At 42.2% G+C, this 71,855-nt stretch overlaps 3 protein-coding genes and 1 long non-coding RNA gene across 7 annotated transcripts in view; 3 read left to right on the top strand and 1 right to left on the bottom strand.

The window, feature by feature from the left end:
- Positions 1-675, top strand: part of LOC311266773 — a 2,644-nt gene extending 1,969 nt beyond the window's left edge. Inside the window, exon 3 of the long non-coding RNA XR_014623762.1 lies at positions 1-675. This exon is cut by the window's left edge and continues 512 nt beyond it. This is a non-coding gene — a long non-coding RNA (uncharacterized lncRNA).
- Positions 676-14,269: 13,594 nt separating this feature from the next.
- On the bottom strand, positions 14,270-34,821 carry pax3a (paired box 3a). 2 transcript variants are annotated; one of them, XM_084368575.1, is made up of 9 exons: positions 34,532-34,821; positions 33,832-34,067; positions 33,363-33,492; positions 32,977-33,120; positions 22,509-22,708; positions 21,779-21,944; positions 21,337-21,560; positions 16,391-16,654; positions 14,270-15,359 (listed from the first exon to the last, which is right to left on the bottom strand). In XM_084368575.1, exons 1-9 carry the CDS (start codon positions 34,614-34,616, stop codon positions 15,342-15,344), a joined length of 1,467 nt encoding a protein of 488 aa, XP_084224701.1. In that variant the 5' UTR covers positions 34,617-34,821; the 3' UTR covers positions 14,270-15,341. The 2 variants fall into 2 exon arrangements, with proteins under 2 accessions (XP_084224701.1, XP_084224702.1); XM_084368576.1 differs by having other exon boundaries at positions 21,337-21,557.
- Positions 34,822-46,466: 11,645 nt separating this feature from the next.
- Positions 46,467-50,122, top strand: LOC311266577 (RING finger protein 228-like). Its single transcript, XM_084368996.1, has one exon. It carries the CDS (start codon positions 46,788-46,790, stop codon positions 47,436-47,438), a length of 651 nt encoding a protein of 216 aa, XP_084225122.1. The 5' UTR covers positions 46,467-46,787; the 3' UTR covers positions 47,439-50,122.
- A 4,086-nt stretch (positions 50,123-54,208) lies between these two features.
- acsl3b (acyl-CoA synthetase long chain family member 3b) lies at positions 54,209-67,828 on the top strand. Of its 3 annotated transcripts, none has more exons than XM_084368632.1 (15): positions 54,209-54,405; positions 57,600-58,081; positions 59,365-59,542; positions 59,639-59,748; positions 59,941-60,079; positions 60,910-61,060; positions 61,259-61,382; positions 62,052-62,123; positions 62,250-62,389; positions 62,765-62,937; positions 63,087-63,161; positions 63,240-63,431; positions 64,067-64,181; positions 64,350-64,507; positions 64,954-67,828. In XM_084368632.1, exons 2-15 carry the CDS (start codon positions 57,731-57,733, stop codon positions 65,109-65,111), a joined length of 2,136 nt encoding a protein of 711 aa, XP_084224758.1. In that variant the 5' UTR covers positions 54,209-54,405; positions 57,600-57,730; the 3' UTR covers positions 65,112-67,828. The 3 variants fall into 3 exon arrangements, with proteins under 3 accessions (XP_084224758.1, XP_084224759.1, XP_084224757.1); XM_084368633.1 differs by having other exon boundaries at positions 54,209-54,418; positions 60,913-61,060; XM_084368631.1 differs by having other exon boundaries at positions 54,209-54,418.
- The last annotated feature ends 4,027 nt before the right edge of the window (positions 67,829-71,855 follow it).

Genomic DNA, 71,855 nt, shown 5'->3' with positions numbered 1-71,855 from the left:
CCGCAGAGATCATTCTACCACGCTTATACATGAGGAAGATGGGGGGTTTGTGTGGAAACTTTGACAGAGACAAGGGGAATGACTGGATGAAGCCAGATGGCAGCAGGGCCAGGAACGTTCGAGAGTTTGGAGAGAGCTGGAGAGTGTGAAATCAGATGGATGTAAGGATGAGGCATGGCACTTAAAAAATACCCTACAGAGTTTTGACTACTAGTAGAAACGTTATTGTGTTAGTTTACAAGAAGACTCCACACCGCATGACGAATGGCAATGATGTCCGAATTCCTTGCACCTACATTATTCTGGGATTATCCATTGTTTCAAGAATCTGATGTCAAGCGTTCAAGTTTATTTTTAAGTGGTTTCTCATCTCTTAGAAATCTGTAACATATTTTTTCAAGAAATCTTTGAACTCTGTGATAATATAACAGACTCACTGTTTGTGTCATTGCCATGCATAGTATTTATTCTTAGAGCTGTGCATCTACTGTAAATCTGTCTTATGCAGCAATGGCTTCATTAAAACAAAACATATGATATGGTATGTTTCATAATGATTATGCATGACTACAAATGGTTTTTGTTTCACTATCTGACACTGTTCCAAAATAAGTTTGATGTGCAATAAATGCTTTACCTTGTTGCATTGCTCAAATAAATATGCACTGTGGTTGAGTTTGTGTCGCCATTAGTCTAGTGCTTTCAGTCTCAAGTGAAGCGACAACAACATTCTTGAAATATCTGCAGACTGAGTGTGTTACCCATTAACTATTACATAACATCCGCAACATGATCCTGTTTAGACAAGGAAGTTATTTTTTTTGCACCAGTAAGATTATGCTTGCCAGGATTGTACCTGTGGGTGTGTGTGTGTTTGAAAATGTCTGTTATGTTCATACGCATAAATAAATAATTCCTAGTTAGACTCAGCAGCCACATTCAGTCATGGATCGGTTTGCATTGTACTTCTTTCTCCTGTCGGGGTTGCTACCTCTCTATTATGGTGAGTGAAACATTATCCCATTTAATATTGAACGGTTTAATTAAGCAAAGTTATGACATAATTATCAAATTATATACAATTGTGTTTAACAGATTTAAGATAGATGAAGAACAAGGCTGATGAACACTCATTTGACTAGTAAGCTTTGTTGTTCTTTGACTTGATTATAAAAAGCTATTCAATTGCTAAATGATTTAATAATTTAAATACTACATGACACAGCTGATTGGATTATTTCAAAACATGATGCTAAATTATTTAATGCTAACAAGTGCAGTTCAACAGTAAATTTATAATAAAGCTCCTGCCGGACCAGGTTGTTCACCCCAAGGAACTCCACCGTACTATTTTTTATATAGACACAAGTGACAAATTGAGTAAGAAAAAAGAATAAATGTGTTAAGAAATTGGCAAAAAGTAATTGACAATTACAACCTTTTCACTTAAATGAAAACACCTCAATTATTGTGTGAAGTTGTCTCTTAATCTGAAATTTACATTAATGCCATGTAATCTAGTCCCTGAACAAGTATAAGCATTTTGTGTTCTGCTGTCACAACTGGAAATTGGCCGTTGTCCAACTGTTGCAGGGTAATCGGGTGGATCTAGTTGTCTAAAAAACCATCAGCGTCACATCTTACAGGGGAGACTGAACAACATCATTCCTCACTTTCTCCTGAATTCCAATGAAATGACATGTCATTGTTCCTTTACACTTTCTAGCTCAAACTACAGCTGGCAGTACCAGCCCAACAGGTAATATTCACCACGCCACCTCATACACTGTACTGCCCATTTCTCCAGTGAAAAATGATCTGGCTCCATCTCAAAACCACAATGATCATCCACACCCATGTGTTCTCTCTCTTTCATGTCTCTCGGCTGCATACCATCAAAATGTATCAAACATTTGCCTCAATATAGAGGCCTTAAATTCTACCAGCCACTCGTAATCGCAACTGCAGTGTTACTAAATTTTGTGTATCTTGCTTTTAAAAAAAAATAGTACATATTTTCATCATAAAAGTATTAATTTAATACTTATTCATTTATGGTTATACATTTTAATTAAATCTTTTCCATCACACACTCTTCAAAAACACAGACATAAAATACAGAAAACCAAACTGGTGCACTGTAAGTATGTGCAGTCTTTTCACATTAAACACACACACAAACACACAAAGTCTCTTTCCTACTCTGGCTAGTACTACTACTACAATTACTACAACACTAGCTGCTAAAGCACAAGCTGTGCTTTCTGTCATCTCTGGATTACTGTCCTCTTAATCATGATTTTGTAGACTGATCTTGAAATAACGTGCCAAAATTATTATAAATTGGTGCAGTGTTGATCTGTTATACAGCCATTTTATCTGTGCTGCAGGCTGTGCAGGTCCACCTGTGCTGTGCTGCCCTGATCGAAACAACAGCTGTATCAGGAACTTTCCCAATACCTGTTTCTGTGATGAGTTCTGCATAACAAATAATGACTGCTGTCCTGACATAATTATCAAATTATATACAATTGTGTTTAACTGATTTAAGATAGACGAAGAACAAGGCTGATGAACACTCATTTGACTAGTAAGCTTTGTTGTTCTTTGACTTGATTATAAAAAGCTAATCAATTGCCGAATGATTTAATAATCTAAATACTACATGACACAGCTGATTGTATTATTTCAAAACATGATGCTAAATTATTTAATGCTAACAAGTGCAGTTCAACAGTAAATTTATAATAAAGCTCCTGCCGGACCAGGTTGTTCACCCCGAGAACTCCACCGTACTATTATTTATATAGACACAAGTGACAAATTGAGTAAGAAAAAAGAATAAATCTGTTGAGAAATTGGCAAAAAGTAATTGTCAATTACAACCTTTTCACTAAAATGAAAACACCTCAATTATTGTGTGAAGTTGTCTCTTAATCTGAAATTTACATTAATGCCATGTAATCTAGTCCCTGAACAAGTATAAGCATTTTGTGTTCTGCTGTCACAACTGGAAATTGGCCATTGTCCAACTGTTGCAGGGTAATCGGGTGGATCTAGTTGTCTAAAAAACCATCAGCGTCACATCTTACAGGGGAGACTGAACAACATCATTCCTCACTTTCTCCTGAATTCCAATGAAATGACATGTCATTGTTCCTTTACACTTTCTAGCTCAAACTACAGCTGGCAGTACCAGCCCAACAGGTAATATCCACCACGCCACCTCATACACTGTACTGCCCATTTCTCCAGTGAAAAATGATCTGGCTCCATCTCAAAACCACAATGATCATCAACACCCATGTGTTCTCTCTCTTTCATGTCTCACGGCTGTAACCACCAAAATGTGTCAAACATTTGCCTCAATATAGAGGCCTTAAATTCTACCAGCCACTCGTAATCGCAACTGCAGTGGTACTACATTTTGTGTATCTTGCTTTGAAAAAAAATAGTACATATTTTCATCATAAAAGTATTAATTTAATACTTATTCATTTATGGTTATACATTTTAATTAAATCTTTTCCATCACACACTCTTCAAAAACACAGACATAAAATACAGAAAACCAAACTGGTGCACTGTAAGTATGTGCAGTCTTTTCACATTAAACACACACACAAACACACAAAATCTCTTTCCTGCTCTGGCTAGTACTACTACTACAATTACTACAACACTAGCTGCTACAGCACAAGCTGTGCTTTCTGTCATCTCTGGATTACTGTACTCTTAATCATGATTTTGTAGACTGATCTTGAAATAACTTGCCGAAATTATTATAAATTGGTGCAGTGTTGATCTGTTATACAGCCATTTTATCTGTGCTGCAGGCTGTGCAGGTCCACCTGTGCTGTGCTGCCCTGATCAAAACAACAGCTGTATCAGGACATTTCCCAATACCTGTTTCTGTGATGAGTTCTGCACAACAGCAGGTGACTGCTGTCCTGACTACACGTCAACCTGCCCACAACGTAAGTTACACGGTTCAGTGTGTCCCACAGAATAAGATTTGAATTGTGGCAGTGGGTGGGAAAAAGTCTTTTTAGGTCGTAGTGCATCACAATGTAATAACCTGGCTTGGCCAATCCGAAAACTGGCTTCAAGGCCTGGTGCTCTTCCTGGGGGGCTTGATCTCAACGATGAGGCCAGCTGTCTTCTTTACAGAGGAAGTTCTGGTTAAGCCAATAGTGTTAAATACTTCTCCTCCTCTTCTTCATTGGTTTTACCAGCAGACTAAGAAACACACTGCTATCCACTGTATCGGAGTATATAACATCATGCTATTCACTGACAGCTGCACAGTCTTGAGTGAGTGAGAACAGGATGCATAGTTCAAAAATATATAATCAATTCGTGGCGGCCAATGTTGATATTGTGGTGGGCCGCCACAAATAAATGAATGGGTGGCCAACACTGCAGTTATGTCAGTCTGGGATTTGTGATTGAGGTTTTATGATTTATGGTGCAAATCTTTCTTTCTCAACAACATTTTCTACTCTTGCAACACCAGGAGGACCCAACACAACAAGCAGCAGTGCTGGGCCTACATCTACACCAGCAACTTTAGCATCCGCAGTCTCGTCAGCAGCAGCACCCAATGCAACATCTGCAGTGCTGAATGTGAACACAACCTTAGCATCCACAGTCTCTGATAGTATAGCAACTAGCCAAATGAGCAACAGTACATCTATACCAGCAGATAACAGTACAACCCCCTCTGTCTCTGTGACAACAGGACCAAGCACAACAAACAGTAATGATAATATAACAACAAGCAAAACAGGCAGCAATGCAACATCAACAATGGTGGAACTCGGTACAACTTCAGCATCAACAGCTTCTGCTACTACAGCAACCAGCCAAACAAGCATCAGTACTACATCTACAACATCAGATGGCCTCACAACTTCAGCACCCACAGCTCCAGGTTGGTCAATATGATCATTTCTGCTGTAGCTGTGTAGCTGCTATTTCCAAAGTATTCATTCTTCAAGTTGTTCTTTATGTTAACTGTTATAACAGATTTTATGAAATCTATGTTAACAAAAGATTATATTACATGCACACCTGGTGAGCACTGCCTCTGGGAATAACCTAATCTTTTTCCTGCATGCCTCAAGACAGCTAATCACCAATCACTGCCATCACATTTTGGTACAAGCATGCTGCATGCTTCACAGACACTGATGAAATCAACTCCTTGAGTACTGAAATTTGATACTGAATGACTAGACATTTTTAGCTACTCGACAGTATCAAGGCAATTTGGTCAGTTCCCATTAAAATTATTGAAGCTTGATACGTAGCCCTAATTGTGAGTCAACCCAGGCAAGACCTCTAGTTCCTGGATTAAAGATTGCAGAGAACATGGACTGTTGACCTTATCCCCCTTTTCCTACAAGCGATAGGGTTAAGATCATAAACTGCAGTACCTTATAGGCCCAGAGGAGTTATAAGTTACAAGTTACGAGGAAGTAAATTCTCAACCTGTGGGAAACACCGGTGTGCATCAGGGTCTAAGCCAACAATGATCCTCAGTTGGTGAGTCTCCTTTGGCTCGCTCACTTAACACCTCAGACATTTGACAGTTTCCTTGTCCTCATACAGTAGCAGGAACAACACTGGCAGAAACTAGTACATACCTGGATGCTAGTAGTGTCACATGTTCACCAGCAGATGGAAGCAAATCAGAATCCGGGACCACCACCAGTAACGAAACACTCAGTGGCATGTACTTTGGGGATGTAGTTAACGGTTTGAACGGTAAAGTACATTTCTATTTTCACCTTTCTTTTCTCAGATGGCCAAACACTGACTGTTCACCTAAAAGTTTCTGTTTCAACCAATAACAAGGAAAAGGATGCGCTGTCGGAGGCCTTATCTAATGTAAGTACAAACAACCTTTAAATATACATCAAGCAGGAACAGTATCACGTAAATTAGCGTTAAACACACCTTTGTCGCTCATCTCATCAATGAATGTCTTCTCTCTCACACAGTTTGTAACCCAGAAACTACTGCAGGACTGTGAGGGCTGCACTGCGACTATCAGAAGCATCAAACCCACGTGAAAACCGCTAATTGAAGCATCGGTGTGGTTACAGCTGATCTGTGACAGAGGACTGCACAACTCACAAAACAACAGAATCAACTCTTTAAACTGTTAAAGACCAGTGCATATTTTAAGCCTTGGCTGGTCAGCCAAAAACAGATCGAGGCAGTGTCATTTGGCTAGACAGGGTCTACAAGTGGTATTACCACATTTAAAACGAGGATAATGGGTCAAGAGTTTAATTATGCAGAGGCAGTTCTGGCCCATTTAAACCCCGGGGAGCAGTTAGATTAACTCTGGAACTAAGCACTCCTTTTAGCAGTGCAGTCAGCTCTGTAAGGTTTCGGACAGGACAGTGGGTCATTTAACCACATTTGGTATTTGTTTTGTCCAACCTACAGCCCAAAAAACCCAAAGAACACCAAAGACATTGACCGGTTCAAATGTTCATGTCCACACTATGAAGTATACTTTTTTTTTTCTTTTAATGCATGGCTTACACAGTCTAAATAGCATACACTGTAGCCTACTTATTAAAGCTTTTGACAAGAACACAATCAATATATTCTTCAGTTGATATTAGCCTATCACATTTTTCACAGAACATAAAACGAGAGGATTCTTGGGGTATTTTATCATTTTTTAATTCCCAGTGAAATGTATTGTTTAAGTTCACTGATGTAATTTTGGACGATCACGCTTATTGTTACACTGTAAAATATCCTGCTTTTATTTTTGTCACAAGTGTTTGATAACAACATTATGGGGATTATTGCAAATACTGTGTTTATGTTTAGATTCTGTCCATACAAGAATACCAGCCGATATATCGATATCAGAATTTTGCCTCGTATCGGTATCGGCTCCAAAAATCCAGTATCATTGGGTTCCTCTTTTGACTCATTTTACAGCACAGCTTAAAAACAAAAAAAGGGTAAATGGAGACTCATGTTTCCATTGTCTATGGCCTCATTGCAAATTTACTTTACAGAGTGGTTAAAGTACAATAAGATTGCATGACTCTAACTGGATTATTTATCGGTATCTGATGTTTATAGTAGATTTATTCTTTAATGTGCAATAAATAATTATTCAGATGTTACTGACGTTTGGTCACAATGTGTGTTTGAATGCTTGTGCATTAGTGATTTTCTCCCTGCAGTATGGTTGCATCGGTTGCCACATTAGTCAGTGGATTCACAAGAGTAGCTAAAACAAAAAATGATTTACTTGGTTAAAGCCTGTTGGTGTAACTTATTATCTATCAGGTAAAGAAAATATCAAAGAACTCAGCTTTTTTTTTTTACTAGAAGAATCATTTAAAGGGGCACTATGTAGTTTTGGATAGGAAATTCAAGAATATTTTTTGTTTTCACCTCTGTAAAGATAGGCTACTGTGTGTGTGCCCCAGCCTGTGCAGGTCCAGCTCTGTGTTGCTGTAGCACATGGTCAAGGTGAACACAAGAATCAGAGGTGCACAGCTTCAAGCATTCGGTGTCAGTTTAAGGAAAAATCTTTGTTCTTCACTCCAGCTTCACTCACTACTGCACTGTCAAAATGGACCGAGTACAACAATAAAGGCAGTACCACATCTTTACCAGTAGGTCGCAGCAAAACCACAACATAAACTGTCTCTGCACTGCATGGTTTCCACCACTACATGGAAGTCAGTAAGATTTTCAGTGCTGAAGCTCCTTCAATAATACAACTTTGATGCTTATTTGATTCCTGCCGAATATCTGCTTAAACCTCTCCGTCAAATGTGTTGTTGTTCTCAGGGTCTCATTCAACAATAATCTGAAGAAGTTGTGTTGCTGCCACACGTCTGCACACTCAACATTTTACTTATATAGAACCTTTCATACATAAAATGCAGCTTAAAGTGTTTCACCAATAAATCAAAAGAAAACAAGAAAGACAAACATACAATACATAAAAGCACATAGAGGTACACAAAGTAATAAAACATACAAAGTCGTTATAAGACTTAAAAAGTAGGGCGTAAAGTAACAGAGTATTATAAAACCAAGGACAAAGGCAAAAACTGAAATCGATTAAAGGGTACGGCCAACAACACAGGATCAGGTAACGATCACATAAAGCGGCATAAACAAGAATAGCAAAACAATCAAGTAAAAGGAGAGTTTCTTGATCCAAGAGTAAAAAGGTTTCTAACGTCCCTCACAGATTCAGATTGTCTGATATGCAGCAGTTATGTGTTCAATAGTTTAGGGACAAAGTCACTGAAGTTTTCTGATTTCTTGGAACTGTTAATAGTCCAAAGTTTGATGATCGTGGTGGCTGAAAGAGAGTGTAGTATGATGGATATTCTGCCATATCTTTAAGAGGTTTAAATCCAATAAAACTCTCTCCAACCCCAACAGACGCCAGTACGACTCTGGATACTAGTAATATCACATCTTCACCATCAGATGGAGGCATATCCACAGATCTAGACTCCAGAACCACCATCAGCACAGATGAAGGTACAGTCAGTCAATAAGGTATAGTCAGTTAAGCCATTCAAATGTTGTCTTACCCAGTGATTTAACATTTTGCAAGGTAACAAACAGTTTCTTTTACATGTGTCTTCAATTGTCTTAACAGGGACTCTTCACCTAAGTCTCTGTTCTTACTGATAAGGAGGAAAATGGAGATGTGATTTTACAGGTTGTATCGAGTGTAACATGCTGATTGCAGTTTGCACATCAGCATCATGAAGTTACAGTATCACAAGAGACCGTCCATCATATACACAGTTCCCTTATGTGCTCAGTGTGTTTGGTTCCTCCTGCAGAGCTGAGATGAGACACATCAAACCCACCTGAGAAATGGCCTAATTCCATCCAGTGGATCACCTGTAGAGGCCGGGCCCGTCACCAAGGGAGCTTCGTGTCAAAATTCATTGTGAAAAAACTGAAGAAGGTTTTCTTTGACCACTGCTGATAGATGCACCATGCACGTGAGGCGCACAGGAGATTTCATGCGGACAGGTTGAAACTCGGACACCACCAGGAAAGAGGAGGGCGAGATCTACTATGTAGGCCCGTAATATTGTTTTTTCTTCTTTTCCTAATTATTCCCACAAAAAGTGAGCTTTCCAGATGGTTCCCTACAATATTTTCATCTGTTGTGGCAGAAGAGTTTCGTATTCAGAATGAACAAAAGGCCTGATCCAAATGCACACATGTGGTTTCGTGCTCTGTGCTGTCAGTGTAGTTACACTGTTGACTAAAGTAGACATTTCTGTTTTCATGCTGTCATATTGTTACATCGACCAAACATCACACGGTTTGCTGTGGTTTCACTGGCTAAATTACATGCAGTGCATGCATAAATTAAGAAAACCACATGGCATCGAAAAGATATTGTGAATGTTGCACGAGGATCTTGATGCAACATAGAAATACACTTAGTAAAAATGTAAATATTGATCATATGTTCACTATTTCATTGTTTTTAATGACTAATGAACACATACAAACATAGAAGGAATGGGAAAAGTGTTAATGATCATTTCCCATTTCAAGCCACAGGTAACAACAAGACTTGAACTCACTTTTTTTAGTTAAATATTTGTGCTGGCTCGGCCAACACATCAAGGCAGTGTTGTTTGGTCAGTTAGGATCATCGCGGTGACCCCAGCACTTCAGGGGAGGAGGATGAGACAAAAATGTAATTATAACAGAGGAAACGGGTCCACATGGCCTCGGGGACCGGTGCAACCTCTAGGAGCGGATAGTTCAAATTAGACCGGCGTTGTCGGTCAGGACCCACCTCTGACCCCGGAAGCCTTTCATGCAAAAAAAAAAAAAAAATGAAAATAACTTTATTTCTTCCTTTTATGTGTGCTTGCGTGATCGCACTGTACCTGTTCAGCCGCCGGCCTGTTAATGTGAAGCGTCCTCTCTGCGTAAAAAGGTAAACGCTGGCGACGCGCGGCGCAAATCAGAAGCGTGTGTTCACTTGGAGCTCCTCTGCGCCATCCGCACAATTGGAGTTAATTCTGCAGAGTGAGTCTCGGGGTTCACGTTTCGCCACAGCTTTGTAAACTTAGATCATACGGGGGTCACCGTGAGGTTGGAGCGGCCCTGTAGCTGCGCGTCCAGTCTCCAAAGATCAGTTACAAATGTAATGGCAAAGGAATGTCGCTGTTGCATGGAGCTTTTGGCCCTAATTAGAGCCAATATGAGAGTGGGATGTCATTTAGGTTTATTCAGAAACACAGTTTGCGTGCATTTACATCGTGTAGGCGTAGAGTTTAACTACCATTTAAAGTGCTGGTCGATGCTACATATAGGATGACATTGTTGTACGTTATAGAGTGAAATCCCACAACTTAAAATCACACTTTAAGTCCAGATTTAAAGAAACAGTTCATAAATGTATTCATAAAAGACTTAAAGGTGCACTATGTCGTTTTGGGGAAGACAGTTTAATCAGAAGAGAAAGATCTTCGTTGTTGTTTTATACCTAAACAAACTTTGTTTATTCATGTATGAATAAACAAACTGGCCTTAAAGGATGACGCAGTTTCATACAGCGTTGCTTTGTTTATATTTGGCGGACCCTGCCACCTTTCTAGCTTGGAAAGACCTTGTTTTCTTCTTAGAACAGCTTGTTTACTCAGTTCTGGAAAAAAATATATATTTCTGAGTTCGTATTATTACCTCATTATTAATAATCTGAGTTTGAATTTCTTCTCCAAAACTACATAGCGCCCCTTTTTTTAAAACTGCCTTTATCCAAAATGCAGTAAAATAATAACCCTTATCTAATTTGTTCAGTATGTTCATAAGTTAAATTGAATTAAGAGAAATGGAAAATCCAATGGCAGGTCAATACTCTCTCTCTCTCTTACACACAGACACACACACACACACACTCTGTCCATGTTGTCCACACCGTCCGTATGTTTAGGTATCCCTGGTTCCCTGCGGTGAGTGCATGTTGAAGGCCCCGCTGTTATTGATCCTGATTGGGCCTCACAGGAGGAGATTCCGGCCTGCCATTGACCCACACTTCTCCGTGTTTCCACCCTTCTCTCAGATCATCAGAGGCAGCCGTCTCCTCCTGCCTGCCTGCCTGCTCGCGTGAGATTTCTGATTGTCAGATTGGATGGGGGAGAAAAGGGGGGGGAAAAAAAAATGAACTTACAACAGGTTTCCCCAAAATCACTAGCAGGTCTTGCCTGAGTAGTCCACACTGACGTTTTTCTGGCTTGGTGACTGTCAAAACATCTTCCCTCATGTGTTCATACCCTCCCTCCTTTCTCCTCAGAAAAGCCCATGGCTCACAGGCTGCTCTCGTCTTCAAAGTAAAACTTCTCCTCCATGTGGCCTGTGTTGAATTTTTGCGTTGACGGCTGCCCACCGCTTATGAACTCCTCATAGGGGTCCTTTTTGTCCTCGTCGCTGCCTAAGCACTTGAAAAGTGTCATGGCGAGGAAGGAGTAGAAGAACATGACGATCAGGATGTAAAAGTAAGCGTTGTCGTAAGTCTCCCTGGAGCTGGAGATGGTGGACGCCGGGCTCGGCGGAGGGCTCACTGTGCTGTTGGAGGCAGTCACGTTGATTTGCTGCCCGCCGATGTCGACACCGGTGTCCTCCAGGATCTGCTGGCATCTGGAGAGCAGAGGAAGCAGGAGGGTCCGGTTCATGTGTTTCATACCAGAGTTTTGACGGAAACAAAATAAACCAGAAACATTAGAAAAGAGACCAGCGCGACCGAGAAAGGACGACAGATGGAAAGTGTAAGAGACAGCCACTCACTACTTTAGGAAAGGCACGCTGTGAGTCATCCACCCACCCTTCAAGAGACTTGATAAGGTGGTATTTCAGAGATAAAGCCCACTTCTATGCTGCCCGATTGGATGCAGCCAAAACATCATAAAAGGCACAACTATGACCTCAGAGTGATTTAGTTTTCATCAGAAATAACTCTTAGATTACAATACTTGAAGGACATTCTGGCTCATCTTGTTTTCTAAAGCTTCCTTTTAACTCTTCTTCCTATCTAAAACTTTTTTTTTCCCCTCTCTTTGTGCCCCTTCCCCTCACTTTCAATTTGGGGGCTTGGAAACTGCAGAGACGCTTGGATTGTTGTCAGCTCCGGTCAAGTAGTCTACTCATTTCAAAGAGTGTTGGGGTCAGAGGTTAAGTTGTCTCCAGTGTGTTGCTGCTTGACTGACACTCCGCTCCAAAGCAGCCCCTTTGGCTTTTTCAATCATTGTGTCTTACAAGTTGAGCACTTGTAGAAAGAAAGAAGAAAAAAGTTTTCAGAGTAAAGAAAATAGTGAAATGTGATCTCGCCTTGATCTTATGTGTTGGCTTCTGAGACGACGAGCAAAAATCTCACAAACAAACATGCCGACACGCAAAAACAAGCCCGGAAAAAAATTTCCAAAATGTTTCTGAGACATAAACATTCACTTTATTCACATACCATGAGTGACATGGGCAGCTGCATCCCTAAAACCTCCAGAAGAAAAGAAAAAAAAGGGAGTGATAAAAACGCGGCAGTGATATCTGTAACCTTTTGAGGAGTCTGCCAACTGGGTGAACAGTGTTTTCATTTCTAGTTTGGCAGCAAGAGCCAAAACCCCTCTGAACCCTGTGCAGCCATGTCGGTGACTGATGTCCTGGTGTGACTGTGGGCCGCTGTGCTCCTATAATTTATAGCAGCTCTGCTTTAGTCATTAAGGGGTGTGAAGGAGCCCCTAGGGAGCAGGAATTTGTCCAAAAGGAGTGTTTATTAAAGGGGATATACTTATAATTTAGGGCTGCAGGAGTGTGCACGGGGGATGCTGCTCACGGAGGGAAGGTACCGTCACCGTCCTGCTCATCTGGATTCAGATAGAAGGGGGGAAACAGCTGGCGTGTTTAAAATGGAAAGGAGGGAGGGAGGAACAAAGAAGGGAGGGAGGGAGGAAGGAAGATTCTGTAAATAACAGGGCCGTAGACAGAATTTTAGCGATACTGAGGCCTTGAGTACACCAGGGCACCCCTCACTACTCTCATAGAAGTTTGAACAAAAATCAATTATTGAGTTAAGTCAATTAAATTATCAGTTATACTTTAACTAAATGTAATTTCCTTACATGACAGTCTAAATAGTGTTTAAAATCCTTTTTCTCCACTGCCAAAAAATGCCTGTGTTTTTGTCTGTGTTCATGTGTTGTGGTTGGTTTGTCAGCAGGATTACACAAAAACTACCGAAATGGATTTCCACAAAACTTGGATGGAGGATGGGTCTACGTCCAGGATAGACCCCATGAACTTTTAGTGTGGATCCAGATAAACGGAAAGATCCAGGAATTCTTTCCCACTTTCAACATTTTTGTTTATTTCTCATGGATTAATGCATGGATCTTGATAAAAAAAAAAAAAATTAAGCGCATTTGGTGGTATCTATTAGTGAGTGCACTTGATGCGGCTCAAAATAAGAATCCAGACCTATCAGATTTAAATATGTTTTATTGGAAATTGGATTAGGCTTAATTTAATTAAAGGGGATTGTTGGGCCTTGAGGGAGGTTTGCACTCTACTGATTGTGATTTTAGTACATTTGCTACAAAAATGACTGTGAGCTTTTAATTATAGAGTGTGAACACCTCAGGAACCAGGGATGAAAGTGACTAGTTAAAACTACTCAAATTACAGTAATTACAGTAAATTACTTTTACTTTTATACACCACGTAATCCACTTAGTTACTTTTGAAATCATAATAGGCCACTGAGCAAAATTTGTATTAATATCTAAACCTCTCATCTGCATTTTGTGGCCAGTTACGCTGTTGGGTCACAAAGAAGCTGGTGAAGAACCTGACATACAGACAACAAACACAAAACTCTGAAGCAGGTTCAGAGCGGCGACCGTGAACACTGAGCAGAACAGAGCAGGAGTAATTTAACTGAAGATTTAGAAAACCAGGAACCTCTTTGATTGAATGCCTGCTATCGATAATGCATTAATGTAAATGGTTAACAGTGAACTAATACTCTGAGCTGGGTTTGAGAAGAATACTTTGTCTTTTTAATTAAGTAGTATTTAATACCAGTACTTTTACTTGTAAGTGAGTAATATTTCAGTTAGTTTCAGTACTCTCTACACCATGGTCAAAAACACATTTGAAGAAACATGAAGTCATGAGGTCTCAATGGCAGCTACCCCATAACATAACATGACACCCACTCAGTCCAAACTTTCTACATTTTTATACAGTTTATTATAAATAGTAAATAGTGCTGTATTGTACACAAAACTTCTTACAACAAAATCATTTTTACGCCAATGTAAATGAAAATTATACAAAAAGGTAAAACATGTATAATGAACATTGTGTAAGACTTAAGCACTCGGTCGAGCTTAATACAAGACGCACAGAGGTGACAGAACGCTTTAACAACACTAAATAAATAAGAAATGGAACTAATGTTTGCATGTTTGTGGTGAGAACTAATTTAACACATGCAAAAAAAACAAAAAAAAAAAACAATTTAAAATTAACTGTCCAACTGAATAATGTATTCACTGGCAGAGAATTTTTTGGCTTCATGACATCATGACTACGCTTGCTAGTTGTCATCGCTCGATGATTTCCCCTGATTGATCAATGCACACAACCCAGTATTAATGACATTAGAAAGAGAGAGGGTATAATCAGGGGGCATTCGATCCGTGTTAATTTACATCACATGAGGTATGAATGTATTGCACTTTCTTTGGGTTGCAGTGGTTTCACTATGACTCCACGTCGCCTTTCTGCTGGTTCTCCCGGTGTAGTCGCATTTTCATCTCCAATGTCTTTACACAAGAATCACATCAATGTACAGTAAATATTATTTTCCTAAGACACCGTGATGAAGAGAAGCACAGGAGGGGGGGCTCGCCGAGTCCGCCTCAACTTGCATCTCTGCCGCTTATTACAAAAATCAAATACACAATCTTGAATGTATTTACTGCCCTTTCCCCACCCCGCTCCTTTTCCCCTTTGAGCGTGGACGACGAACCAGGTCTTGGTCCTTGGAGCATGACGTGACGCACAAGCAAAGCGACTGCCAGGTAACAGGAGAGGCTGCGCCTTTGGTCCTAATTATTCCGGTCAACCCCCTCCATCGCCGTCACTACACCTCCATCTCAACTGGTTCCCCCTTGCTGAAGGAGAAAAAACTTCTACCCCTTCAACCTCTCTGTCGCTGTCCTTGGGGCCGGGGGTGTTTGTCTCTGGCGATGAATGTCAGACCGGCTGGGAAGCCTCCTGTTCCGGCCGTGTTGGGGGCTTCATATAATGAAAGGCACCTGAGGAGAACAAGAAGAAAAAAAAGAAAGGAGGAGGGTTAGAGAGATTCTTCAGCTTTAAATCCCCTGATGGTCAACAAAAGTGTGACATGGGAAGTTAAATGAGAGGTGAAAGAGGTGTTTAAGAGCAGATGAGAGCAGGTGAGACTGAAAACTGGGGTCCTAGGTTAAATAATAAAACTCAAAAAACAGGTGAAGAGCTTTGGGAATCTTCTCAGACATTCTTTGAACCTAATGTGGTCGGTAAAACTAGCCCGAGACCGAGCCTGAGCCTGGATTTCTGGCTCTGCTCCACTGATCAATAACAACTTTAAATCTGACCTCCAGTGGGACACCTGGTTCTAATCCGGGCCTGCCAAGGGCCATAATCGCCCCCTGTTAAACAGCCCCTTTTATACACACACACACACACACACACACACATACGTGCCTGTGCTCACAGACACACACAAACCCCCGATAGCTACAAGCGGGCTCTCTCAGCACTGGCTAAATTAATGACATCAAGATGTTGCCACTGATGGGCCAGTCAACATGTGGTAGTGTACCTCAGATCAGCCCCAGCTACACACACCGCCGCGACCCCTCCCTCCTGTCAAACACGCTTTGGGAAGTGGCTCCTTTCATTTGGGCAGCTATCTCTGTTACACAGGGGTCATTACATGGCTAGGTGAGCCGCGCTGAGGGTTTGATGGGCACGGCTCATCACACGAGGTCACGAAAGGACAGCGAGTGCAAAAATGTGCATGATGGGATAAGGCGCGGCCACGTGGCCAGCCGGATGATGGTAATGTAAACTGAGGTAACCTGGCCACGAGTGCGCTCTAACTAACATACATGTAATTTCAGCAGAGCACGGGGTGATTTGAGAAGCTCGCTCATCAGAGGAGCCTGCGCAATTAACGTGGGTTTGAAAATATAAACTGAGTCAGGGGTCAGAGAAGGAACATAACCTCTAATCAATTAAAGATCATTTAAATTCAGTAAAGTCTTTAAACACCAGTTAAGTAAACAGTGTATTTCAAGCTCACCTTGCTCTGACTGTACTGTCCGTACTGGTAGGATGGATGGTGGTCCATGGCGTAGGCCGGGGAGGTGTAGGACGGTGGGCAGTAAGACTGGGTGCTAGGCAGGGTGGGCATACTGGTCAGGCCCGGGAGAGCCTCCAGGCGCTGGGAGCCGTGACAGCTGGCAGCCATGCCACCGTTTGGCTCCAGGCCTCCGGTCAGCGGGGAGAGGGCAAAGTCACTCTGGGACTGATGTGGCACTCCACCTGGGTTCAATAGGCCCATCACCTGAGGGGGGACATGGAGGGAAACTGGGTTATTAGAAGAGAAGAGGATAAAGAAGGAAAGACACAAATATAAAGATTTTTTTGTTGTTGTTGGAACGAGACACAACGCACTCGAGTCAAGAACCACGAGGACCTCACTGAGGAATTGAGGAAACCAAAATGACCAAGTGAAGGAGACTAATAATTTAAAGTTGTTAAAACAATTTAGCTCCTGCAATTTAAATGTGATGTTCTACTTTACTTGGTAATTCTGAGGTAATCTCATTCCTGACCACAAGGAAGTTTGGGGCAAGACGCACTTCTTCAGCGTGTACTCTGGCAAATCTGTAAAACAGAAAGCATCTGAAGAGGGGAGTCTTGGCCAAAATGTCCATGTGGAAATGTTAAGAAGTCAGATCGGAGAGCTGTCCTTCCTCGTCTTTCTTTTCGAGTCATACCATAAAAAATCAGAATAAAATATATCTCAAAGTAAATTGGTCACACTTTACTTTAACTTCCCTATAAAGAAAAAAACACAGCCAATTCATCCACTCAAAATAGATTTCTTTTTACACCACTCGATTAACTTTTCCGCGCTACTCAGGTGGGCTCAAGTGTACGTCTCTCTCTCCTTGTTCATGTCAGAAAAACATTATTACTGGCTTCCCTCGCACATGTGGTTTCCCTTTCCCTTGCTTGACTGATTGAGGGGCTGACGGTGGCTAAAAAGGTCAACAATTTAGCCAGCCATTGTTATTTGTTCGAGTTATCCTGTCAAATTTATGCATGGAGAGGATATTTTTATATTTTTTCCACTTTTAGTTGTGCTCATCATGACATTGGCAATGTGAGAGCACTATTCAAACTCCATATTTTTGAGAATGTGATGTGTTTTGGCTTGGATTCACACAGATTATGTGCCTTCTCTTACTGTCTCTTCCCCTCTCTCACTTTCTCTTGATGCCCTAAAATCACCGTGTCCTTGTGGGGCCGGGGTGAAGAGGCCAAAGGGTACGTGGGAACGAGGAGAGGGTTGTGTTTGTGTATGTGTGTGTGTAAGCGCTACCTCTCCTACGTGTGGGGTTGTGTGTTTAACTGTAGGTGTGTGTGTGTGTGTGTGTGTGTGTGCACGGCCAGTTGTAATATAAGCATTTTTTGCTCTGATGTCAGGGTTGTAGGGGTATCAGTGATACATCGTGAACAGCTGCACGCTAAAGGTTTGCGTGAGAAGCAAAGTCATGAAAACGTCTGACAAAAAGAGTGAAGTTGAAGAACGAACAAGAGTTACAGACCATGTAGGAGAAAATAGAGCTGAAGCAGAACACGGAACCAAACACACACTTAAAACATCCCAGAGAGATGCGACTGACAGCCAGCTGGCACACACACACATATGCGCATATACACACACTCCTGTAATGTATGTAATTTACAGCTGGTCTGTCAAAGTGATCTGACCTCACACATCTGACAAACACATCAATGCGGCCTACCACTAAAGCATTATTTCTCTCGCTGCTAAGGATGCGTGATATGCTGTCAAATGCAAACATCCACTGCACACTGAGTCCATTAAAGTTTGAGTATTTATATGTTTAGGATGCCATGAAAATACACAGTCCACGAAGCTTCATGCTGCTTTAAGTGTTTCCTTTCCTTGAAGTGTCAGAAGAAGTTGTGGAAGCACTTTACATTACAGCTCAGTAATAACATGGTAGTAGTTTGGTAATAAGGAGGTAATTATTTAGTAATACCATGTAATTACCAAATTATTAACAAGGTACTAGCTTGGTATTAACAATGGGTATTTTGGTGTAATGTTGCACTGAAATGTATACAACAGGGTAAAATGGCCAGGCCACAAACAAAGGGTAATAGTGGGAAAATATGTTTAAAGATAGAATTATATTGGTAATGATATTTTGGTAACGCCTGTTAACAATAAAATGCAATATTTAGATTAAACATGGTCATGAAAGGGGCAATAACCCTAATAAAATCGACGTAATATATTTTTTAACTATATTATAGGCGAGCTGTGACTTATTACCATACTTGAGCAAGAGTAAAGATGTTGTTGTTGTGTTAAAATAAGTCAAAAATACAAATAGTACATGAGTAAAAGTCTTAACGTGTCTGCTATTAAATGTACTCAAGTATTAAAAGCACAAGTAAAAGTAAATTATACATATATTTACATGTGTGTACATGTATGTATGTATAGTCAGCGTTTCTGTAATTCCGATTTCCAATAAAATTATTAATTTAAAATTCTTCAGCTCTAGTAGGAGAAAACTGAAATTTAATTGAACTGAATTTAAACTTGACTACCTTCAAATTGTACTTAAGGACGGCACTTATTTCCAGTGATAGCCATGCATCACGGCTGCAGAAGGCTAAATTACCTGTTTATAAACAAAAACACTGATACTGTTTATGCCGTGTACATGTTTTACATTTCAAACGTCAAAGGAATTCCTTTCCTCACTTTCTTTCTATGTTTTTAATTATTTCTATGTTTACAACCATTATTACCTTTTGTTTTTGTTCACTTATTACCCTGTTTAAATTATGTCTAACATTACTGAGATTAACCCATTGTTATTACTAAGTTATTACCTGGTAATTACTTAATACTTGGTTTATTTCTCAATTATTACCAGACTATTACACATACTGTAATGTAATGTGTATTGTTTATTAAAAGATTTCATTCATTAAATGATTGCTAAGTATAAAAACTTAAATATATAAAGTTTTCTCATGGCTTCATGGAAACAGTTTGTCCTGGTTATCCAGTGGTGTTTATTCATAACAGCAGTGTATGGTACGTATTTGTTTCTGCCAGACGCTCTGTGTCTATCTACGCGCTCATGCGTCCATGCACTCGCCGTCTGCAACTGAAAACGGCAGCCAGTTCCCCTGATGGTGTCTGTTTTGAGGTTGTTCCGGGGATTAGGTCTCAGGGGGGTGCAAATCCCGGCCGCTCGCTTCCATGGTGAGAAAGGGTTCCTTTGGTATGCACCAGATCAGCAGTGAGACGCCACAGATCCCGCACCACGGGGAAACCACTGGGCCGACTGAAGCTCCGAATACAGAGCTAACTGCTCAGACAACAATATCACCTATCTAAAGTAAACCTTATCCATATCAAAACTCTGCGGCGCTCTAATGTGACCATATCTGGAGTGGACTGAACCTCTGAATCCTCTGCTGGATACAGAAAAGTAGATAGTGTAGAGTAACTTTTATAGACAGATTCAGAGTTCAGATAACCAGGCAATTCCAGGGAGGATTTAATATAAAACGGACCAAGCTGCGTAGCTATCCGAGAAAATTGAAGCGGTAAAGTTTTCTAAGTGCAGAGAGGTCTTCATGTATTAACTATCAATGTCACAGAATTTAATCAATTCTCATTTCCTCCCTCTTATTAAGTTAAAACCAGGGAATTAATTCTATCCTCATCCGAAATGGAGAAAACTGTATCGCAATATACATTCAAACAGCTGCAATGACTACATGAATTAAAACAAATTAGGCAACAAAGTGAGTCATTTGCATAAATTACACACTATGTTACAAGGGGATAGATTACTTCATTCCAATCAATTAAGACACTGGAACGTTCCGTGATTGCAATTCCAGACTGAGAAAACATTCCAGGCACGAGATGAGGTGTCCGTTCTGTACCGAGCTGCCCCGCTAAGGTTAATGCCCAAACCATCCACGAGGCCACACCACCTTTGGCCTCTTTATTGGAGTTTAAGTCACTCGGTGACCCTGTGGGTGTGTGAACTCGCGCCGCAGCCGTGCGCTCGGTTACACGAGGGCAGGTTTGCACGGCAGACAAAGTTTTTAAAGTTCGAATGAAAGAAGTTTCAAACTGTGGCCCACTGATGTCTTTCTCTCTACAATGTTATCTGTCCAGATAGAAAATAAAAACACCCAAAGAACAATGTTTTGAAAGTAAATGTGGCTGATTCTTGAGGATTCAGATTCCTGTCATATATCAAAGCAGTCAATTATACCTTCAGCCACAATGGTGCCACCTACCACTTCCTGACCATGCACCCTGGCAGCCACAACAAAGATCTTCTCTTTTTCAATATACATACATCCTCAGGCGTTCACACAGTAACAAACCCGCCTGAGGCAGTTTTTTATCAGTGCCTGACAGGAGTCTGAGATTCTCTCTCATGGGAATTAGTACCCAGCATGCATTGCATGTGGGCCGGCCACCCTTTGTGGCGGTTAAAAGCTCGTTTTCCGCCTGTTAGTCCATCTTCTGGGCCGGTAGGGAGCCACTGATGGACACTGATGACTGTGTAATCGACCATAATTGTCTTTTCAGTTTTGATTTGTGTCATCATCCGACATCCATACATCCGTCCTCATGTCTGGTCCTTCTTCCCTCCCCGAAGACTGACGTTTGCCACATTTTAAATTCATCAAACGACCCGTCGAAATAAACAGAAATGAAAAGCTACCGTGTTTTCGAGCCTAACAAGGTTTTCATCAATGTCACCTCAATGACACCTCGGAGGTCGAAGTGTGTGTGTGTGTGTGTGTGTGTCTGTGTTTGTCATTATCCTTCCATATGGTGCGTTTGGTGTCCTGTTTCCTAGTATGACAGCATATGTGTGGGGTTCGCAGATATTCGTAGGTTTCGTGCGTTGTGTTTTAACACTGGATGTGGAGACGAACCTGTGGTGAGAGGCCGTTGCTGATGGCGGGGTTGACGGCGTTGCTGTGGCCCGTCGGGGCCACGAAGCTGTCTGAATATCCTGAGAAGCCATGACGTCCAGAAGACAGGCAGTACGCGGAGCTTCCGTCCTGAGAGGCCGCTGACGAGCTGAGCCCACTCTGGTGCACGGAGGTGGGGGGCAGGGGCTGCGGTCTGTGGACTGTACCGGGCTGCTCGGACGCTGCTGGGAATAAAACGTGCTGCTTAAAATCCACTGTTGTCATGAGATTGACAAAATACGCTTAATTTTCTTTTTGTTTTTAGCCTTTAGTGTTAGTATACTATAGCATACTTTTTATATCTATATGCTTTATATATATTTATTTACTGTTGCCAAAGGATTAATTGTTTAACTGGAGTGATTGTGAACATCCTGAAGCATGAATGTGTGGCTGAACCCACCTTGAGCTATAGAAGTTGGGGTGTAGGGGCTGTCGGACAGCTGATAGGGCTGCAGGCCTGACATCGCTGACGGAGGGAAACCACCGGGGATGAGGTGGTTAAACGCCATCAGTTGACTGGCTCCTGCTTGCTTCCTCCACCGGGCCCTTCTGTTGCTGAACCACACCTGAAAGCAGAGAAAGAGTGTTTATTTATCTGCTTACCAAATGGAATAAGCTCAGCTGTGGCGCACATTCAGTTCATGGTCATCTGTATTTGTGAGAGGGTGTGTGCTTGTGAATTTATGTGCGTGTGTGCGAGGCCTCCCATTACAAGGAGCTGAACTGATAGAGATCTTAACATCTGGCGCGTGCAGTGAAACCACAGACATTACATCTTTGTGTGCTACTGCATGTCACCGAGTTCAGAGTCAAACGCCAGAGGGCTCTCACAGCTGGTAAAGCCTATATTAGCACACTGTCTAAATCAGGCATCTATTTTTGGGATCTTTACACAGAGAGTCAGACAAAAAATGACAATCTGTCTTCATACACAGTGGGCACAGTGTATCTCTGTACATTTGGTGGAGGGGGGTGGTGTTGAGACATGAGGAGGGACACATGTCTAATGTCTAATAGCTGTAAGGAATGTGTGGCAACATCCCAAGGCAATTTAACGCCCCCACATGACACATATCCATGACAGGCTGACACATCCACACAAGAGTGTGACGGCGCGGCGTGTGTCTAACCTGAACTCGAGCCTCCGTCAGTTTGGCCCTCTGAGCCAGCTCCTCCCGCGTGTAGATGTCGGGGTAGTGCGTGCGTTCGAAGGCCCTCTCCAGCTCCTCCAGCTGCTCCGCCGTGAAGGTGGTCCGACTGCGGCGCTGCTTCCTCTTCAGGGGCAGGCCCGGCTCGGAGTCCACGTCGGAGGCCTCGTCCGAGTGGCTGGCTGGAATGGCACAAACAAAATAGGAAAACTTTGGGGTAAATACTAAAGCTGGGGGCACAATGGACAGATTATGCTGAGTGCAACACATGGTACAGAGCAACTTTAGATTGTGTCCTCCTGCTGCCTTAAACTCCTCAGTGGTTCCTGAGGGGATCAAAAGCCAGAAGCTGCTTGAACACGGATTAAAGAGGACTAGATCCCTCTGGGGCATCTATTCCCTGGGACACTGTGTCTCTCCCAGTCTTAGCCATGCTGTGCGCTACGTCGATAGGGTCCCATAGTGAAGAGCAGGCAGCCTTTTCGCAGGTGCTTCTTTAATCTGTTTGTTCAGTTGAGGGCAGGAGAGAGCGACTGGGTGAGTGGGAGACAGCTATTGGGATCTAATTCAGCAGAAGAAGGGAATCAATGAAGGCTTGAGACTGGAGACAGAGGGCCATTGCTGCATTTCGGGGGGGAGGTTGCCCATCTATTAAATAATGATTAGGCGCCACAAACTAGCGTGACAGCCTGCCTTTGTGCGCCATTACATGTCCGCAGTCCCCCATCTCAGTCGTACGCGCAAGCATGCATCTGCTGCGTCTCGGCCGCTCAATGAACGCGGTCCATGACAATGTGTCAAACACAGATGGACACAAGACAGAAAGAGTTGGAATCCACTCCCAAATCCACCCGAGGGAGACCTCTTAAACCTCATGAGGAAGGTTCACTGCACCTTTTCCACAAACACCTAAACTTAGAGAGAATAAATAAGCAGGTGTAAGCGACAGAAAAGGCCTCAGCGTCTGTCTCCCCGGACTGCTCATACTCCCTCTGCCCTCCAGATTTAAAGCTTTAATTAAAAAGTGCCAAGTCAGACATGGAGGAGGGGGGTTAGCAGGAATCTCCCCTTAACTCTGGAGCCTCCTGAGCCAAGCAGGAAATGTTTGTGCCGGTTGCCAGTGTGCGTCTGACCAGGCATTACACACGGATTTGCTCCCTGGGAATGCTGCTGTGCTCCGGGACCGCCGGCACACACAAGATTCTGATGCCGCTGAGAAGAGCTCTTTATTACATCTGAACCGAGGGCGCCACGCTGGCATAGAGGCTCACGGAGGATTGGCTGGATGCTCAAACACTCCTGGAACGTGCACTATGAGTTTTGGATGCGGTTTGTTTAGGCAAGGATGTGGCCTGAGAGCAGTCGGAGCAAATTTTTTTTTATAACACAACAGGCGTAGGGAGAAGGCCACACAGCGTGAGAATAAAACGTGATACCTTTCCTCTAAACATCAATATTGTTGGGATTAGGGAACTAGCAAAGGAGAGGACTACAAGCTAGGTAACATGCAACGTCATTACCATTTTAAAGACGGAGTAAACAGAGAAAGAAAGAAGAAGACAGAGGAGCAATGACGGCGCAGAAACGAAAAGACTCTTGAGGGGAGGGAAGGGGAGCTCATAAAACTCCTCCGAGAGGAGAAAGCTCCCCATCGGCACTGTAACTCATGTTAACTGCAGGGTGGGGGTGGATCTCTCCTCCTTCGCCCCCTTTATTTCTGTCTTTCCCTCTCTTTTTTTTCCCCTCCCTGTTTTTATTATTAGTAACTACAGAGAAAACACTCCGTCACAGACGCTCCCTTAATGGCAAATGACAGTGTTGCTTTTGTCATCCTCTGGCTTGCACTTTCTCTTTTGCTCTCTTCCTCTCTCCTCACTCTCTGTCTTTTTTTTTTTTTTGGAAGTGATGTGGCCAAGCCTTTGTATCTTAGCAGGGAAAAGCCTGTGGCAGGGCTCTATTGGGCCGATTACCACGCTCCATCTGTAGGAGCCATCAGGGACGCCCGGGCCCGCATTCAGGGGCCTGTCACCTGCCCAGCAGGGGAGTGGGGGGAGTGTTGTAGGGTGAGATGGGGGCTGTAGGGCCAGGGGCTGAGTGGGGGAATGAAGGGTGGGAGGGAGAAGGGAGGCGGGGGCACAAAGGGGTCCAGAGAAGGGCCACTGGGGGCTGTGGAGGGGCACAGCAGGGGAGCACCCCTTCATCCCCTCCCTCCACGGCCTGAGGGGCACAGAGCCGGGGGGATGGGGCAGTTGAAGAGGTTGACATGGAGAGGAGATGGGAGGCTGAAGGCACCTGAAGAGGATGCTGGGGGAAGCCGAGGAGAAACGGGGGTGCTGCTCATTCTTAAAAAGTTGGACCTGTCCCTTCCGTCTCATCCATTCACTTCACTCCTCTCTTTCACCCGCCACTGCAGCCACATCTTTGACATCTTCAAATGCGGCTCTTAACGCCGCCGTGGATCGATTTTAAGGCACGCTGACGGCGAGAGGGTTGTTCCCACACATTCCCCGCAACAAACGGCAGAGGAGGATACTAAACACACAAAAGGGAGGCCTCGACCTCCTTACTTAAACACCCAAATCAAATTTTACGCTGCAGCTAAAGCACCAGGGAGCTGAAAATACTCCATAGCCGCTCACAGTTTGGCCGCGGCTCCGACAAGAGTCTTAATAAAAAGATAGATTATTATCCCTCAAGTGGAAATTGGGGGCTGCTGCAGAATCATTCATAAAATAGACCTTTCAAAACAAAGTAAGATGTCGGTCAATAAACCAAAAACAAAGTTGGTTTGGATAGAAAAGTGGAGCATTTATGTAAGTTAGGAGGGTTTGATTCAACAAGTGAATTCAACAGGTTCCTTTTTCTGAGCGGAGTAAAATTGAATAAGTGCATTTACAGGTGTTTTTTCTTTTTGCACACACACTCAAACATCAGCAGGAAAAAAAGGACGGCGCTGCGCACAGACCGCTCGAGGTAAACAGAACCATTTATCGATCAAGAGACGAGACTGACAGGCAGAGAAGATAAACTCCAGAGGGTCACAGATGTGAACTTCAGGAACGTCCAGTCCCATTAGCTTCACCTGCAGCAGTACGGCCTCAAACAGGCCCGAACAAAAAAAACAAAAAAAAACAAGAGAGGACTCCAACTGTGGGAATAAAGACTGCTCTTGTTTACCGCATAGTCTACGTCGGCCGGGCCTCGCCTTGCCAAGCATTCATCCCCCTCCCATCCGCTTCAGAGATGTTAATATAAAGAGACATGCTCAGACGCACACACCCACGTACGTGCGCACAAATTCACGCACGTAGCTTGAAATTGCGAAAAATGAACGAGGTGGAAGGAGCGTCAGAAAGAGTGAGAGGTAATGAAATCAGATATTAGAGTAAAGAAGGGTAAAAGGGGGAAAAACGCGGAAAGTGGAACTGAGGGGACGGGGGAAGAGATGAAGAGCCTCAGTGAGAAAGAGAAAGAGAAGCGGAGCATATGGGGCAGTTTATAGTCCTGCCTTGCTAGGGGCTGGCTAGCCCTTCCTCCAGGGGCCGTTAATAGAGAAGGTAATTGAGCTGGTGACATGTGTTCGCAACACAAAACAAAGGGCAGAAGAGACAAATGAACTAGTTATTTGCCCAGGGAAGTAGATCTGGCCCTTTCAGGCCACGGAGCACAGTGCGAGTGGGCCACTGAATAAAATAGTGGCACGCCACATATAGAGCCAGAGCGAGCAGATGCACTGGAGGGAGAAGAATAGTTAACTGACAGCTTATGGGCTCAGCTGGGGTTAACAGTTAGGGGAAAAAAATGGAGGCGAGTGGGCTGCTCACTTGACTTGCTAAAGAGCCCCCAGGAACCCGCAGCTGCCTGGGAAAACAGAGGCGAGGTGGGGGGGGGGGGGCAGATAGAAAGAAAGAGAGAGGGAGATGATGATGTGATGGACGGAAAAGCGAATAAGAGCAGGAGGCTGGCACTTAACGGACAAAGAAATAGCCGGCGATATGACTTTGAAAGATGTATCTCTGTCTAATATTGGGGCAGCGACAAAAAGCCACAAATGGCCCTTAGTGGCCATTATGTGTGCCCAGTGTGCGGTGGTTATTATTTAGTTCCACCGTGGTGCAGTTAGGTGACAGTTTCACGGTGGCATTTCCACCCCCGGGGCAGGGACAAAGCAACAGTGCAGAAACCACGCGGGGACAAAGCAACAGGCCAGTCTGCCGCACGTTCCAGTCAAACGGAGACTAACCAGCTCGCTCAGAACAACCAGCATTTTACTCGACGCCGATTCACCGATCTGATATTAGGGGAGTCCGTCAGTTGTCATCTCTTCCCCAAACATTATCGTAACCTCCCTTTCCTGGGGCCTGATAGTTTTAACAGTCAAGTGACCCTAGGTTAGCCCCTGACCTTTTCACAGCTACCGCGCAGCGCTGCAGCGAGAGACGGCCTCACCGCCGACCCCGCAACAAAACTTCACTCGACAGAGAGAGAAGCCATCACCGCATTCCACGTGTAAAACACTCATTTATGGGGAATTTCTCTCGGTTTTACGAGCAGGCTTTCAGAGTCTATTGTCGTTTTAACCGCCCGTGTTTGGACAAATAAACGCTGTAACGTGGAACGTACTCTTCTTAAAATCTTATATCCTAAATTTCTGATCTGTTTTTAGGTGGATTTCTTTGTTCGGACAGGGGAAAAAAGGCATTAATCAAAACAGCAGCGGAGTTGCGCTGGCGTGTCCGTAATGTGCAATGTGCTGGACGAAACAGCTCCACAAAAACTGAGGCTAAACAAAGTTAAGTGATTGACAACGCTGTCTGGCTTTACTCAATTAACTATCCCATTGTGCTCCTCTTTGCAGAGCCCCCTCGCCCCCCGACCCTTTTCTCCTCGCGCTCCTTTATCCTCCCCATCACAGAGTTTTGCTTGGCTAATACTTCCAAGGAAATAGAGAGTTCTTTTTCAGCTGGGGCTCCTCTCCTTGACCTTCCATTGCTCATTGCTTCTCTTTCAGTCACTTCACAGTGTCTCTGGGGTTAGTGGGGAGAATGCGGAGAGTACATCAGCGCCGAGGGGCCGGCTCGGGGCAGGACCCCGGCCCATTACTTCAAAGTTGGCCTGCATTCATTAATTGTCCTTTGAATTAATATTGGAGGATCACAATGTGGGTGCCAACAGAGAAAGAGGCTTTAATGAAGCATAGAGTCTGTATTCAGTTGCAGATCAGCCAGTGTGGATTTTTTCTTTCTTTTTTTTTTTTTTTTTTTTGAGAAAGAGGGAGACTTGAGAATCACGCCAACAGAACGTAAAGGTTTTGAGTGTGTAATCTATCTGTCTGTCTACTTACTCAAGTACTGTACTTAAATACAATCCTGACATACTTGTACTTTAATTGAATATTTCTACTTTATGCTATGTTGTGCTTCTACTTCACTAACTTTCACATAATATTAAAGAAATATTCTTCTTTTTAATCCACTACATTTTTTGACACTTAAAGTTACTAGTTACTTTTTAGATGTTTGACTGTTTACGTAATCTATCCACTAATATACAACTGCATCCACATTGACAAACTACTTTGAAATATGCTTACAAATTTTGCTGATAATATTTAACTTTAATCAGTTGAATTCAGGACGTATACTTGTAATGGAGTATTTTTAGACTATGGTGTTTCTACTTTTACTTAAACAATCTATCTAGAGGAGGAACTTACACATTTACTCAAGTACTGTACTAAAATACAATTCTGACATACGTCATTGTAAAAAGTTGTACTTTTTTGGAACTGAAAGTTACAAGTCACTTTTCAGATATGATGTATTGTACTCCTAATTTACCCACTATAATAAAAGTATCTAAAATTGCATCCACATTAACAAACTACTTTAAAATACTTTTTTAAATACATTTCTACTATAACACACCTTGAAAAGAGACATACTGCATAATGAGTAAGTACATTTTACTGTTAATACTTATGTAGTTTTACTTAAATTACTGTTGAAATCAGGACTTTACTTGTAATGGAGTATTTTTAGATTATGGTGTTTCTATTTGTACTTAAAGTACATTTACTCAAGTACTGTCCTTCAATACTATTCTGACATACCTGTACTTTACTTGAGTATTTTTATTTTATTTAATTTTAAAATGCTGTGCTTTTTACTCCACTACATTTATTTGACAATTATAGTTACTAGTTACTTTTTAGGTATGATGCACTGTACTATTAATCTACCCAGTCGTATATAAAGTATCTAAAATTGACAGAATAAATTGAAATACTCACTCTTACAATTTTCTATGATAAAACAGTCATTCTGCATAATGGGTACTTTAATCTGTGATACTTTAAGTACTTTTGCTGATAATACTCATATACTTTTACTTAAACTTTTGAATTCAGGACTTGTAATGGAGTATTTTTAGACTGTGTTGTTTCTACTTTTACTTAAGCAATCGATCTAGTGGTGGAATTTGACTGAGTAAATGTACTCAAGTATTGTACTTAACAGTGTTGTATAAAGTACCCAAAAGTCATACTTGAGTAAAAGTAAAGATATCATGTTGAAATATTATTGAATGAAAGTTAAAGTTACCCATACAAAAAGTTTTTGAGTTAAAGTATTTTATATTAAATGTACTTAAGTATCAGAAGTACAAGTAAAAGTAAATCATACATATATTTATATGTATTTATACTGTCTATCCGTCTATACTGTCTAACCATCGGTTATATTTTTCAGTGTTTTTTTTATCTGATTGTCAATTAAATAAATTAATCTGGCTCTGATGCAGCATGTAATCTGCAGAGTAACTAGTAACTAAAGTTATCAAATAAATGTAGTGCAGTACAATATTTACAATACTTGCCTCCAAAATGTAGTGGAGTGGAAGTATAAAGTAGCAGAAAAGTGAAATACTCAAGTAAAGTACAAGTACCTCAAAATTAGTATAGTACTTTAGTTAATGTACTTAGTTACATTCCATCACTGGTAATTAAATACAACTCTGACATACTTGTACTTTAATTGAGTATTTCTATTGTATGTGATTTTACACTATGTGACACTTATAGTTACTAGTTACTTTGTTCATTTTTGCTTAATTGAAGTTTTGCTTGTAATTGATTAATATTTAGAATATGATTTTACTTTTACTTAAGCAAAATGATCTGAGTACTTCCCACAACTCTATCTATCTATCTATCTATCTATCTATCTATCTATCTATCTATCTATCTATCTATCTATCTATCTCATCCTCTCAGGGGCAAAAAACATATTTTGACCTCTGGTTTGTTTTTCCGCAGCAGTCCACAGGGCTACACCAGCATTATAAGCACTATTAACACAGGAAACCTCAGAGTGAGGCCCACATATAAATTTCTCCATTATCCAGCCCTGAGAGGAAAATGGAAATGTGGCTCCAGCAGACATTCCTCTGGTTGCATTGAGGCCTTCTGTCTCCTGTCTCTGCTCTAAACCTCCAATCTCAAACTCATTCACCGTGGAAATGCGAGGACCCCTAACAAAGAGTTGGAGAAATTCAAACATCTATCCGTGTGGGTTATTGCACCGCGTGCTCAGTCCCTGTAAAGGAAATGTATCTGTTTATGTTCTTAAATGTCTCGCGAGGGTGTAAGTTTTGAACTTTGAAAATTGGATTAGGTGACTCGGATGTGGCGGCTGCGCATGGAGGTTTGCTACCGTCGTCTTCGTCTGCTTTTAACATGTGGTAAACTCTCAAAACACAAATATGATCTTCCTGCTCTCCTCGCTCTCCAAATTTTCCCTCACTCCAAATCCATGCCAGCGTCACGGGGAGCCGGTAACCCAGTTTATTTACACAAACAAAGTCCTACTCAGCTCCTTTGACAAAAGCAGCTAAATCTTTCATGTTTTGTCAGCACTTGATTCCTCCTGTCCCTCTGGCTATTTGCCTGCCCCCGGACAATGGAGGCAGGAGAATGGCAGCAGATTGTTGGAATGCACCTCAATGAAACCAATTATTACATGTTGACTGCGTTCACCATGGCAGATTTGAAAGAGCTGGGCTCATTCAATTTGGCCCTGCAGGATTCCCTTTAAAGAAAAGTTATCCCTTTGACTGTTTGTATTTCTGAGCTTTCTTTTTCTTCTGCTTCACCCCCACTGCCATAAATGGATCCTGCGAGAGTGGCTACTCCTCTTTCATGACTTGGGTTGCTTTAATTAGTTAAATGAGGCTAAAGTGCTAACAGTAATAAATAGAGGGAAGGGATGCTATCAATTAATTCAGCGCCGCTCATGGCAAAAACAAAATCTTGGCAGCGTTACGTTTCTGAAAAATGAGTTAGCAAGAGATGCACCGAGCTGGATGTTCTCCCGCTTTGTGGACAAATGTGATAAATGGAGAAATTTTCCAAGCACGCATGTTGTTTAAATTCTCCATAACTCAACGGTTAAAGGAGATATAAACAAGTTAGCATCAGATTCATTCCAGCAAACATCCCTTTCCCACAAAGCTCCAGCCACTTGCTAATGCCATGCAGACCCGGGGCTGCCCAGCATACTTTATCCCACAAACCTTAGCAGTCCTTTTCCCAGACAAATAAATCTAAATGAGTCAGCTTTGATCTTAGCACTTAAGGAAAGCCAACAATAGTGGTAGAGGAGAAAGGGGCAGAGAGCAACAGGCCCTCTCTCCAGCACAACAATAGCCTCTGCAAACACCTACTTAATCAATATTTGGCCAGAAGACACTCTCTCAGTCCCCAAACCGGCCTTTTCACATTCTAATGAAGAAGCTATAAAAGAGAAAAACAACAACCACTTCCACAAAGAGACACAAGAATGAAATAGTGCTGTTCTGTATATCAATGGGGGGGAAAGTACCTCAGAGCTGTTTGCATGGAGGATGTCACCTATTTGATGTGAAAAAAAAGCTAATGTTATTTGTTTTCTTTCAACAAATTCATGCCAGATTAAGAAGAAGAAAATACATTTTTCTTTAGTGCACGATTTCCTCGAGGTTTAGATTTTTAAACAAAAATCTGATCAATTTAAAAAGCATCCTGATTTTTTTATCCTCTCTAAAATCTTTACTTTTATTTTTATTTTATTGCAAAAAAAAAAAAAAATGAGTTTGAGGGATGCGTCTGGCCTGGAAGAGGGAGAGGGATGTGCCCACATATATTGCATGAATGTGTGCGCCCTAGGCGGAAAGGAAAGGGGCGGACTCTGTCCGAGATGAAAGTGGGGAGAAATAAAAGGTTTGGATTTAATCTAGTGGGGAGAAGAGAAGGGTTTCCCTGCGCTCACTGGCTGAAGGCGTCACGCTCAGTGCGCAAAGACTGTGACAAAAGCTCCGTGCGCAAAATAATAACGGCACCGTCCAATTTTGATGAACCTTTATCAGATTTATTTTATGCTTAAAGAGGGTAAACTTAATATTTATTTTATTTTTTCTGCAGGTCGATTTGTTAATCTCTTAAAATTGGACAATAAAACCAAACACAAACAAACCTACAACAATGATTAAAACGGATAAATCTGCGCGTAATTGAATAATATCTCCAAAACAGCACCACTGTTTCTACAAGTCCACTCATCAATGATTAACTCCAGACGCCATCATGTCTACAGCAGCAGCCTTCCCTTTTGCGGCAGCGCTGCTCAGACCCCAACAGGTCGTAAATCAACAGGTGTTTGCCCGAAAGTCTGAGCTTCTTCTCCCGCATGTGTTTTCTCTGTGTGACAAACTGTAAACAGTGCGGGAAACAGCTCAGATTGGCACTTTTTTGAGCAGTCTATAAACGAGGTCGCACTGGGCCTATTGCTGTCCCTGAATAATTCATCGCTCATTGCGGGTTCATAATGTCTTCTCCCGGCCTTTTGTCAGCGCACTTTTTTCCCCCCTTTCTCTACCCATTTTGAAAGGCGCTGGCGTCTTTTTGTACACCACTGAGCCGCTCACTGCACTTTGGCTTTTGTGCTCGTCAAACTGAGGTGTGAGTCTCAATGGACTCTCCCCGCTTTGTCCCCTGAAGTTCATCCTCAAGTGTCCGATTGTGTGCGTAAAAAGAAAGGAAAGAAATTCTCAGGCTTGGAAGTTAGACAAATGTTTGATTATCCACTTTAGAAAAAAAAAAGAAAAAAAATCTCTGCATATTTGTTAAATCTCAGAAGCGTGAGCGCATGCGTAAAAAGCACCTGAAACTTTTACGCATTTAACTTTCCTCTGCAGGAAAACAGCTGGCATGATTTTTCCTTTACGAATAGAAAGTATTATTATTATTATTATTATTATTATTATTATTATTATTATCATCATAATTATTATTATTATTTAAAGTTTTCTGTCTAACTCGACGCCGACCATTAAAAAAACAACCGCATCGGCACATCCTCGTTCATTTATGACAGAGCACACAGCGAAGATGCAACAATCCCAGTGCTTCACTTACATCTGTCTCCCAGGATGCCATCGATGCTGTGTTTTGTCCGCGGTTCGTTTTCCTCCATCTCCCTTTTCACCACCTCGTCGTCATCCTCATCATCGTCCCCAACTCCGCCGAACTTAGAGCGCATGATGCGACTGATGGCGCTCACTGAGAGGAAAGCGATGGAAAACACATGATTAATATGTCAGGACGAATAGAAGCTGCGCAGAAAAATACACAAATATGTCCTTAGAATAGAAACATTTACGCAAAAAGTTCAGCTTATAATTTGTCTAATTAAAATGGTATAAAAGTTGTGGTTTTTTAATGAAATATATGACATTTATTCTCACATCCTTTCTAGTATTTTCTTTTATTTATTCACTTCAGGTGCAGGAACCGTCGCCTACCTGAGGGAACGTTGTTCCTGTCGCAGATCCCGTCTTTCAGTAATTTGTCCCTGATCTCCCAGCTGAACATGCCCGGGTTTTCTCTCTTGTACTCTTCGATTTTCTTGTCCACCTCCGGAGAAGCGGTTTGCTTCGATGGGAAGAAGAACAGGAGAAAAGTTAGTCACTGTTTTTATTTATTATTACTATTATTATTATTATTATTATTATTATTATTATTATTATTATTATTATTATAGGCCGAGACTAAAAGGTTGAATTAATGGCTGAAGACGTGAGACAGAAATTCAAAAGAAGATTTATCCAATTTAATCAAGTTATAAAACACATCCAACATTAAACTTCGTGGCTTGTTTTTCCTTTTCAAAAATCAGAATATTTAGACAGAAAATGGCTTTTAAACTTTTCAAAACTGAAGCTCAGTTTCTTATAAATCCTTCCCATCATTTCTCCAGACTTCATCTCCTACCTTCGGCTTGCTGCCTCCGATGGCCCCCGGCCTGATGGATCCGGTCTCCTGGTACCGGCACAGGATTTTGGAGACGCAGCCGTGGGACACCCGCAGCTGACGGGAGATGACGCACGGCCGGACACCGTGATGGGCCATCTCCACGATCTTGTGGCGGATGTGGTTGGGGAGAGGTCTGCCGTTTATGAAGACGCCACCGAGCTGGTTGACCCGACCCTGTCCTAAGGGAGTGGAGACTGGACAGCGGCGCGCGGGGATTTAGTAGTTGAATAATCAGAAAGCTTGTTGTTGTCTTTTCTTTTTCTTGTATTTATTAAAAAGGCTGTTTTTGCTTGAGATCAAAAATGGAAAATCAGACTCGACTGCTCTGCAAAGTTGTGCAAATACACTTTCATTTTCTATCCTATTGTGGCAAAAGACGTAGCCAAGAAATTTACTGCAAGTGGCGTGAAAAAGACAAATATTTTTCTTCATAGCGACATATCTGATAATAACAAAAATGGGCCTAATAAATAAATAAATTAAATTAAAAATCAAAACACCAGAAATCCAGACTTAACCCTGGATAGTTTTTATACTGTTTGGTAAAAGGGACACGGTTTAAAACTTCCCACAACTCGAGCTTGTCAACTTTTCCTGAACTTCTCTCAAAGTTTTTCTACATTCAAGCTTGTGAAGCAGCAACCGGTGGCGGTCTTACCCTCCAGAGAGTATCCTCCCCGCGGGTAGTTCTGGTGAGGAGTCGGTCTCATCATTCTCGGTAAGCCTCCTGCGAGCGCTGTCATGATCCTGACCGTGCGTCAGGTAACAGTCGTGGACGGAGCTGCCTCTCTGCTCGTCGCTTTTAATCCCTTTGTTGTGTTGTAAGATTTCGCCTGTTTTTTCGCTCCACACAGCCTCCCTGTTCTCAGTAACAGGTCGCCTCGATGGGAGAAGTGTCGGTATCCGAGTTTAAACCAAAGTGCAGGTTGCTGACGCTTCCCGCGAGGATTGAGGGGATGGTTTGAGAGGATGGATGGAAGTCAAACATTTTATCTGCGCTCGCTGTCGCCTCTGACTCCGCGCTGCCACTCCTGATTGGCCAAAGACCCGGACGTTCTGGGGCTGGGGGAGCCTTGTGATTGGACGGCGGGAGCTCCCTTCTGTCTGGATTGACCTCACGAGGTCAGCTCGTCGTGTCACAATCTTGTGCTACTGCGCATGAAACTTTAGCACCAAGTGCACAACTTTTCATAACAAAGATGACACAGACGATGTATCTGACGATGTGTGTCCTGTTTTAATAAGTGACATTACAGTGAGGAAGCTAAAGGATGCACGTGAAGAGAAAAGTGTTTAAACTGCCTAAAAATCACAGACTACTACCATATGTTAGAAAACACTGAACTTACGGACACTTATTTATTATTTAGAGCTGATAGTGTCAGTGAATAATTAAGTTAAGTTGTCTGAATGTTAAATAAATGGTTAATTAAATAAATAAGGAGTCTTCCCAGGAACACACACACACACACACACACACACACACACACAGTCCTGCATATTGAATATCTTCTCCACTAAAAGTTATTATGAAAAAACAATAACAATATAGAGCATATTGGAGTTTTTATTATCAATAGCAGCAGTTTTTCTATAAATTCTTTATTAGCCTACTGTGTTTTTTTGTAAAAATATTATAGCTTTTACTAACGTGTCATTTTAAAACGACAAATGGAATGAAATGATTGAAAACTGTCATTTTTTTCGCATTGGGTTACAGAAAATCACAAAGACAGAAACAGGTGAGAATATTACCTAAATTACCCTAAATAATTATCTATCATATTATCTTAAAGGCCCCAAATGCATCGTAGTTTGTGACTTTCTCCTTCTGTTTTTATTAGGTAACACTTTATAATTAACAGAATTTATTTACATCTATATGTGTGTGTGTGTGTGTGTGTGTGTGTGTGTGTGTGTGTGTGTGTGTGTCATTGTCATTGACATACATGTCATCGTACGGCCCAGAGATGCGATGTTCATGTCAAATAGCTACTGAGCACTTATTACTAACTGCGTGGTGCCGCCCAGGTGCTCCACATGCGCACTCATTTTTGCGCAGAGAAGCAGCAGCAGCACGTGGGACAATATTCACCACCGATTAAAGTTTTAATCAGGCCTGTTTTTATGCAAAGGGACTAAAAACGACAGAAACAGGTGAGAATATTACAAAGATAGCACTAAACGATTATCCAAAAGGCCCTAAATGCATCATAATGTGTCACTTTCCTCTTCTGTCTTTAATTAGGTAACACTTTATAATAAACATGGTAGTTATTGCTTTATAAACTTCTTCATAAACAATTTATTAATCATGAGTAGGCTCCAAAAATAAGTTGCAACCTCATAATGTCCATGTTTAATGGTTACAGATGAACTACACAGGATGTATTAAACATTTACAAAGTGTCCTGAACATCAGTTGCAACTTTACAATAAACAGCTGCTGATAAATGGTTTTTTTTAAAGCATTTTATTGTTTGTTAACAGTGAAAATACATGATGGTGATTGCACAGTAGAGGAGATTTAATGCATTTAAGTGCATTTAAAGTGCGTCACTTTGTGAACGAGGCCATGATTTGTAATTAAAATGTCAATATTTTATATAAAAGTGCATGTGTGCAGCAAAAACGTCGCAAAAAAAAAAAAAAAAAAAGGCAATGCTTCATTTTCTTGAGTCGCCAGAATCATATCTGAGTGTTCAGGAGGGTTTTTCGCTCCGCACACAATGGAGGTCAGGAGACAAACATGGCGTGGATGCGGCCGATTATCAGCGTGCAGAGGAGGATCTATTTTTTCCTCCACGAGTTCCAGCAGCTCAGCAGCTCCGCGCCGTCATCTAATAGCTGCACGAATCGAACAATAGGTGCTGCTCGGACCCGTGGTCGAGCCACACGGCAGTGTAACACATCCGTGCAAATGGTCGATTATGGACACATAGAGCCACATGAGGGATCATTTGACTTTTCTTGAAGCTTGTGGAGTTGTGATAATTATGATAATTGGGCGTGTTTAATAGACCGCTACATTTTTTGCCCCCTTTCCCCCTCAGGAATAAGAGCACATGGCTGAATGTGTTTGGAGGCCTCCTCAACCTGCCGTGCATGAATCACTGGCTGGTTCATGACCTCTGATGCATCATCAGGGGGCTGAAGGTCTGGCAGGTTAATTCAATGACGAGCATCAGATTTGTCAACACTAGAGGATGATCAAGAAAAGTTTATCAATAAGCAGGGACAGATGTTGCGGTGGTGCTACTGTTGTGACAGTAAAAATTAACATTTTGATGGTCTGATCTGAGACTTTCAAGATGTCTTCCTATTAAATAATCCACGTTTTACGATAATTCATCCCAACTTTACAGCAGGAGAGTGTCACTTTTCTCCCCGCTTTCATTGCAGTATCCCACAGCATGCGGCCCAATATACTTTAATTCCTCCTATAAGACTTCGTGTAGGGGGGAAAAAATGGCGCAGAGGACATGTGGAAACATTATACGTCCATAAAAGAAGGAATGGTGGGAGGGGGAGAGAGAAAGAAAGTTATCATACTAAAGTTTGACTATCATGAAAAGGATATTGGATCTACCGTGTCAAATCAATTAGTGGGAGTAAGCTGAGACAGAAATGTGCTGTGGTGGTGGTGGTGGTGGTGTTGGTGCTGGACATAATGCATCAAAAATAAAAGAACAAAATGGCCCCGAAAAGAAATAGTGTGTTGCATTTACCAGACGTATGCACAGAATAAGCCGAGGGGGCTTTCGAGGCTATACGTCCCTGAAAGCTCACACATTTAAAAAAAAAAGCAGTAATTTGCTCTGCGTTCACTTAAGATAAAATTCGCCTAATAGCAAAATTCTGATCTTGCCTGCAGCCTTGCAGAGATAAGGCCCTCGCCGGCGTCAAGAAAAAAGGGCCTTTTGAGCTCTCCCTGGAGCGACTCAGAATACTGCTGCATTCACGATTAACTCTACAGCATCAGATCAAATATAGATAGACGTTTGTAGGCAATCGAATCATCACAGCGATTATCTGACCGTAAGCTTCGACTTCAGTCGGTCATGCATTCCTCGCTGTAAAACTGTAACTGTAGCAGAGAGACACAGAGCTCTGGCTTAGAGTGACAAGACTGATGGATACCTTCAGTTGATTTGCATTATTCAGTGGCTTTATATTGTGGTTTTAGTATGTTAAGATAACAGGCAGCTGTAAAACAGCATGTGCTTAACCTTTAATAGTCCTCAGAGAGACTGCTGTCAGGGAATTTCTCAATAATTGCGCAGTAATATGAGTTTCTACGCTGAGGTCTAATTATAGTCGAGGATTTGACACAGAGCACGATTACTGCGGCCAGTTCTCTCTTTGTGATATTCTCAAGTCAGATTTGGAAAAAGTGTAGTATTTCTGAGACACGTGTTATGCAGACACAGCTCCCAAACAAAGCGGAGGTCAATTTGCAGTCTGAAGGCCTTTATTAGTCAGGTTTTCCATGTGTTAAATGAGACACAAGATGGATTCAATCACACAAGACAAAATACTGTCACTTTATTTGCACCCATGACCGTTAACCTGTATCCATAGTTACTATTCATATGTTTTATATAGCCTAATGTTTGTATGTTTTGCTTGTTTGGTATATTTTCATCTGGTGTTTTCTTTAAAGCTTAGCTTTCATCGTTTTTGTACTTGCATTGTGCACTACCTGGAAGCTTTATGCAACAAATATTTCATGATATCAATCAATCAATCAAACTTTATTTGCATAGCACTTTTTATACAACACACACAAGCACACACAGGCAGCAATGACAAGAACAGGAAATTAGTAACTGAGGAAGCACCATCTTTAGTAAAATACATGAAAAAAATTATGAAAAAAAAGCAGGGGTAAAACATTGTCACTGAAAGAAATACTTAATTAAACACTATAAGTGATAAAATACATACAGCAAGATCAAAAAATCTGAGACTGTCAGTCAAAACACCTCCAGTCTGCACCCATCCTGAGCACCACTAAGTACTGATGTACTTGCATTTATCTGACCAAAGTACCCAAAAGTCATACTTGAGTAAAAGTAAAGATATCGTGTTAAAATATTACTTTGGTAAAAGTGAAAGTCACCAATAAGAAGAGCACTTGGAAAAAATCTTAAAGTATTTGAAAAATAAATGTACCTAAATATCAAAAGCAAATTTTTCCTGGCACAAAATATACTTAAGTATCAAAAGTACAAGTAAAACTGAGTTACATATAAGTACACAAGTACACACACATAAGTACTTTTAAGTAAAAGTACATATATTCACATTTAAATATAATTTAGTATGTATATACTGGGGGGGTCAAGCAATTATCAGCCTGGCCAATAATCAGATCTGATGTTCTGCATTTTTCTGATTAACGTAATCAGTGTTTGTTTTTTGTTTTTTTGTGCCTATAAATTGATTGAGAGCCTCGAGGTAAAGTCACTAACTGCTAACTAAAGTAATCAAATAAACCTGGTGGGGTAAGAGTACAATATTTACCTTCAAATTGTATACGAGTGGAAGTATAAAGCAGCAGAAAATGGAAATATCTCAAAATTGTGCTTTAGTACCGTACTTGAGCAAATGTACTTAGTTACATTCCACTTCTGCTGTATACTCTGGGTCAACCGATTACTGGATCTGATATTCAGCATTTTTCTGATTGTCAGAATCAGTGTTTTGTTCTTTTTTATCTGATTGCCAATAACATAAATTAAATTAAAAATGCACTACTTTGGCTCTGATGCAGCATATAATCTGCAAAGTAACTAATAAGTGAGGCTTTTAAATAATAGTAGTGGAGTAAAAAGTTCAATATTTGCCTCCAAAATGTAGCGGAGTGGAAGTATAAAGTAGCAGAAAATGTAAATAATCAAGTTAAGTACAACTACCTCATATTTGTACTTAAGTACAGTACTTCAGTAGATGTACTTAGTTACATTCAAACACTGAACCTCTTGTAACTTGAATTCTCAATGTATTAAAGACAACACACTCTTTGTTTTACAGAAAGAGGTGAGCAGGAAGACTCAAAATAAATGTTCTGCCTCTGATTTTATTTTCTTTTGTGATATATTGTCGGTTATGTGTGATTTGTTTGTCTTCATCCACCTGCAGCGGTTCGGTGGTTTAAAGAGCTTTACATCACAAAGACTTAAGAGCGGAGATTGTGTGAAATAGAAGAAACAGATTAGAAGAATAGGCCAGGCCGACATTAAGATAAGCATCTGAGAAACGTTGCATCTTCAGTACAAGGAAATCCGCTCTGTGATTAGTAGCCTTGGGATGTTACTGTTACAAGGCAAGGAGAGGAAAGAGGGACTGTTTTTCTGATGCGTTTGATCTTATCAAATACATGTGACCCACAACACTCCTTCAATGGGAGCTCAAACTGAGAGCGGTTATCATGACAAAGGCCCGTGAGGTGAACCCAGGTGAGCCAGAGAAAAGGAAAAAGAGAAGCGGAGCATTTGGTAACCACACAGCCTCGGGGCATGCGGGGTTACCTTCATTAATGGTTCTGAAAACGAGGAGTGGAAACAGTGAGCTAATAGTTTATGGTCCAATGATGAACATGAAGCCTTACCTCCTGTGAGATTATAATCTGTCCTATACTACGCCTTTGTGTGTGTTAATGGAAGAAAGACATGTTATCCGGTGTTGTGACAACATCTTGGTGTAGATTTCCTGCTACCCACAAAGAAACTGGATGCATTTTGACGAAAAGCAATAATATGTTTTAGATCATTCTGACATGTCCACTGCAAATTTATGTAAAGTTTGCGACTGTGAAGAATCCTGCATGGCAGGTTATGTTGGAAAATGATGTCAGATGTGCAGGATGACGGAGTATTACTTTGCTCTGAAATCACAAAAGTCAGCACACTTACGGTAGTTCCTTGGCGACTGCATATTTTCAAGGCTCACACATTGTGCGTCCATAGATTTTGTTTATTAAATAGCATAAAACACGTCAAAGATCTCTTGACAGACACTTGTTTTTATAGCGTTAAATATGGAACTAAGGTGAAATCTTTTTAAAAAATCATCTTGGCTACGTTTGTCTTTGCAGATATTCAGTTTTTATTTCATCAAACCTCCTGTGGCATTCTGCATTTACATACCTGATTACATTTGATTACTTGTGAAGAAATATGGGGAGGGCTGCACTTCGTCCAGGAACGATGATGAAGTCGAATAAAAGTGCTCTTCAAGGAATGGCCAGCGGTCGATTAAAAGAAAAAGGAGTGACTGGAGGTCCATTAACTGAGGCGCTCTGATATCAATTATAAAAGTCCTTAACTGAATCGTGGATAAACCAACGTGCTTCGACTCGGAAGAGTCTTCATCAGGACATAAATTCAGCATTAATTCCATGATTAACATGACAATTACTCTGCCCCCTATGTCACAGACTGTTTTTCTCATTCCCAGCATGCTTTTTAAAAAGAGGCAAGTACCTTCAAAGTCTGTAATCTGATTATTCTGCTTTCATTAGTAACTGGAACTCATTACACTCACTACACCGATAAAATGCGATTCATTGCATTGTTATCCAGTTAGACACAATATGCCAAGACCTCACCCTGCATACACACAGTGACATATGGCAAACATGCACGCATACATTCAGCCACAAGAGGGCACATGTTAGCCCGGTTTACAGGGGACACAAGTAGTCTGACCTTCTGACACCATGACAACATTTTATTTATTTATTTGATCTGGCTTTCATGTTGAAGTTGTCTGAAGACAGATTAGTTCAAATCATGAAGCTCTCTCTTTGTGCTTTCATGTGTGAAGAAGTGAGGCGGTTACATAATGTACTGCATGACAGAATGGAAATCCACAACTTGGCTGCGTGACATGTACTCAGTAAAGCAGAGGAGGTTTTAATGCTCAGTCAGTCCAGAGACGAGGAGGTCTGACAAGGGGAAATATCACAAAACTTGATTTTTTTTTTAATCACTCCTACTTTACCTTCTTACATTGGCTACCCATGTCATTTAGATCAGTTTTATAAAAGGCCCTGTCTGGATCGCCAGCTCCATATATCTCTGAGATGCTCTCCCCTCCCGGACAAACACGCTGCCAAACAACTGTTATGTGTTCCTCATTGCTAAAAACTAAAAGGTGAATAGTCGTTGGAATCGGTGACCCATTTCTGATCAGTCATCATGTGTATCAAGTTGCTGATTTCAATGCTTTTATCTTTGTTTTATTCAAGTTTTCCTCATTTTTGTCTTTCTAGTGTTATTCTTTATGCTGTCATTATATTAATATCTATACATGTGCAAGGTTATAGTTGTTCAGATGCTGCAGATGTTGTTGGCTAAAAGCATTAAAGGTGCACTATGTAGTTTTGAGGAAGAAAGAGAGATCTTCATTGACATTGACTGATTTATTAATTGATTTACTTTTTAATGCCTAAACAAACTAAATAAACAAGCTTTTTTTTTGTTTTCATGACTGAATAAACTGAATAAACAAACTGACCTTAAAGGACAACACACTTTGATACTGTTTTACTTTGTTTATATGTGGCGGACCCTGCCACCTCTCTAGCTTCAAACAATGTTCTGGGGACCTTATTTTCCTCTGAGAACAGCTTGTTTATTCAGTTAGGGAAAAGATAAATACTTCTGAGTTTGTATTATTACCTCATAAATATTGTAAATATTAAAATTCTTAGTTTGAATTTCTTCTCCAAAACTACATATTGCTCCTTTAAGTTGTTTTCCAGCAGTGTGGTTCAGGTGTATCTGAGCCATGGCAACAATTTCAATAACGGTGCCTCTACAGCTGCCTAAATCTTTAAAATTTCATCGATTTTGTGTCGACAAACAGTCTTTGTAGATGTAGCCAACGTATAATGACGTTCTAATTAAAACATGATCATAGAGAGCGGTTATTTATCAAACAAAGATAAAACTGAAATAATTGTTTTTGGAGCCAAGGAAGAACGACAGTCTCTGCTCAGCTTCAATCTGTAATGTTGAAAATTGCAAACCCAGCCAGAAACCTCGGTGTAATCATGGACTCAGACCTGAATTTCAGCAGTCACATTAAGTCAATTACAAAGTCGGTCTACTATCATCTTAAAAATATAGGATAAAAGGACTTATGTCTCGGCAGGATTTGGAAAAACTTATCCATGCATTTATCGTCAGCAGACGAGACTAGAGCCAGTTTTTCTGATGTCTTTTCAACGTTTACTACTGATGTTGAAGTGAAATCCTTACAGGTTCAAAATTAAAAAAAAATTACAATGTAATTTAAGACTCCTTTTAACTTCAGTCAGAGACGTCTGAAGAACTTGTGGTTCAAAATTAAAGTTTTTATGACGGACAAATTTTACCAGCTGGATTTGAATCCTGAGCCTCAACCTCAGTCGCCTGCATGAGGCGTGCACTTTACCAGGAGAGCTATTCATCAGCTTTATTAAATACCATGAACTCAAACCTTGGAACGTCAGCCTACCTGATGAAGGATGGATGACCACAACAGATTATTTATCAAAGCTGATAAATAGCTCACTTGGCAAAGTGCATGCCTCATGCAGGCTACTGAGGCTGAGACTCCGGGTTTGAATCCACTAATTTCAAACCACAAGAAGATCTTCAGACGTCTGTGACTGAAGCTGAAAAGGTGTAAAAAGAAAAAAATAATAATAATTCATTCTGGCTCTCCAGAGAATTGACACCTTTTGGGTGTGTTTATGCTCAGTGGGAAAAGTAGAACATTTGTTTTGGAGGCAAATAATAATAATTAAGTAACTGTAAACTGACATTCTCAAGCGCAAGTTGCTGAAAATGGTATTTAACTTCAATACCTGAGCGACTGTACTTAGTTACCTTCCCTCTCTGTATTTGAGTCTATGAGAACCTGAGCGGTGCTGAGCTGCAGCTGGAGGTGTCACAGCTGGCCGCGGTGCTCGGAGCTGTCCACGGCCTGTGGTGCTGAAGAACACGGCGCACCTCACTGTCGCTGCGGGCGCTAAATTATAATTATACGGTAAAATAGGCCCATTAAACCCACCTTAGCCACATGACCCACACTTGTGACGGGCCATCCAGGTGGCACACACCGAGCTGGGGGAATCAATTTGAACGAGTGTATCGACTGGATTTGTTTGGGTTTTGTTCTGGTAACACGATCAGGATGAGTTGGCTCTGACGGGACTGAATCATACCGGAAATCGTACTTTAATCACCAGCCGAGCATTTTCTCTTCCGGTAACATCTCTCACTGCGCTCTGGGAATTTGATCATCAATGTAAGATCACGCTGTTTCCTGCAGCCCGTTCACACTGAACATGGCGGAGGAGGAGGCGATCGGCACCGGGGAGGATCGTGACTCTGCTCCGCCTGACGCCGCAGATTCGTTTCCCAGCGAGGAATACGAGTGTAAGATCTGCTACAACTACTACGACCTGGACCGCCGCACTCCCAAACAGCTGGGCTGCTCCCACACCTTCTGCCAGGAGTGCCTCGACGCCCTGCACTCCCGGGAGGGCCGAGGATGGAGAATCGGCTGCCCCGTGTGTCGACACCGGACTCCGGTGCCGGAATATCGGGTTCACAAGCTCCCGGACAACACCGCACTGACCGCGGCGCTCCCACTAAAAGGGCAACGCACAGACGTGGCTTTACTCGAATAATGTTTGAGAACCAGTGGTTTACACTTCCAAGTATCTGTGAATGAACATAGTGGACAGGTGTCACTGAGTAGAATATCTGACAGGTATAAACAATATAATTAATGATGGCTGAATTCCATTTAGCTGCTTCAGTGTCAGCTCACTGTCACGACTTGCTTTGATACTCAACAGAACAGAGCCAGTAACATCTGTGCTTGTTTCTGCTGAGACAAGTCAAAATGTCTGCTGTGAAAAAGACCTAATCTGACCTGAATGGAGGGTTGTATGTATGAGCACTACGGCTCTAGCAAAACTTGTACGCTCCATGGTACATGAAGCATTCACACTAAGCAAATACAGTAAAAGCCAACAACTATATGATAAGTCTGGATACAAAGTCCTACGTATTGTTTGCTTACCTTACAGAAAGAGCCTTTTGTATGCAACTCTACAGTCATCCTTTATTCTTTAACTGCACTTCAGCCTCAAGTCCTTGCTTGTTTGTCTGTAATAACGTACAGGGATGTCAAGAAGGCTTAAAGGATAAATTCACCCCAAATTCCCCATCCGCTTCAGATAATGACTGAAGTTTCTATTTGGGTGAACCGTTCCTTTAAAACTATTGAAAGAGCACTTTAAAGGATAAGTTTGCCCAAAAATGAAAAATCAATCATTATCTCCTCACCCCCATGCTGATTGAAAGTTGGGTGAAGTTTTGAAATCCACAAAACATTTCTGGAATTAGCACGCTGACTTTAGTAGACCTCTCCACAACACAATACATAGACGTCTTCGACATAATATCAACATTGTTGTTTCTTCACACTCAGTTTATTCATAATGTTAAAAAATCTCAAAAAACAGGAAATTGTTCCTTTAAAACAAGTCCCCATCAACGATCAGGAGAAGGCTGTTAACACTGTCTCGCTGTGAAGCTCCATACTGAAATGTTTTGTGGACTATGAATCTTCACCCAACTTCCTTACAGCTTGGGGTTGACTAGATAATGGTTAAATGTTTAATTTTGTGGTCAACTGTTCCTTTAAAATCATTGAACGAGCACTTTAACTGGTCTCACTAATGGAAACACTGCAGCAGGATCCTCCCCGTCTCACCTCCTACAGCTGTTTCCTGCTGACTGACATTATTTATATGACAGATTTTATAAGGTGCTACTGTGCAAGCAGGTGCATATGTATGTATATGTCGAGCTGTTGGTATGTGACATATATATGATCGACCGATTGTGCCAATGAAAGGACATTTTTTTTACCCCATAAGCACCTCTGTGTGATTTCACTGACTCCCTGCGGTGGACCAGGCCAGCAGGGGTTCCCCCGGCCAATCACCTGAGGGGACGTGAGCCTTCACAAGATGAGAGAAATAACTTTGGGGTAGGGGGCCTGAAGTAAGTAGTGTTAAAGTAGTGAGACAATGGAGGTGCAGATGACCTCCTAGGGGTTTTAAATCATCTGATGGGCTTAAGTTTGTTTTCCAAAGTCATATAAACTGCGAGGAGGTGCGAACTCCAGTAATGAGTTGGTCTCCACCCCTTGTCTTAGTGGACATGTTTATCCAAACATATTTTGGAGGTATTAAGTAACTGTAAATTGACATACTCTAGTGCAAGTTCCTGAAATTTGTATTTAACTTCAATACCTGAGGAACTGTACTTAGCTACCTTCCCTCTCTGTATTTAAGTCTATGAGAACCTGAGCGGTGCTGAGCTGCAGCTGGAGGTGTCACAGCTGGCCGCGGTGCTCGGAGCTGTCCACGGCCTGTGGTGCTGAAGAACACGGCGCACCTCACTGTCGCTGCGGGCGCTAAATTATAATTATACGGTAAAATAGGCCCATTAAACCCACCTTATCCACATGACCCACACTTGTGACAGGCCATCCAGGTGGCACACACCGAGCTGGGGGAATCAATTTGAACGAGTGTATCGACTGGATTTGTTTGGGTTTTGTTCTGGTAACATGATCAGGATGAGTTGGCTCCTCTCCCTGCGGTCCACGGGTTGAGCCCCGGGCCGGGTTACACAACAAGTGTGTGATCGCGCAACCGGATAGAGCAACGACACCTAACGGGACTGAATCATACCGGGAAACGCACGCAGATTGAGAGTTGTTCTCACTTTAATCACCAGCCGAGCATTTTCTCCTCCGGTAACATCTGTCACTGCGCTCTGGGAATTTGATCATCAATGTAAGATCACGCTGTTTCCTGCAGCCCGTTCACACTGAACATGGCGGAGGAGGAGGCGATCGGCACCGGGGAGGATCGTGACTCTGCTCCGTCTGACGCCGCAGATTCGTTTCCCAGCGAGGAATACGAGTGTAAGATCTGCTACAACTACTACGACCTGGACCGCCGCACTCCCAAACAGCTGGGCTGCTCCCACACCTTCTGCCAGGAGTGCCTCGACGCCCTGCACTCCCGGGAGGGCCGAGGATGGAGAATCGGCTGCCCCGTGTGTCGACACCGGACTCCGGTGCCGGAATATCGGGTTCACAAGCTCCCGGACAACACCGCACTGACCGCGGCGCTCCCGCTTAAAACGCACGAGCCTCTGAGCTCGTCACGCACAGACGTGCGGACAGGTCCGGCCGGGTCTTCAGACGACGACAGCTGCAGTCAGACGTGCAAACAAGTTGCGTTCGCGACCGGCTGCGTGTGCGCCATATTCTCCTTCCTGTCCATGGTGGTGCTCTTATTTCTGGGCCTCATCTTTGTGCACAACTTCGACCACACGACGCCGGCCGTCGGAGTCGTGTGCCTGTTTGTGGCCAGTGTTCTCGCGCTGTTGTCGCTCATTCTCACCTGGTTGATGTGCATGTTAAAATACCGACCTGACTCGGACACGAGCAGCTTCAGCTCTCTTACTTATGTAATGTGATTGTCTGGGAAACACACGCTCAGCCTGAGGGAAATCTGCTTATATATGTCAATGTGTTATGTCAACCTTTGGTTCTCAAAGTAGGGTCTGGGGATCCCCACTGGTCCCTGAAGGGGTCCCAGGGGGGGCCCCTGCAAAAATAGAAATAATTTATTGTCACTATAACTCAATCCATAAATAACACTATGACTGAGTGTTTGAATATGTTGGTCAATGGTTTCATACACTTCCTGTTAACACATTTAAAAACAAAATCTTACCAAGTAGTGTCCTAATCTGGGTCAGTTGAGGGGTCCTTTACTCGAATAATGTTTGAGAACCAGTGGTTTACACTTCCAAGTATCTGTGAATGAACATAGGGGACAGGTGTCACTGAGTAGAATATCAGACAGGTATAAACAATATAATTAATGATGGCTGAATTCCATTTAGCTGCTTCAGTGTCAGCTCACTGTCACGACTTGCTTTGATACTCAACAGAACAGAGCCAGTAGCATCTGTGCTTGTTTCTGCTGAGACAAGTCAAAATGTCTGCTGTGAAAAAGACCTAATCTGACCTGAATGGACGGTTGTATGTATGAGCACTACGGCTCTAGCAAAACTTGTACGCTCCATGGTACATGAAGCATTCACACTGTGTCTACAGCAAATAGAGTAAAAGTCAACAACTATATGATAAGTCTGGATACAAAGTCCTATGTATTGTTTGCTTACCTTACAGAATGAGCCTTTTGTATGCAACTCTACAGTCATCCTTTATTCTTTAAATGCACTTCAGCCTGCAGTCCTTGCTTGTTTGTCTGTAATAACCTACAGGGATGTCAAGAAGGCTTAAAGGATAAATTCACCCAAAAAGGAACATTTTGTCATTATCTACTCATGCCGATGAATGTGCAGGTAAAGTTTTGTTGTCCATAAAAGATATCCGGGGCTTCACAGCAAAACAGCGTAGCAGCATTCTCCTGAACAACTCAAGTAGATGGGGACTTGCTTTGAAAACTTAAGAAAAACAATAGAAAAAGACATAAAATGGCTCCATACAGATCATAAGCTGTATTCCAAGTCTCTGGAAGCCAAGAGCTCCTAAATTGTATTGATTGCAGTCACGCTAATGCACACACGTCAAACGGGTTGCTCGCTGACGCTTTTAGCTTAGCAGCTACAGTGAGGATTTCAGCTTAATAAAGGCCGTAACTAATGTATTTTTAAAATCAATTGGAGATTTGGATTAGACAGGATGAGCTGTATGGAGCCATTTTTTTGGGGGGGTCCCCATCTTCTTCAGATAATGACCGAAGTTTCTATTTTGGGTGAACTGTTCCTTTAAAACTATTGAAAGAGCACTTTAAAGGATAAGTTTGCCCAAAAATGAAAAATCAATCATTATCTACTCACCCCTATGCTGACTGAAAGTTGGGTGAAGTTTTGAAATCCACAAAACATTTCTGGAGCTTCACAGCAAAACAGCGTTGCAGCATTCTTGGAAACAACTGAAGTAGATGGGGACTTGTTGTAAAATGTAAAAAAAACAAGCCAAAAAATAAAAAAACTGGGCTCCACACAGCTTGTCCAGTGTAATACCATGTCACCTGAACCCTTGAGATCCCAAATTGATCTGAAATGACGTTTTTAACACCCTCGACATGCGGTTGAGCTCGTCCACCCACATCAGACTTGGTGCTAGCAAACGCTTTTAGCCTAGAAGCTAAAGTAAAGATTTCAGCTTATAAACAATGTCTTTTTAAAACAACTGGAGGTTTGGATTATGGAGCCATCTTAGTTTTGGGGGTTTTTTTGTTGTTTTGTTTTGTTTTGATTTGTTTTGTGTTTCAAAAGGTGTAATTTGTACAATATGGTCAGAATATAGCTCCAAAAACATTGGTGCAGAATATCACCAAAGGTAACTGACAACTGCTGGTCTTTGCTGGTTAGCATGCTAACTTTAGTAGACCTCTCCACAACACATAGTCATACATACATACATACATAGTCTTTGACATAGTGTCAACATTGTTGTATCTTCACATTCTGTTTATAATGTTAAAAGAATCCCTAAAAAAATATAAAACTATAAACTAGTTGACTAGATAATGGCTAAATGTTAATTTTGTGGTCAACTGTTCCTTTAAAATCATTGAACAAGCACTTTAACTGGTCTCACTAATGGAAACACTGCAGCAGGATCCTCCCTGTCTCACCTCCTACAGCTGTTTCCTGCTGACTGACATTATTTATATGACAGATTTTATAAGGTGCTACTGTGCAAGCAGGTGCATATGTATGTATATGTCGAGCTGTTGGTATGTGACGGATATATGACTGACCGATTGTGCCAATGAAAGGACCTTTTTTTACCCCATAAGCACCTCTGTGTGATTACATTGACTCCCTGCGGTGGACCAGGCCAGCAGGGGTTCCCCCGGCCAATCACCTGAGGGGACATGAGCCTTCACAAGATGAGAGAAATAACTTTGGGGTAGGGGGCCTGAAATAAGTAATGCTGTAAAGTAGTGAGACAATGGAGGTGCAGATGACCTCCTAGGGGTTTTAAATCATCTGATGGGCTTAAGTTTGTTTTCCAAAGTCATATAAACTGCGAGGAGGTGCGAACTCCAGTAATGAGTTGGTCTCCGCCCTGGTCTCAGGTTACGGGGAAGTGTGCAATAAAATGAAGGTTAATTGAATTTCTGTGGATTTGTTTTTTATATACATCAGGCCACAATCACATACTGTTCTCATTTCCTAAACACGATGTTGTCAGTGCTCTCAGTTATGATTCAAGATGTCTCCATTTAGTTTATCTGTATCCCAATAACACAGCGGGTATTTATCTGCGCTTAGTGTTGTTTTAAGAGGCGACACTGGTCTCAAGGGCTAAAAACCATCTCTTTCAGCTCTCTCAAAGGGACTCCTTCATTTGGTCATCCAGTCGTCGAGTAATGCCACTTAAATGCCACCGTGACAAAAGCTTGAGAGAAAAGGAGGGGTGGCAGGCTTCCACTGGGAGCCATAGGCAACACTGTGTCTGGGGCAGAGAGAGGCTTCGTTTCACAGGGACTGCAGGGCTTAAAGTTAAAGATTACTTTGAAATCGGCATCCCCTGCCATCAAACTCTCTCGCTATAGTCCGCCCTCCCTCCTCCCTCCCTGCAGCCGTCACTCCCCTCTCCCCGAAAAATAAAAAGCTGTCGCCACAGAGCAGGGGATGAGTTGGGAGCAGATCCTCTTTGATGACAGAGAAGGATCCTTTTGTTCCCTAATCCCCACACAACCCCCTCCTTTTTTCCCCCTATAAGTCCAACTGGATGTCGAGGGGCTTCATAATCAGCCAGGGGCTCAAAAGTTATTAGTTTACTTGTTTTACTTTGAAAAGACTGGGATGTCTTGTTGGGCCATCTCTTGAAAAAAACACAAATATTTTATCAAAGCTTTCTAATCTGGGTCTTTTCAGTGCGTGGAAGTCTCTTTGAGAGCAGCGAGAACATAAAGGAAGCATATAATTAAGTAAATACCCAACAAGTCACATGATACTGATCAGAGCTTGTCATAGGTGGATCCCAAAGGTACAGCCAGGGAGGCCGGGGTCACACACAAACAGACAGTTCAGGCATACATTTCCTCTCTTCCTGTGTCTCTCCTTCAAGTGTGTGCAAAGTGTGTCCTCGTGTCATTATCACATTGGACACACGTATTTCACAGAGGAGATGAAAGTGTCCGTTTTGCTCACAACATCTGCCCACTGATGCTCTGCGTCCCATCAAGATGACCTCAAAGACATAGCCCGAGGAAAGCGATTATCACCACTCTGCAGTCTGTACACTCTCCAGCCCGTCATGTGATCACATGCTCGTGTGGATGTTTGTGCCCGAGCGTGTGTTCATGAGAGGGGAAAAGGCATGAGTCTTTATGTTTGCGTGCATGTATTTGTGAGAGTACGTCTGTACAGACATATGGCCTAACAAGCATGCAAACACTCCAAAGAGCAGCGAGATGGGATCAATGTCCGGGGTCAAAGTGTCAAACACGGCTTACCGAGACAGTTCACTTTTATCGTGTCCCTCTTCAGATGTCCAAGAAGAAGAGTTTCCTTTGTCTTGAGAGCTCACATAAAAACTCTGTTGGATCGTCTCTCTGTCAAGTTGAAACAAAGAGCATTATGGAGTTCAGAGCAAAGCCCTCATTAAAGATCAGATACTCACCGATTCCCTCTGCTGTACAAAAGTGAGAATGCAGCAAAGGAAAAGATGAAACATGCAATGTAATTACTTTAAAAAAAACAATCATTATAATCATATAGAAATCTAGTTTGTGATGTTGCTGCCTCTAATTTAAAGCGGCAACAACCAATCGATTAGTTCTCAACTACTTAATTATTCTCTCTATTTTGATAATCAATTCATCAGTTTGTGTCATTGTTTATGAACCAAATAGTCAAAATTCTGTTTCCAGCTTCTTTGATGTTAATAATTTCTGCTTTCTTTACTCCTCTATCTGTTGTAAGACATTTGAGAGCATCATCTTGGGCTTTGGGAAACACCGATCGACATCTTTCACCATTTTCTGACATTTTATAACCAAACAACTGATCGATTAATTGATATTGAAATAAAGCTAATGAAAATAATCATTAGTTGCAGCACCACTCTGGTTCTCACTTAATAAATCATACTAGTTCAGTTATAAAGAAGATTATAGAGTAAATTTTAAATGTTGACTTTATTTTTTAAAAAGTCAGGAAACTGATTACCTCAGAATTATCAAGTAAAGTAGACTATTACATTTAAGTTGTACGAGCTCAAAAGTTTTAACATCTTAAAATGATTAGTCTACTTTACTTGGTAATTTGGGGGTAATTGGTTTCTTTAATTTTTTTAAGTAAAGTCACGTTGTCAGATTTTACAGTGTAGGCCGAAAATAAAGAGTAATACAGACAATAGTACAATACAGAAGTAGTTATCAAAATATAATCAAAAATTAGCAAATTGATCAATCAAGTTTTATTTAATCTATATTATTACGTCATAATTATTTATGATTACATTTTGTATTTCTGAAACTTAATCTTCAAAGTAACTAGTAACTAAAGTTATTAAATAAATGTAGTGAAGCACAAAAATACAATATAATAGCCTCTAAATAATAGTGCAGTAGTTAGTTTGTTGTAATGTGTGTTTTTGTTTTGTTAACGGGTGGATCAAATTAGCTAATAATCCGATTAACCATAGTGGTTGAGATGGACAGAGGACTGTCCTCCCCCAGTTTACTGGCTGCAGCTACTCTTCCTCCATCTGTCTCCTACACACCTACACGTCTTCCTCATCCGGATCTCACCCTCTTCTCCTTCATCATCCTGTACTGACAGGAACAAATGGGAGGACGGAACTCAACTGGAAAAGAAACGAGGACAGAAGGGACAGGCTGAGGGAGACGTACAAAGAGCTGAGGCCAAAAATAGTGGTGAGTGAGACTGACAGTTGGGAGGAAGGGAAACTTTCACCGCACTGTAACTCCAAACTTTGTTAGAAAACAATCCACAAACAACTGACAGCCCTGTGCACAGCTCTTACGGCCCCTGAATCAATTAAAGATGAGCGATACACAGCAGTACGGCAGCTTTTATGTTATTTAATTGCAGTAAAGCATGATAAAAGCTTTTGTTATGACAAATGTCTTGGATGAAATTTGGATATCATTGGATTCTGGGTAAGCTCTGACAGCAGGTGGTAAGAAAATATCAGTGTGCCTGGTGGCTGCATCTAATACAGCTAACCTACAGGGTATAAGTACATGGACACAAATCTCACATTGTTTTTTTGCCTCAGGTCAGCACGACTATCATTCGTGACTGCATCGCTCTTGAATGAAACACTACGTTTATGAAGAATCCAGGGTTTGCAGCCAGTCTGTGGTAAGTTAAAAGCACTTCGGTTAAGGTATTTCTGAGAACCAAGGTTTTTTAATGTGTTTTGGCCTTCCGTGCACATGTAAACAGCATTTCACTGAAAACTGAGCTTTTGGAAAACTCTTCTGATTGGCCAACGTGGCCTTACGGTAGAGGTTATACTGCCACCGCCAGCCTGCTTTTGCATTTTCATACCGTTGGTGTGGACAGGAAATTTTTTGAAACCAAAGAAAGGGGAGAAAAAAATGTTTTTAAAAATACTGGTGTGGACAAAGGCCTTAAGTTTATTTTATCAGCAATCTGACAGAAAAATCAGATACCTACCCCTCATAAATAACAAAACAAGTATGTTGAAATAAGTGAATAAACCTATCTGGCCTTAAAACAAAATTTATAAAGGAAAAGCAACATTTTTTGTCCTTTTCTTTTCATTTTAGAAAGGAAGCCATTACTGCTCTCCCCTTTCTTCAGCACCTTATAGCATGTAGCCTACTGCTAACTAACAGACAGTGAAGTTACCCTCCCTGTGTTTCTGGCTGTTTCCTCTTGTAACACTTTCTCACCATGTTTCAAACCGGTCACGAGGATCCGCAGCTTGCTCTCCCACACAGACAGAACAATTACACATCACTGCGATACACATTTAGTATAGCCACGTAGTGATTGTGTTCAATTAGGGTTTCAGTTTCACTTCCCTCTGTGTCTCTGACCCTCCTCGTCGCGCCAGCGGCTGACAGGAAACTGACGGACTCGCCAGTTGTGACCGCTAGTAACCTCACTGACGTCCCCGCTGCCCCAAGCACGCGCCACCTCCAGTCCTCCAATCGCTGACGGAGAAGTGTCCTGACGTCACTGTGCAGCTTCCGGGCTGGCAGAACTGTCCCGGCAATGCTCAGATTTACAATTTCAACGTCAGTCAATTTTATATTTGTTTTGTAATGTGCTAGCGGTTTGAATTCACAACCGAACGCGCCGCGCTGATAGATAAGGATGGTATAATGTCGGAGCTGTGGACAGAAGGATAAACACCGCACACTTCAGTCCCGCAGAGACTCAGGCGTAGCGGGTGAGAAAAAGAGGTGAGAATGTAGCGCTGTGTGAACGCTTTGCAGATGTGGATGAGAGGGGCTGATTGTTAGCTACCGGCTTGCTTAACCGTGTCGCACATGGCCTCCAACGTCCTCTACCTGTGTGTACAATACAAGGCGTGTGCCGTGTTTGAATTACTAAGTGCGTTTTTGACGAATAAACTGAATTTCACGCCACTACACCGGCAGCGGGGCCAACAGCAGCTGCAGTGGTTAGCCGAAAGCGGCTACACGCTAGCTGTTAGCTTTGCTAGCTGCTAGCGCGTCGTTGAGCTGCCCGCTAGCTGCTAATCTTGATGCTGCTTCGCTAGCCCTTTTTATAGCTTCAGACGCGGACACAATGGGATGAAAAATGCCCCGATATTAGCTGATTACACAATGAAAACTATCTGTGCAGGCTATCATGACAACAACGTGTTACGAGCTTAGCTGACGTTGAGAGTGATTATCTCGAAGAAGGACGCACAAATCAAAACAGTATCGATGAGACACCATATCTGGAGCAGCACTGATGCATGTGAGAGCAGTCCAGCTAGTGAGTTAAAGATACGATAGATGTGCAGCCTGAGGTTAGTAAAAAGATGACGCATTATCTGATTCAGCAGTGTAAATGATAAGATGGAGAAAGTTCTTGAAAGATCAGATTCAGTTCACTGATGAGGTTGTAATTTAGCATCGTCCTGCTGCCCTTATGCCCACTCAGGTACAGATAGTATGAATGAAATACTATCACTAATCACTATCAAGTTATAGCAGGATAGGCTGAAAGCTGTACTGCTCACTGAAATAGTCTTAATCTGAGGTGTAATCTCTGTGTCATGTACAGTTTGTGGGTTTAAATTCCTGCCCATGTGTCATTCAGATAACTGAGTAAAGTTGCTTGTTGGGAAATAAGACTGAAGGTGTGCAGGCTGAAGTGGTTCGAGAGAGCTCATTGACCACATTTCCATAACAAAACTGCATGTGTCTGCTTGTGTGTTTCATGCCACTGGCTTTTTGTTGTTGGTGGAATTGTAACTACGAGTGTGTGTGTGTCTACGTTATTCATGTGAGGTACAGAATGACTGTACCTGTATGACAAGTGTTAAACTGGAGCTGTCTGAGTTCTCAGCCTCCTCTTTGTTTGCTCAGCTCAAACACAGCAGACACAGTAGACAGTGTCGGTTGGTAGAGGTATGCGGGTTGCTGCAAAACGGGTGAGACGTGTTCAACGTTCACCTGTGCGGTTTAGAGCGGCAACGTTCAGACAATTAAGTCGTTAGCTGCCAAACTATTTTGATAGTTTCAGTTATTTTTTAAACATAAATGTCAAACATTTGCTGATTCCAGCTTCTTAATCATATGGATTTGCTGTCTTTTTGTCAATTATGATAGTAAATGAAGCATCTGTGGGTTCTGGACTCTCACTGTTAATTGTAAAGATAATTGTAAGGGAATTCATTATAAAAATTATCATCACTTGCAGCCATAGTAAGGTTTAATCAGTTTGTGCAGCATGTCTTTAAATGAATACTTGAAGGGAAAGACGGCTGCTGTTTGGGTTGGAGCTGACTAACAAATTTACATTTTCGCAAAACCCTTCACTAAATTTACAGGCTAAAATCTAATTAGCTTCTTTTTTTTTTTTTTTACCCAGCAGCAGTTTGATAACAGATATGGGCAGTTGTTACCAATGTACTCACATAGAAGAGACTGTTTTAGTGCTGAGAATCACTGTCACTCAGACTAAATCAGGCAGTGCGGCAAAAACGCCAGTCATCCCATTTATTTTGAGTGTGGGGAGTGTGTTTAGGCTGCAGCAGTTGCATTTATAAAATGACTCTATAAATATAGCCTACTGATATAATTCTTAGAATGGAAAGCTTGTCATAATTGATTAAGTACTGGTTGACATGACATGTTTTTGGAGTCGGAGTGAACGAGGTTTGCCAAATTGCTCCGAGTTCTATTGTGTCGCTTGGTGCCTCAATCAACATCTTGCTGCTAGGAGACCTGCAGGGGAGGAGAAATACTCTGCAAACTTGTTGCGGCTGGAGAGAGCCTCTCTTTCCGACCACCGGCTTGTTGCTCCCAAGCTGGAAATCAGGCGATATCCAGGTGGGGTTCATGGACCAAATGACGATCCCAATTGTGTCCTCTGACACTGCAGTACAACCCCACGCTAATCACTGCAAAACCTAATTTGGTCCGAATGAGGCCTTATGGTCCTGTGGTTGTCATTTAAGAAATCCAGCTGGGAAAGTTTGGAGCACTTCAATATCTATTTTACAGCCCTTACCAGAGCACAAGAACTGGTGATCAGTATTGGGTTGCGTAGTGGACCCTTTACACTCACCGATTACCCACACTGTGTTTGCATACATCCAGCAGCAGCCCACCTCATCGGGTCAGTGTTAGATTCTTCTCAGTACTGTTACATTAGCTGGCCAGGTTCTGCTAACCTCCCACGTGACCCCTGGACTTCTCCCTGCTGAGCTGCAGAATGAGTCAGTGCTGCTCGTTCTAGCCTGCCCCGGCTCGGTGGCTGCAGGACTACACTGTAAATTGCACTCTGGCCCTAAGGATACACTAGAAATAGCTGAGCTCTCGGCACACGGTCAGAGTTGATCCAAAGGTGAGAGCAGTATGAGTAGAGCACATGACGTTAGCAGACCTTATCATAGAGAAGGTGTATAATTCTAAAAAATAATGCAACCACTGCTTGATCAATCAATTATCAAAGTTAACAATAGTGTTCGATTTTGTCTACAGATTGCATTAAAAATGGCAGACTCCTGGATCTGGATTCAAACTGCTTATTTTTTCTGACAAACAACAAAACTTACAATCAAATGAAACAGAAAAAAACAGCAAATGAGAGACACTTCATTTTCTATTCTTCATTAACTATTCTTAATTAATCATTTCATTCTAAAATCTTTACAGTGTTATAACATAATGCTCTCTCTGTAAAGCTGGAATCGCTACCGCAGCAGGGCCCACAGCTCTGGTTAAATAAATAGTGCTGACTGAGAACCAGCCTAAGAATGAGCTGAGGTGTTCTTCAGGAAAGGATTTGTTTACCAGGAGCCAGTAGCTCACGTGAGCTGCCACTCGATATGACCAAATGTGCTGATGTGTCTTTTTCCCTGACTGTACGTCTAGAATTTCATGTTGTGTCTCTGTGTTGCAGGTCCGGCCACACAAAGGAACCTTTGCCTGCAACCTTCAGCCTCAGCAGGAAGTCAGAAATACTTCAGGAGTGTAGAGTATCATCGTGCTTCTGGTTTGATTCAATCCCCAGCTCTGACTTCATCCTCGGAGATGAAGTTGAAGGAGGATATGAACCCCCTGCTGCTGCAGGTCTTCCGCTCCGTTGTCTGGGTCTACTCTGTCATCACCTTCATACCTTGGTACTTCCTCTCCGGAGCCGGCAGCAACTTGGAACGGGCTCGTCGGATCAAGGCACGCTCAGTTGGCGGTAACCCAGCAGGGCCTTACAGGGCTGTTAACAATCAAGACAAGCTGGTGGCATGGCTGCACCCCGGGGTGGACACCCTGGACAAAATGTTTGAATACGCTGCGGTCAGATTTCCACAAAGAGACTGTCTGGGCACCAGAGAGGTGCTCAGTGAGGAGGATGAGCTCCAGCCTAACGGCAAGGTCTTCAAGAAGGTGAGAGGCACTGACCTGTACCTCTTTCAAACACAGACGTTTCATTATTTTTTGCAATGGTTTGGTCTGTTGTCAGGAGCAAGTATAGAATCAGTGGGTGGTACAGCTCATCACATTTAGACTCAGAACTGTAGAAGCTGGAGGTGAATCTGTGGGTTTACAGGAAGTTCGCTTGTGCCTGTGAGGCTGACAGCACAGTCTACCACTGTGCACAGTGTGACTGAGGAATGTGGGTGGAAGAGCAGAGGTGTCACTGGTCCTTTGTCTCGCAGCTGAGAGCCTCCTCATTAACACCTGCATAGCTGCAAAAGGCCTGCAGAGGGCGCTAACTGACCGTGAATGAACGATGATGTTGCATGACAACATCAGACCCCTCTTATAATTTGCACCGTAGCCTTTTTTATATTCTAATTCCCTTATAATAATTCCCTCAACATAGGTATAGTTGGTAGAAGGTTCCCTAAATCATTTATTAATTTTTTTATAATTTACAGGGCTCGGACCGGTGCTGGAAATCCTTGAACATGCTTGAATTTTAGTGTTTGAAGGTTTGAGACGTGCTTACATTTTGGATAAAGTGCTTGAAAGTGTAACTGCCACACTTTCATAGTAAATCGCTTCTTTGAGTGATTGTTTCATATTGGCTCAGGGTGTCAAGACCACAGACAGCTGACGCATTGTGAAACATAAAACACATTTTTCACCCTCCTGTGGGATTGCTGTCACAAAACATTGTGTTTGAGACATTGTTTATAGCACAACATGGTTGTTACAATACCAGAATTTTAAGCTTTTATATAATACTAGAACAAATGAAATTCAATACCCCTTTGGATATCACAGCAAGAACGGTGATAAGCAACCTGCTCACAGTGGTGTTACAGAAAAGGTCACTGAACACATACTGACATATGTGCCATAATGTTAATATCTGTGCATCCTTTGGTTAAAAATCTGTTAACCAAGTGTGTAGACCTTCCATTCCTATCGACAGTATTCTTAACATAGATTGTATCATTTTTAAACTCACAGTTTCAAAAAGGTATTGATACTTTCAATATACTTTATTGCACAGTAACACATAATTTAATGTGATGAAGTGAAATAATCATTTTGCTTGAAGCTTGACATTGCACCTTGAAAATACTTGTAAAATGATTTGTTACTGACCAAAGCTGCTCCCGGATAGATGCTCTGAAGCTACCCAGGCCTGAAGAATGTTTGCTCATGCATCGGTTTTTATGTTGTTTATAATATAATAAACCTTTACTTGTTGTGTGTAGGTTATTCTAGGGAACTATAACTGGCTGTCCTACGAGGAAGCTTACCATGCGTCCAAGTGCTTTGGCAGCGGTCTGGCAGCTCTCGGCCAGAAACCTCAGTGTAACATCGCCATCTTCTGTGAGACCAGAGCCGAGTGGCTCGTGGCAGCACAAGCCTGCTTCATGTACAATTTTCCACGTAAGTGAGAGACAAACAAATCATGTGTATTCAGACCATCTTTGAACCTGCAGTAAAACGCGACTGACTGATCTTAACTGGATTTGAATTCGACAGTCGTGACCTTGTACGCCACTCTCGGACCCATGGCCATCGCCCACGGCCTGAACGAGACCGAGGTCACGCACATCATCACAAGCAAAGACCTGCTTCAAAGCCGTCTCAAGGTACCCGCTTTGTTGTCCCCATCACGTCAGCTGTGTTAAACAAGGCTCTGCCCTTTGTTATGTCACTTAATTACAGGTTGTTTATTGCCTGCATCATTAGGGTTTGATAAGAAGCTCATTTCTATTTGCATAATTACTTCTTCCTCTCACTCGCCCTTCTCCCTCCCTCCTTCGTTCAACTCTACATCGCAGGCCATCCTGTGTGACGTGCCGAGGCTGCAGTATGTTATTGTAGTGGACAGTAAACCGGCAAGCTGGCCAGACGTCCCCAGAGGCATCATGGTCTACAGCATGGACGCTGTGAAGGAGATGGGATCCAAACCTGACAATAGTGAGTATTTGTGCAGCATGATTAAAAAGGTTTCTAATTTTGTCCGGGGGGAAATGGAAGTACACTGATGGAGGCTTAATACAAAGCCGACACCCTGATGTGTGATTGGAGCAATGTGTCGTGCATGACAGAGCCAGCAAGAGGTCAAATTGGACTCGCCAAGCGCCCAATGTCACCAGCTGATTTTTCAGAGAAATGAGGAGAAGTTATGTTTTTGCTACAGCTTGAACAATGTTTATACTTTTCCTCTTACAATAATTGACCAAGAAAACATGAATATGTGCAAAAATATTATCTTTTCTGAAATAACTGTTGCTAAATTTCCTTCACAATCAACAAGAATTACATAGAGGATGGCAATAATTTAAACCATGTGTGCATTAATTCACTGGTTGTCTTTTCTTGTATTTTTTTGGCCATTTCTCATTTTTTTACAGAAGAGCTAAAAGGATAATCCTTCATAGGATCAGCAAAAGATTTACCGGCAACAAATATTTGATTATTTGTTTAAATCAAGTTTAAAATTAAATATATTTGCCTTTTGGACAATTGGTTGAGCTAAACAAACATCTTGGTTTTAACTTTTTTCTGATATTTTATTGACTAAAACGATAAATTGAGAAAATAATAATGAAATCAGCTGTTAGTTTTGGGTCCTACCAAAAATGTTTTTTAAAGCATATTTGAAAAGAATTTATTTATTTAGTGTTGTATTTTAGAAAGCAGACATTTCTTCATCGTATTATCACAGCTGTTAATGTTTTTGTTTATATTGGTGTGTGATCCATTTCCTGCCAAACCATCAGCCCTCTGCTCCTCTCTCTCTGCAGTAGCAGTAAACCGCAGACAGCCACAGCCTTCGGACATCGCCGTCATCATGTACACCAGCGGCTCCACAGGCATCCCCAAGGGTGTCATGATCTCCCATGGCAACATCATGGCTGGGATCACTGGCATGGCTGAGAGAATTCCTAACCTCAAGTAAGTCAATGTCAGGTTCACAGCTATTTCTATGACACTTCCTGTCTTCTTTGTCTCTCTGTAGCCACAAATTATTACACCATCGCATCTTTCCTCACAGACACAGTTACAATTGCTCTCTCTCTCTGTGTCACCCCTCACGATGTTCCCTCTGTGTCTACCGTGGAAATTAAATTGCTGTTGTTTCTGTGCTGGCAGTGAAACGGACACCTACATAGGATACTTGCCGTTGGCCCACGTTTTAGAGCTCAGCGCTGAGCTAGTGTGCATCTCACACGGCTGTCGTATCGGCTACTCGTCCCCTCAGACACTAGCCGACCAGGTCAGTATATTAAAGCACCCCCCCAAACAGTGAATAAGAAAAAATATTTTATTTACATCCGCAAAGCATATACATTCATACATGGGCATGCATTCACGCAATTTGGCACTTTTGCAGGTTTTCTTCAAACTATGCTAAGATGTGCACTACATTTGGATGGAAACCTAGCTATTCGTTTCTTTCTGGGAGGATAGTAGTCACTTGTATAATTAAGGCTTAGGCCCTTAATAATGATCATAAAGTTTATTTATCGCACATCTCAAAACACAGCACACAAAGTGCTTTACAATAAAATCAGAGCCAAATAAAACACAAAGCGATTAAAGCATGTTAAAAGTAAAAACGGAAGTGAGAAATTTAAGATCTGTTAAATAACTTGGAGCAAGGCCTCTCGTGGCTTTGTAAGAAATCAATAACGTATCTAAAAGCCAGGATTGGTGCAATGAGGTCAGAAATTCTGGCAGACTTTTAGACCAGTTTGCAAAAATAACATGGATCTTAGCAAATTGCTGTGCTTTTGAAAAAATATCCTTTACAGAGTCTCACTTGAATCCATTTTGATATAGCCTCTTGTAAAGCTCTGCGTGGCCCACCTACATCTGTGACTACAACCCTGGATCAATAGGTAACTGAGAGTTGACCGAATTTTTGTTTGCTTCACTTTCACAGTCCACCAAGATAAAAAAGGGCAGTAAAGGTGACACCAGTGTGCTGAAACCTACTCTCATGGCTGCTGTGCCAGTAAGTGTTTTTATCTCTGCACAAACCGATCCAATTTTCTCAGTAATCTGGCCTCTAGCTAACATCATTGATCATACTACAGTCAGACACTCAGTCAAACTTAACATGAGAGTGTCCTTCTTGCAGGAGATCATGGATCGAATCTACAAGAATGTGATGACCAAAGTGGAGGAGATGAGCAAATTCCAGAAGACGCTCTTTGTGCTGGCTTACAACTACAAGATGGAGCAGATCTCCAAGGGCTACAGCACGCCTCTCTGTGACAGGTAACACACCCATTATAATCTGCAGAAATGAGCTGAGTCATTAGCAAACCCTCTTCGGTTGACATTTGCTTCCCTTGTGATACTCAGGCAAACATTAACCTCTGTTAGTACATGGGTAATCATAACCTAGTGCAAATGCGTGTTAACACAGAGTCCGAACAAAGGGTGGAGGAAATGATTCTCTCACATGTGAATCATTGCACAGCATTGATTTTAATATTGTGTTTGCAAGGATGGCTCTGTAGCAAAGTCAGTATCTGGAGGCTATGTAGATTTACTGCTCACTTTGTAAAGTCTAAATGGCTTTTTAAGTTTTTGTCTCTCATCTTCTCCCTGCTGTGTATTTTTTTTCTCCCTCCTCCTCCTCCCCCTCAGTCTGGTGTTCAAACGTGTGCGTGCGCTCTTAGGAGGGAACACACGGGTGCTACTTTCCGGCGGAGCTCCACTCTCAGCTGCCACGCAGCGGTTCATGAACATCTGTCTGTGCTGCCCTGTGGGGCAGGGCTACGGCCTGACGGAGACCTGTGGAGCTGGTACCATCAGTGAGAGTAAGAGAGTGGATTTCTTTCTTTTTAAGGGAGGAAGACGGGAGATGAGATACAGCAGTTGTTTTTGGCTGCCCTTTGGGAAATTAAGAGAGAAGCAAATAGAAGTATAAAGAATGCTAATACAGGATTTCATCTGGTGTTTCTCTCAGTGTGGGACTACAGCACAGGACGGGTTGGCGCTCCGCTGGTGTGTTCTGAGATCACACTGAAGGACTGGGAGGAGGGTGAGTCAACAACCCGACTTTATAGAAGGCAAATAAACACACTGATATTTTTTTCTAATGGGGTTTGTGCTCCTCCAGGTGGTTACCACAGCACAGACAAGCCAAACCCACGGGGGGAGATTCTGATCGGCGGTCCCAACGTAACGATGGGTTACTTCAAGAACGAAGGCAAAAACCGTACCGACTTCTTTGTGGATGAGAGAGGACAGCGATGGTTCTGCACCGGAGACATTGGAGAGTTCCACCATGACGGATGCCTCAAGATCATCGGTAAGAGATCCAGGAAATAATGTACACATTGATGTTTCTGAATTTCAATCTCCTGGACAAACAAGAGAAGTTCCAGCCAAATATTATTTTTGATTATTGAGCTTTCAAACTGTTACTGGAGACTGTTGGTGCCTTGCATCATCAACCTAAAGCATCAGTATTTGGCGACCAGGGATGACAGAGTGAAGATAAATTCACTTTTTAATCCCAAAAGTTAGAAAGAACAACAGAGTTCTCCTCCCGCTAGTAAACGGCTCCGGATCAGAGAAGAATCCAGCGTGACTCGGTTGTTCATTCCTCCAGAAGCCTCAGCTCTGGCTCTCTCCTACAGAGCTTGGTGGCAGCTGAGAAGTGGCTCTGTCCCTCCGTTCTGCCCGATCTTCCTCTTTTTCACACTTTTTCACTCAAGTCAAATATTTTCAACTTGCACAAATACACTTTGCACTGACTCGTAAGAGCGCCACACATAAAAAAAATAGCTTCATTTTTGGTGTGAACACAAGGAAACTATTTTCACCTCTCAGTATGACCGAGGAATTTAAATATTTCAGACTTCAACAGATTTCACTGGTAAAGGAAACTCTGGTACGTGTTCTGCATCTATTAGGATTGTGACGCATGTTCTTTCTCAACAGACCGCAAGAAGGACCTGGTGAAGTTGCAAGCAGGCGAGTACGTCTCTCTCGGAAAAGTGGAGGCTGTTCTGAAGAACTGCTCGCTCATAGACAACATCTGTGCCTACGCCAACAGGTAAACTCTTGCGCACACTCTCTCTGAATCTCCTCCCAGACTTTTGACTTCAAGCCAACTTTCATCCAATGTCTTCTTCTGTTAAAGGATTTTCTGAATTCATAGTTTGATTCTTCTCTCCCTAACTGAGTCACTAAACACGTGGAGTCTTTTGTGCTCATCTTTCAGCGACCAGTCTTATGTGATCAGCTTTGTGGTGCCGAACCACAAGCAGCTGATGGCAGTGGCGGAGCAGATGCAGGTGAGGGGCACATGGGAGGAGATCTGCAACAACTCCCAGATGGAGAAAGAGGTCCTCCGCATCATTACCGAGGCTGCAATCTCAGGTAGGGGGAAAAGCCTTTCTGTTTCACTTGAATTCATCCTGTTAATGCAGAAAATAAAGTGGGAGATGCTACAAGTGAATAGGCTAAACAACTGAACTAATAGATATCACGCTGAAACTTTCCCTGTTGATGTTTTTTGGGTCACAATATGCATATCAGGTACTGCCTGACTAAATATGTGCAAATTTGTATACATTTTCAGAAATCAAACAGAAATCTGACCTAAAACAGGTGGCAAAATAACCCCAAAACTCAAAATTGACAGGACTCAAAATGTTTTCACCCACAGTGTCTCCTCCTAAAGTGTTGAAACTGGTGGCACACTCTGTCAAATTATCAGCTCAGATTTGGTGCGATAGCGTCCGCCTTGTGCCAGACTTACGCTCGTGTTGCACTGTATCTGTCACACTGACTTGCGATTCTGCTCTCTCTCTCCCCCCAACCAGCAAAACTGGAGAGATTCGAGATCCCCAAGAAGATCCGTCTGAGCGCCGAGCCCTGGACGCCAGAGACCGGCTTGGTCACTGACGCGTTCAAACTAAAACGCAAGGAGCTGAAAACGCACTACCAGGAAGACATTGAGAGGATGTACGGTGGAAAATAACACACAGACACACTCCAAACAACGCCGAAACACATCCACATATATACTTGCACACATACACAAGGAGCTCAGAAGCCACTACCAGGACTACTTGAAGAGGAGTTATACTTAAGATACAGATAACACACACACACACAACACACAAAGCGTCTCATGCACCTCCTCCTCGGCTTCCCCGCGACCAGCTTCGATCAAAGGAGGGGGGAGAAAAACACTCTTGAATCCAGCTTAACGCTCTCCGTCAAGACCAAAAGGCAGAAGGTCCCCCTCGCAGACAACCGAGCCGCTCCCCTTTGATGGATCAAGCCCTCCAGGTTGCCACAGCAACCGAGGAGACGCACGAAATCGGACGTCTGCACGACCGGAAGTGGAAAAAAAACAAACGCCAGGCTAGATGTATCTGGATCGATGTCAGAACACCCTCTCTGTCGCTTCTCCTCCTCCTCCTCCTCCTCCTCCTCCTCCCCCCTGCTCTCTGGAGCCCTCCCACCACTTCAGCGTGGTCGTGGACTGGTAGCGCAGATACCTGGCAGGGAAGTGGGGGTAGAATGATAGAGGGATCCCTCCTGGGCTTTAAGTAACATTCAGGTTGGAATCTATGCAGGGATCTCTTTAATGTTTTTTTGTTTTTGTTTTTTTCTAAATCTGTGTCGCTATGTTTGCTTCATGTTTGGTTTGTTGGCTTTTAAACCCATTTGATGAGTGTCTTTTGTGTGTGGGGGGAATCGGTGTCGCAAAGCCGCGAGAGATTGTGCGTTGTCGAAGTACCTTTTTCTTACTGTTACTTTCTGGGTGCATTATTCTGAGGGTTTGTTTCTGAGGTTCTTTATCCTCCTGTTTTCTATTGCCAATTTGTTTACGCTACTTGTACTTTAACAAGCTTTGTTTACAAGCTTTTTTTTTTTTTTTTTTGTCTTTTTCTCCCCTCATTTGTCCCAAAGTTTGTACCTTCTTGAGTGTGTTTACTGTTTACGGACTTGACTAGTCGAGGCGATCCAGTCTTCAGTCCCTTCTGCTCTCGGCGTTGGCAGCAGGGTCAAACATTAATTGTAAAAAGGCATCCATTGGGAGATTTTCCATACTTGCTCTTTCCCCCTAACTTCATGTATTCCATATCTCAGCAGCCCCTGGATGCCTCCCAACCTGTGTCTTATTGGTTATTTTCTCGCTTCATTAACATACTGTAGCCCTGCCACGTATTCCTCCAGTCATGACCAACACACCGTATGGATGTCTCCAAGGGAACCTAGCCTAGCGTAGAAATATAGTTAGCCTTTCATTGGTTACATTTTGGTGCAACTGTACATGTTACTCTTTTTCGCTGTAGGTCTAGTTACTGTTACCTTTTTTTTTTTTTTACTTATGAATATGAGATACAAAATGAATGTGCAATATTTATACACAAATTTTAAATTCCAGTACGTAGGAAGGAAATGCGCACACACAGCAGCCCCTCCATAGTGTATGAATGTTGAGGCTTGTTTACTGTCCGCATCCAGCATAGGAATAAAGAAGAGGATGGTAGAGAGACACTGACGGGAAGTGTAGATGTAGCCCATTTTGAACGTGCTGTGCTAAACAATGTAATGTTCTCTAATAGGTGAAAAAAAATCTAATATTTGGCATTATAGAATTGCATTGCATGATGTGCAACTGTACCAAAGCACTTGAATATATATTTGAGAAAGAATCGCACTCCAAGTCGAACGACTGAAGAAATACACTCCTTATTTAACAGTGAGAATATATCGCATATTAAGTTCACCCGACCTCTCAGAGTTTGGGTAACATTTCTGTATCTTCAAATCGGTTTATGTGTATGATACTTTATGTGCAGTGTATATAAGAAAAAGGGTCCACAGAGCTTCAGATACTGTCAACTGCCATTTGTTTGAACTCATGCTGTATATCAATGACCGAAGGCTTTCAGATCGGTGATAACTCTCTGAGTGGCATCAGTACGAGGATCACCATTGTTCCAGTCTGTCTTTCTTCTCTTTATTAAACAGTGTTTGGTCAGTGATTCTCTTTGAGGGTGACATCTGTCTCACATCTGCCCTCTTTGAATACGTTCACTGAAGACATTAAGCATTAATTAAAGCTACAGGTACTCTAACTACTTCTCTTATTACGTCTACTAGCTCAACGCAGAATGGTTATTTTAGCATGTTAAAGTTTGACGATCATTCCTCCCGCCCTGTTTTTTCTAACGTGTCTCTCTCCCGACTTTAAGTAGCTTACTGTGCTGTTTGCTGCTTTCCCTCTGCCCGGCTAGAGGCAGCCAGTTGCCTTCTGACACACATGAGCTGTCTTAAGAATGTGAAGCGCTCCCCCGCGTTTTGTTGATAGCACACATGCCGTGTCCTACTACACCCGTTTGTACGCCCGACGGCGAGGCGATGACAGCAGGTGGTGCCGAGATGATTTCCACCACTCCTGTTGTGTTTTTTCGCTTGCACTGTAAATAAGTAGAGATGGGGAAGAGGGTCGATGATCAAAATTAATTCAAACTACCAATAACTGTACAGGTGTAAAGTCTCATGTTAAAATATTTAATAATCTTTGTTACTGACCTGTTTTGGGGGGTCTCCTCCTCGTTTTTTGTGTGGTTAAGTTGCCCTGCAAGCCGGGCTGTTGCAAGTGTATCCTTCCTTTTTATTTATTTGTGATTTGGCCTTGGAAACTATGTCATGAAATAAAAAAAGTTTGTGTTGTAATTACTGCTGCTGCTGCCACTTTGTGTCCAGGTGTTCAACACACAGTCAGTGAGTCGCAGTATGTGACTGATACGATCAGCAGCTTGATTAGAGTCATCCCGAAACCAGAGTTTCTATGGCAACGAAGGCCAGTGTGGCTGTGGTTTGTGAAAGACCGTGTGGCGGGTCCTCGACGCAAATGGAACATGCAGTTCTGGGAGTCGACCTTCCGTCAGAGCTAGTAAACAAAGGATGTTTTTCTTTTTTCCATCAGAATATTTCAGAGCACGTTGAATCAAAGTCACTTGATTATTTAAAGCAGGTAGCTCGGCTCACTGCTCCTTCAACGTGCACCTGCTAACCTGCCGTCACGTGCATCTGAATAAAACCTGCAGGTCCAACTTTTTAACACAGGGTCAACTCATACGTCAATATTATTTATATATCCTAAAATCACATTGCCTCAGTGGGCTTTACAATCTGTACACTGTACGACACCCTCTGTCCTCAGACCCTCGATTCGAGTGGGGGAAACACCCCAGAAAAAAACTGAAGAAACCTCAGGAAGAGCCACAGAGGAGGGATCCCTCTGCTAGGATAGAGAGACGTGCAGTAGATGTTGCTTGACAGAACAGACCAACAAAATAAAAGCGTATACAGATTATAGTATCATATTATCTGATACAAGCAGATAATGTAAAATATGTGTGAAGAATGTGGATCCCAGAGGACGACTGAGCAGGCCGAGGCATCACCAAGGTACAGCCTGAGCCACAGGATTTCCTCGCCACCATGGTGACCTGGAGGAGGACAGCCTACACATAATAATAATAATAATAATAAACTTTATTTGTACGGCACCATTCAAACAAGAAATGCAGCTCAAAGTGATTTCCATCATAAATGAAGTGCTTCACATAAAAAAGACATTAAGAACATTAAGAGATTAAAAAAAGGGATAAAATGTCCAACAGTAGCGAAAAGGGCCCATCACAGTTTCCCAGATCGTTTTAAAATGGGTTGTTTTGTCTGACCAAGGTTGAAAATACCCCAAATATTACAAGGATTTCCAGTTTAATATCATAGAAGATGAAGAAAACCTGCAAATATTCACATTTGTCCGATTCTTTTTCTTTTTATCCGACAAAACAATGTCAGATAATTGTTTAAAGCCCCCTCTCCAGTCAAACACGTGCTTTCCTTCTTCCTACAGTTCAGTGTTTGAGCTTCCCTCTGTAAAATGATGCATGTGCAGAGTTTGACACGAGAAGGCTTTTTTCACATTTGTTGCTGGAACTGAATTTTCTCTGCGCTCAGTGAAGATGTGATTGTAAGAGCCTATGAGCATGACTTGTGACATCACAACCCCTCTAGTGCCCACACACACTGAGGATGGACTTCTTTTTTATTTTCTGTTTTATGTCGGGTGGCAACTAGTCGTCGACTGATATGTCTTTTTCAGGGCCGATAGCGATTATTAGAAATCGAGGAGAATGAAAACTGATATTTGAAACCGATATTCATTTGCAGTAAAAATGAAACTCTGTGTCAAAATTTAGTACAACCAGTGATGGAATGAACCCAAGTACAACTGACTCAAGTACTGTTCTTTTAATAAAATGTTTCAATACGTTCATTTTCTCGCAATCTAACTGATAATAGGAAAATGCTGAATACCGGCCCTGATAATCGCCCAAGGCTGATAATTGTTCTACCCCTCGTGGCGACCATTGTGCAGGTGTGTTACTGCAAGTTCCTATGACAATGCCAGAACAGAAAGGATCGGAAATTAATTAAGAGGCTGGATTATTTACATGATTTTATTGTATGTGTGTTATTAACACCTAACAACTATCGTCATTATTGCTACATCATAATCTGTCATCAGCACACACACTAAAATGAACAGCCATTATTTCCTGTTACACGTAGAGACACTGTAAACCTGCTGCTCACTTTTTTTCACAGTTTATTGTGTATATGTAAATCTTTAAATGCTGCACTTAATTTACAATGTGCGTGTGTGAAGCTCTATTACAGCTTACAATGATATCAAAGTGCACTGATCCTTTAATAAACCTCTCACGTACAAGTCAATCTGCAGGAACACGGGTGATTAAAAATCCTGCGTGGTGGTTCTGTCTGCGCCGCCTTTGCATTTCAAATGAAACAGTATCTACACGACCACAGAGCGATGAGTGATTCTCACTAACCCCTCCTCTCCTGTCTATTCCCTCCATCCAACCCTATGGGACCGGAGAGTGCGTCAGAGGCATAATGCTCCCTTCATTAGCCCACTGATTCTGACGCAGACGCACACACACACACGCACAGACACACACACGCACACACACACACACACACACACACACACACACACACACACACACACACACACAGAGTGTCTCTACCACAAAGACAACAACAACAACAGCACCAGGCAGCAGGAAACTGTGAAGGACATCTTCCCTATTGTTTGAATGTGGTTTGTGTGTGTGTGTGTGTGTGTGTGTGTGTGTGTGTGTGTGTGTGTGTGTGTGTGTGTGTGTGTGTGTCTTAGCTTGTCTTCTCTTTGCTCTCTGACACTTTATTCCAACTTTCTCTCTTTCTATCTCTCTGTCTCCCTCGCTGGCTCCCCTTCTTCCTGTCTACTTATGACTCAGAAGTGCGCAAAAAAAAAACTTTTTCATCTGTGTTTGTGCCTCATGCGCACACTCCAGTGTGAGCCAATAAGCCATATTGGAGTTTACCCAAGGATGAGCCGAGCTGAACTGCCGGAGCTGCCTCATAACTCTGGAGAGGTGGGTGGCGGCGGGAGAAAAACCGAGAATAATTACATGTGAGGCTGGGAGATGGCGGCACAGAGAGGAGTGGGACGCAGATATGACGCCGGGCTGTTGAAATGATATGTAAGACGCATGAAGGCGCAGGAGGGATAGGCTGGATTAGACATATAAAGCATGGATGCATAGATAAGATGCCACTATTGCGTCTACAGTAGCTCCTCTGAACATGTTTTTTGCAGTAAAACATTTGAGGAGCTGGACATCATTTGCAGATCCATCATTACAATCTCATATTCTGTTCAAACGCACATAACCTCTACTTAAAATGAAATTTCAAAGATGCCAAACGTGGCGTTCAAATACAGTACAATGGAAAACATGAGGATGGTCTTTCGATGACAAATGCAATCTTGGATTTCAGTTTGTCACTCCATCTACAGTGATGCAGCAGCAATTAAGCGATCACATGCAGAATATGAGGAAACGTGTTTCATCTGACTTTGAAGCAACTTTTGGGGGGCATTTAGGGAGAGCCCTGGCCACGTTTCCACGTCATCTAATTGGAAAGTTAGTGATGTGGTTGACTGCGTTCCTCATAATGCGCCCACTCCTGCTGGTTTTGTTTTCGGTCATGGAGGTGTCGAGCTGACCTTTGGCTTCAGAGCCGGGTAACACAGGCTGCGCCATGCCAGGCACGGGCTGAGGCTTAGCTCAGCTGGGTCGTCAAGATGCGAGGGCCAAGGTGGAGGTGGGACGACTTGTGAGGTCTGGCAAAGAGCTCGGGCGAAGAGAGAGAGGGGAAAGAAAGAGAGTAGGGAGAGGCAACCGATACGTCTCGGCGATGACTCACCGATGCTGGGTATTTATAGCATCAGGAGGGAGGGAGGGAGGTGTGGGGGCCGAGGAGCGAGGGGGCAAACGGTTTGGGAGGCGGCCAAGACGGCATCATAGCACCGCCGACAGGGAGTGGCGGAGGGAGAGACGGAGACCGCAGAGATGAAGCATCAGAAAAGGATGGAGGAGGGGGAGGGAAAGGGAAAGAGAGAGGGATGGTGGGAGGGACGAAGCAGAGAAGGAGGTTTGAAAACAGGCAGAGTGGAGAAGGGAGGGATGGAGGGATGGAGGGGGTGGATGAATGAGACTGAATATAATGGAAAGATGAGAGGATGAACTGCGAAGACAAAAATAGAAGCAGCATTCGCATGAGATCGAGCATATTTTAAAAATCCCACATACAAAACAATCTCGCCGGGCGTGACACG

Source organism: Pagrus pagrus, assembly GCF_965226575.1.
Source record: "Pagrus pagrus genome assembly, chromosome: 12".
Taxonomy (NCBI): Eukaryota; Metazoa; Chordata; class Actinopteri; order Spariformes; family Sparidae; genus Pagrus; species Pagrus pagrus.
The sequence above is the reverse complement of the archived record's forward strand: the minus strand, read 5'-3'. Positions and strand labels throughout refer to the sequence as shown.

What these genes read in the sequence shown, in the direction of transcription:
- pax3a (XM_084368575.1), bottom strand. Translation starts at nt 34,616, where the DNA reads ATGACAGCGCTCGCAGGAGGCTTACCGAGAATGATGAGACCGACTCCT. An exon ending in GGGAGGATACTCTCTGGAGG is followed by an intron (nt 34,068 to 34,531) that starts GTAAGACCGCCA and finishes GCCGCTGTCCAG; the next exon opens with TCTCCACTCCCTTAGGACAG. An exon ending in CAGGAACAACGTTCCCTCAG is followed by an intron (nt 33,121 to 33,362) that starts GTAGGCGACGGT and finishes CTTTCCTCTCAG; the next exon opens with TGAGCGCCATCAGTCGCATC.
- LOC311266577 (XM_084368996.1), top strand. Translation starts at nt 46,788, where the DNA reads ATGGCGGAGGAGGAGGCGATCGGCACCGGGGAGGATCGTGACTCTGCT.
- acsl3b (XM_084368632.1), top strand. Translation starts at nt 57,731, where the DNA reads ATGAAGTTGAAGGAGGATATGAACCCCCTGCTGCTGCAGGTCTTCCGC. An exon ending in CTCAGACACTAGCCGACCAG is followed by an intron (nt 61,383 to 62,051) that starts GTCAGTATATTA and finishes TCACTTTCACAG; the next exon opens with TCCACCAAGATAAAAAAGGG. An exon ending in CGGATGCCTCAAGATCATCG is followed by an intron (nt 63,432 to 64,066) that starts GTAAGAGATCCA and finishes CTTTCTCAACAG; the next exon opens with ACCGCAAGAAGGACCTGGTG.